Source organism: Pavona decussata, unplaced genomic scaffold, assembly GCF_977016875.1.
Source record: "Pavona decussata unplaced genomic scaffold, jaPavDecu1.1 SCAFFOLD_134, whole genome shotgun sequence".
In the NCBI taxonomy this organism is placed as follows: domain Eukaryota; kingdom Metazoa; phylum Cnidaria; class Anthozoa; order Scleractinia; family Agariciidae; genus Pavona; species Pavona decussata.
The window spans coordinates 2,962,727-3,034,444 of NW_028145547.1; the positions used below are offsets into that span (position 1 = coordinate 2,962,727).

At 38.4% G+C, this 71,718-nt stretch overlaps 4 protein-coding genes across 8 annotated transcripts in view; 2 read left to right on the forward strand and 2 right to left on the reverse strand.

The window, feature by feature from the left end:
* LOC146467741 (cryptochrome-1-like) overlaps positions 1–7,627 on the reverse strand; it is a 12,799-nt gene extending 5,172 nt beyond the window's left edge. For both annotated transcript variants that reach the window (XM_085125708.1, XM_085125707.1), the window contains exons 1-5: positions 6,944–7,627; positions 5,415–5,688; positions 4,581–4,721; positions 2,928–3,095; positions 433–573 (exon numbers count right to left, since the gene is read on the reverse strand). In XM_085125708.1, the coding sequence (XP_084981834.1) occupies positions 433–573; positions 2,928–3,095; positions 4,581–4,721; positions 5,415–5,688; positions 6,944–7,434 (1,215 nt within the window). In that variant the 5' untranslated portion in view covers positions 7,435–7,627. The remainder of the gene's footprint in view (positions 1–432; positions 574–2,927; positions 3,096–4,580; positions 4,722–5,414; positions 5,689–6,943) is intronic.
* Positions 7,628–10,904: 3,277 nt separating this feature from the next.
* Positions 10,905–53,874, forward strand: LOC146467742 (bifunctional 3'-5' exonuclease/ATP-dependent helicase WRN-like). 4 transcript variants are annotated; one of them, XM_085125319.1, is made up of 33 exons: positions 10,905–11,452; positions 23,056–23,198; positions 25,986–26,093; positions 26,192–26,288; positions 29,413–29,488; positions 30,425–30,492; positions 31,669–31,777; positions 32,436–32,510; positions 33,614–33,696; positions 34,522–34,628; positions 38,314–38,420; positions 39,119–39,202; positions 40,017–40,105; positions 41,117–41,208; positions 41,412–41,484; positions 41,944–41,998; positions 42,108–42,161; positions 43,153–43,254; positions 44,316–44,396; positions 45,061–45,136; positions 45,588–45,644; positions 45,940–45,995; positions 46,103–46,134; positions 46,522–46,599; positions 47,207–47,277; positions 47,991–48,031; positions 48,201–48,318; positions 48,795–48,907; positions 49,012–49,180; positions 49,477–49,572; positions 50,345–50,441; positions 51,210–51,275; positions 52,095–53,874. In XM_085125319.1, the coding sequence occupies exons 2-33, from the start codon at positions 23,175–23,177 to the stop codon at positions 52,361–52,363; spliced, it is 2,823 nt and encodes a 940-aa protein (XP_084981445.1). In that variant the 5' UTR covers positions 10,905–11,452; positions 23,056–23,174; the 3' UTR covers positions 52,364–53,874. The 4 variants fall into 4 exon arrangements, with proteins under 4 accessions (XP_084981445.1, XP_084981444.1, XP_084981443.1 ...); XM_085125318.1 differs by lacking the exon at positions 10,905–11,452 and having other exon boundaries at positions 22,436–23,198; XM_085125317.1 differs by lacking the exons at positions 10,905–11,452; positions 23,056–23,198 and adding an exon at positions 23,205–23,333.
* Positions 53,875–56,242: 2,368 nt separating this feature from the next.
* Positions 56,243–57,999, forward strand: LOC146467743 (protein meiotic P26-like). Its single transcript, XM_085125332.1, has one exon. The coding sequence runs from the start codon at positions 56,274–56,276 to the stop codon at positions 57,105–57,107; it is 834 nt and encodes a 277-aa protein (XP_084981458.1). The 5' UTR covers positions 56,243–56,273; the 3' UTR covers positions 57,108–57,999.
* Positions 58,000–60,458: 2,459 nt separating this feature from the next.
* LOC146467744 (mitochondrial carrier homolog 2-like) overlaps positions 60,459–71,718 on the reverse strand; it is a 12,552-nt gene continuing 1,292 nt past the window's right edge. The window contains exons 2-14 of the mRNA XM_085125330.1: positions 71,287–71,371; positions 69,876–69,933; positions 69,187–69,235; positions 68,893–68,946; positions 67,896–67,931; positions 67,424–67,481; positions 66,348–66,399; positions 65,075–65,134; positions 64,756–64,849; positions 64,447–64,494; positions 63,528–63,595; positions 62,730–62,805; positions 60,459–62,621 (exon numbers count right to left, since the gene is read on the reverse strand). Coding sequence (XP_084981456.1) covers positions 62,559–62,621; positions 62,730–62,805; positions 63,528–63,595; positions 64,447–64,494; positions 64,756–64,849; positions 65,075–65,134; positions 66,348–66,399; positions 67,424–67,481; positions 67,896–67,931; positions 68,893–68,946; positions 69,187–69,235; positions 69,876–69,933; positions 71,287–71,371 — 801 coding nt within the window. The 3' untranslated portion in view covers positions 60,459–62,558. The remainder of the gene's footprint in view (positions 62,622–62,729; positions 62,806–63,527; positions 63,596–64,446; positions 64,495–64,755; positions 64,850–65,074; positions 65,135–66,347; positions 66,400–67,423; positions 67,482–67,895; positions 67,932–68,892; positions 68,947–69,186; positions 69,236–69,875; positions 69,934–71,286; positions 71,372–71,718) is intronic.

Genomic DNA, 71,718 nt, shown 5'->3' on the forward strand with positions numbered 1-71,718 from the left:
AACCAGCCGTAAATTTGAACATTTATTTCGACACGAGGCACCGTGAGACAAACTCGCAATTCCAGTTACACCGATGGGCCCTCATAAAAGTCAACTTAACTGCCGTACAAACCATGAAAACCGATTAACCTTAGTGAACTAAGAATTCAGGTAAAAACTCGGTGACCCTCGTGGTCAACATTAAAGGCCACCTATGCGCATGCCCGAAACTAAAATGCCTGCGCAGGGAACCCAGCTGGGAAACGCGAAGCCCAGCAGTAACACTGAAACTGAAGTAAACTACCTGTCTAGGCCTAAATCATGCCACATCACTGAATACCATATTTATTTGCCTATAAGCCAAGCGATTTTTGGACCAAATTAAACTGAGAACTGGTCAACTCTTAACAAGAAATTTGCTGGTCTTCAAATTGTCAGCAGAGTTAAATTTACCTTCATGCCTTCTTCCCAGCTAATCCACAGATCCCCTCTGGTAAGGAAACATCCAACTGCATGTCGAGCTAAATGATGGATCCACCCTTCTTGCTGTAGTTGTACCATAATAGCATCAATCCAAGGAAAGCCTGTCTGACCCTGTATACAAAAGTCAACCCAAGACAATTAGTACATATCTCAATATTATTCTTGATGATTTAAATAATTATTTTTTCCTGTTTTGAGGACTCCTAATGAGATGCACAGCTGATCAGTATTTCCTATGTAGGAAGGATCCAATCAGGTGATTTTCTAGACACAACAAAAATGCTAGCACAAGTAATGAAAAATCTGGTAAACAGAAGAAAAACATTGCTTCCCCTTTTGATGGATCATTCTCTAAATACTAATTAACTATTTGATTAATGTGGCAGGTCCTGCCAAGGGAATAAAAACAGGACGCCATCCTTAAACAATCCTATCAATAAACTCAGGGAAACACAGTCAAAACATGGATGTTTTCCGGCAGGTCTATTCCGGGGGTGAGGGGTGGGGGGTGAGGGGTGAGGGGTGGGGGGTGAGGGGTGAGGGGTGAGGGGTGAGGGGTGAGGGGTGAGTTTAACTGGGGTGAGTTTAAATTTCCCTTAACAGAAGTTCAGTCGGTTTCCCCATTAAACCTGTGATAAGGCCCAATTTTAGCAGTGCTCTTATTTATTTTTACGCGGTCGCTCGCTAAATTTTTGCAGGAATGGTTTTTAAAATACCAAGACTGAGAGCCTGATCACAGGTTTATAGTTCTGAGATACTACGTCTGCCAACAACCGCGTCTCAATTCATACAAAAGCGCGATAAGAGGCGCCTCATTTCTCAGGCTACCGATAAACCAACTAATGGAATAATGAACTTTGACAGGCTGTTGACAACATTATCACAAGATGTTGATTTCATGCAAATGATCACAAAACACGTTCTTAAGTTGACTTGAAAGTTGACCTGGCTGAACAAAAGCAGAACACTATTATTAAGGATATTGTGTTTTATTTGTGAAATTTTGGCGTAAATAATGGATTAAGCTTTATAATACTTCAGAAGCATGTTTACTGGGGCATTTTGTTTATTAAACTCGCCGCGATACGTAACCGGATCCTAGTAAATTATTTTCATTATTTTTCACTCTGACGCCATTGAAAAGTTTCACGGCGAGGTTTACATCTCACGGCGTGAAATATTTCACTCCTTTATAATTTTACTTTCACGGCGTGACCGGCCGCTGTGAATTTATTTCCCAGTCTTCAGATTCACTCCCAGAGTGAAAACGTTTCGGAATAGCGTGAACACGGCGTGAAATTTCCACCTCACAGTGTGAAGTTTCAAATACACGCGCCGTGACCGTGAAAAAAATTCACTATTTAGAGTGAAATCCATAAGCCCTCTTTTCGCGTGGAGGGTCACATATGGAGACAGTATGACAAAGGGAATGGGGTTTCTGGGCTGCTATGGAACCCATTTTGTTTTAGCACCTAAGATAGTGTGTGAATTAAATCACTGATTAAATTCAAATAAATTAGCAACAATGTAAACATTATAGTTCTCAGGAAACTTATCAGTGTCACATGTACCACGTTACAATACACTCCATTAGTGAATGTCGGGTATTAGATGCGTCTCAGATCTCAGTTAAATAGGGGAAAGAAACTACAGTCTTGAATCTTGAATCGTTATAGTCTGAAATGTCAGCTGTCTCCTCCCCATAACCCCCTGTGGGTTAGGGAGAAGAGACGGCTGACATTTCAGACTAGAATTCGTTTCGAACAATTGGCTCACCCCTCACCCCTCACCCCTCACCCCCCACCCCTCACCCCTCACCCCTCACCCCCTACCCCTCACCCCTCACCCCTCACCCCCCACCCCTCACCCCCCACCCCTCACCCCTGGAATAGACCTGCCGGATGTTTTCAGCTGGAAAAAAAGTAGACTTAAAACGGTTCTTGCCTTTTTCCTGTTATAAATTCATGATAAGCAATCAATTATTAGAGCTAGGGTTAAGTTGTGGTGTGGTTATAGTGCTATTAGTATTCCTTGCCTTGGGCATATTATGACGAGTAGGTGCAAAGACTTTAAAGACTGGGAACTTTTATGGGTTTGTGATCTACTTCAGACCAAAATTAATGTAATTTTTTGTTACCCCCTTTTTGAACCTCACAAGGCCTGGTCTTTAAAATTGATACCCATTTTTAGACCTGACCTCTAGAATCCATATCCCTTTCTGTAAAATCCAATACCCATTTTTCAGACTTTCAGACACAAATTGTTAAAATACCCATTCTCAGACCAAAATGGCCCAAAGGCTGTATCCTTTGGCACCACACATACCAATATATAGGGAAGTACCCCTGCCTTGGGGATAACACTTTTTCCCCTGGAGCTTTCAACTACAAATTAATCTGATCTCATTTCATCCTTAATGTATCATAAATTTGTTATTAAATTTATCAAAGGGAAATTATACAAACCTCTTCCCATCTCTTCAGCAAGACTGGATTCATGGTCCATGGAATTTGTAGACACACTGGGTTCTCATCCATTTTATCAAACTTTGGGTTATTAGCAGCTACAGTGAAGAAAAATTCTCGCCACAAAAGCTGGCCATACAAGGAAACTGGAGGGTCTTTGACTTTGACCTGAAAATTGGTTTATAGCAAATTAAAATTTTACTCTCTGTTTGCTATTGCACCATCAAAGTCAGGTGCAAAAAGAAAGAAATCCCACTCAAAAGTGATCACTGTAGCTGGGGATCATCAATCATATTTATGCCTCTTGGTGGTTAAATTTGTGGTTCAGTGGACTAACTTAAGGTGTTAATAATAATAACTGTAAAATAAGCACCATCGGTCAGAGTTTCACTGGTACCTTAATTAAGGTTACTGAACTGGAAAAGCTATTTCAGGAACTCATGAATAGTAATTCATTCACTGATCCATCATTTGCGTCCTTAGCGTTGGCGTCACAACATTCATTTATACATTTCACATAACATGGCCACAATTACCACCATAATCACCCACGACTTGCTCCCAGGGGGGCACTTGACCCATGTTTGGGTGTAGGGATGCCGCTGGGGGTTTGAAACCCTGACCCTGTTTAGGACGAAAATAACCTTAAGTCCCTACCCTGTGTAGGACAATGTCCTCAATTTTAAGACCCTATTTAGGACAGAGAACAACATCTAGCTCTTGTGTTACACAAGTGTTTATTGGCAATAGTAATAACATTTAAAGGCCCACTGTCACTTACTGGACGTGATTTTCCACGCATTGAAACGCGAATACCAATTACAACCGATAAAATAATGCACTTCCTAGAAGTGATGGCGAAAAATCCCAAAATTTCTCATTAACAGCGGTGAACCTTAAGTGGAAACTCAATTGACGTGAAGCATTGTTCACTAAAATAAATGCAGACTAACGTCTCTGATTTCGGATTGCCAAATACCCGACAACAGTCTTGCAACCATACCCTGTCTAGCACGGGTCCGGGACAGACTCGCTTGAAATTATATATCCTGTTCAGGACAGAGGGGCCAAAAACCATACCCTATCCAGTGGCACGTCCCCGTATAGCCCATATAGGGGAGTACCCCCCCCCCCCCCCCCCCCGGGGACTTGCTCCCATCTGGCCTCCTAGCTCAGTTGGCAGAGTAATGGACAATCAAATCTGGAGGTCAGGGGCTTGATTCCTGGTGAGGTCAGAGAATGATTTTTTCTTTGACTCATGTGATTTCCCATTTCCTTACTAGGGCTAACGCTCAGTGGGGAATTCACGGGTTTACACTACAGAGTTAATTCTCTGATCCATCATTTATTTCATGAACTACTTGTCAGCACAAATTGCTACGTACTTAAGGGGTGGGAATGAATATATTCAGGCCACACTCACAAACTAAGATTCTGGTACCTTTCTAAGAAATAACAAACAGACCTGCAGTCAATTCTGACTGTTAGCCAGTCAAGCCCCAATCCCCCCCTCCCTCCTCCCTTCCCTCCAATGCCTGAACTAGGTTTGGAATATGGCAAAACTCAGCCAGATTTTTGAAATCATAACTATTTATGTTTGTATTCAACTCAGGTTGTTATGCTGCCTTAGCTTGATTTACTAGTCTAGCTTACCTTTCTGTAGAGCTCTGTTAATCTGTGGTAGAAAAGTCTTGGTGATAAGCAGCCAAATCTTAAGTGAGGACTCAGTCCTGTAGGGCTGGGAAACAAACTGTTTGGAGTGACTTTTGGTTTTTCAAAGCTTGCTATCCAGGCCTGTGAAAGGGGGGAATTGTTTAATATCTGTCAATAGCTTGGGAATGCAAGCTAATTTGTAAAAAGGGAAAACAAAAATTCCAAATTAATTTATTTGTATCCCATTACAGCAATGAATAATATTGTTAGTAAAATGTATAAATAAGTTTCCCATGTGTAAAGTCAACTCTCGCCTTGCAGGCACCTCGCTATAAATTTATGGACACCCCGATAATGTGGACAGCAGCTAAATCCCAGACGTTTGACTGAAATAAATTCCCCTGGCCTATTACGGACTCTCGCTATTAGGGTGTCCGCAATAAAGGGAGTTGGCTGTAATCTTGTTTCAAACTCCCTGATGAAGTATGTAAGATGTAGTTATCAGACGAAACTGGTTGGAGAGTAAACATTGAGTATAAAACAAGATAATTATTGTTGCTGTGTGCTGCTCACTAGTTCCTTGTTACAGTGCAATGAACTCAATCGGGCCCACCGAAAAAACCGACACTTTGAAATTTAAAGAAATGTTCTTGTTTTTGATTGGTTTACAAACTACCAAAGCCAGACTCCTTTGTTGAGAACGTGACTTGTGATTGGCTGATCAATGTTGGGTGGCCTCTGTTGAGTTCGTTGCACTGTAAAAAATTAAAAAAATGTTATGTGTCCCCCAGTTAATGGCAGACTAGATTACTAATTTTCTTGTCTAGAACTTACCTTTCTCTCTAAATGTCTGTCAAGTCTTATCAAAGCTTCTGTCTCGCCACCATGCCATACTTCAGCTGAAAGCTTTGATACATCCAGTCCTAATTCCTTCAGTGACGGCACTCCAAACTTTTCCTCGTGGTCTTCAGAGACAGGAGTACAACAACCTGCAAATAACTGCACATCTAGGGTAGGGCAGGGATGTTCTGGGGAGCCCAGAGACTGTACAATAGCCAGAAATTTCTTGTATGTAAGGGGTGCTGTACCACCATTCTTTGAAATGATCCTAAAAAAAAGAATTTAATCTTTCAAATTTTTATTTGCCACTATTAATTTTTAAACAGCTTTATGAGTGAAAAAACTACACAGCCAAATAGGTACCTTTTTCAAATCAACCTGATACAAGTACTATATTTAACAATTATTCTAGTAAAGTAGCATTGGATACAAGATGGCAGATAGCCAACGAGATGTACGGTGCTGAGTTGGCTACAATCATCTCATATCCAACAAGCATGAGTTGAATAATAATTATTCAATACAGCAGCTGTTTTATTAAAAACAACCAAGAAATATTGCTAGGTCTTGCTGATTTTCCTTTGAAAGAACAACCAGGAGACAAGTTAATGGTCTGTATTTCTTGAGCATGGTATAATGGCTGGTATACAAACTTGGCCGCTAAGCCAATCAAAACCTGGAATTGCATTATACAACTCAAGTTTTTTAATTCCAGAGATATTAACTGTCGATTCTGTGATTTGTATTTTAAGAGAACCTCTTCAGGGCTGTCAACCTCACACGTCTTCAAATATGGAGAACATGACTTCCCCAGCAAAGCGTTGCATCAAGGCCAAATTCACAGGTTCAGTGGGGGGTTCAGTGGGGGGGGGGGGGAGGGGGGGTTCGTAAATTAAACGGTACCAGAAAAAACGCTAAACATTTCAGATTTTCTTGTCACACAGTCCAGTATACGACAAATAGCAAACTTCGTCAATTATCCCGGAAATCTGGAGATTACAAACATAAATCTGGAGACCACTGGCAGATAGGGTTAAAAATCTTGAGACTCCCAGATTATCCAGGAGAGTTGACAGCCCTGCCTCTTATGACATCGTCACTCTGCTAATTTGCGTAATACAGAAACATGAATACATATTTGTGGATTAAATTTTTTTTACTTAAAAAGTTTTCAAACCAGTTTAATTTTTGTTTTCCTTTATGCAGTATTTATGACCATAATCCGAGGGAAATAAAAATCAAACTGGCTTGAAAATTTTCAAAAGAAAAAACCAATTGAAAACAAGAAAACACCATCCTTGAAGTAACCCTTACAAAAATACAAGCAATCTGATCTTATTTTTCACTTCATAGGCAATTATTTTTTTAGCGCAATTAATTTAGAGTATGACGACGTACTGGATTTTCGTTAGTTACTGCATTCACCATAATTATAAGGTTAAATCTGTGATAAAGAGTGAAGCATACTGCAATAAATTCATCAGTTAACCAGCTGCTTAATCAACAAATTTAAGCTTACTCACAGTTGCGGATCATACAACGTGTGCGATCGACGAACGGCCACCTCTACTCCAGATTCTTTAGCAAGCATCCGAATAGCTGCATCTTTCTCTCTTCCAAAAGGTTCTGAATCCTCCTCAAAAGTCAGTAGGGAGGTTTTCCATTCTCGAAATAAGCGAGGAAATACATCGGCCGGTTGGCCCCTTACAACAAAGAGGCGGGAATTGAGTTTTCGAAGACTATCATCGACATCCTCAAGAGACTGAAGCAAAAACCTCCATAGGTTTAGGCCGATCCCTGTGTTCTGATCAACTTTAGTGTCCAGAACGTAAATAACCCTAAGGGTATCGCTTTCTTTCACTGCTTCTAATAGTGAAGGGTTGTCGTGCAAACGCAGATCTTTCCTGACCCAGTGAATCGCATGTTTTTCCTTCTCCTTCGCTGCGCTATTTTTCGAACTAGTAGCTACAGGAAGGGTGTCCTTTGTAGACTTTGGAATCGAAGCATTAAACATTATATCGATCTAGTTCTCTTTCCTCTTGAAAATAGCTTGTGCCAAGATTTCCCAGAAATATGATGTCCGTCATTTTGCGTATAACAGCCATTAAATAGCCTGAATTAGCCCATGGTGGTACGCAGCTCTCGATACGGAATAAGCTGTCGTTGTGACCTCGGTAAACAGTGAAAGATTGGCAAAACTTATTCAGGTGAATCATGACACGTTCGTTATATAACTTTCCTCCGAGAGGAAAACGTGCCAATTTCACGTGCGGTGACAAAGTTTTCCTGTGCGTACCCCTGAGGAACTGGACTCACGTGAAGCTGACACACGACTACTAGAAAGGCAAGCAATGCGTGCATAGAGGCACTTTGCCATCGTAGGCTGGCCTGCAAAAAAGGTCTATAGAGTAATAAGAAAAAAATATACAAAACAAACAAATAAAAAAAAAAAAACCCGGTTTCCTAAAATAGGAGGGGGTAACTAATTAATTTATTAAAAACTCGATTATTGGATAATGCAACTAATTGTTATTCCTGAGTTTTGGTAAATTTACATAAATGTATGGTCCTGCTTCTCAAGTCTTCCATTATAAATTTCATCTAATTTGCACGACTTCACGAAATCATAAACATTCAAAGCACGTGAATAGCAGTGAAATAGACCGGGACAAACAAAATGAAACTCTTGTTCGGAGAAAGCGAAACTGAAACTTGTCCAAAATTCAGCCTTCTTATCTAACACCGGTTTCGGTTCTTGAGTGCGTGAATATCGAAAAGAATTCTTACTCTAACAGCTTGTAATATAACAGAAAAATATGTGGGAGCATTTTAAAGATATATCGACTTATGCAAAATAGGAACTTTTTCATTCATCTGCGCTTTATCTTAACTGTTTTCAAACATAAATATCTTAAAAATCGGAGACACCCCCATGAAGCTCAATAAACATTAAGAATGTTTTGCTATGAGGAGATACCTTTTAACAGAAAAGACAAAGTTTTAAGTTTTATTTTGCCAGAGATATTGGTGAAAAATGTGGGAATAAACAAAATTACCCCGTAAAAATTGATTCATTATTTACTTAAAAAAACGCTCTTACAGATTTTTTTTTTAATTTCGTCTACAAGTTGTCTAGATTCAGTAGTTAAAATCCCTTAAAGTTTCGTCTTAAAGTGTCTGACTAGATTTCGAGATAATCGACAATGTTTAAAATAAGAGGCTATGCGCTACCGTTGCTATGGTAATAGTCGTTGCTTGGAGAACGTCGATGAGAAAATTAACTTTGATCATATCTTGAAATGATGATGTAGCATGAAGGAGATCGAAGTTTATCTTCTATGCGAGATTGTAATTTCAAAACTTTCACTTAAGTCCGCCAGAAAAACTGCTGCGAGCCTCCTTAAGCTGGATACATGTCAGGAAGGAAAGAAAAGATCAATAAATTAGGAAGATTTAGCAATACTTAGTGGTTGCTTTTAAAAACAGTTGTTCCACTCGCTTATAGCCAACTCGGCACACGACAATTATCTCGTATCCAACGCGCGCGTGAATTTACGTAGTCCGAAATTGTTTTTGAATTCAGCGGTGCGAAACAACAACTGCGTAGACCAAGCATTTACTGCAATGATGGTCGTATTTGAGTGACCTGAATGCATCATAAGGAAAAATTTGTGAAGCCTGTAGAGCCGAACAGGCGCAAACTGTATGCCAGATGTTGTACTTTGGAGCTTTGTCAGGAGCCCATACTGGCTTTGTTTAGCTTTATGGCTGGGTGGGGTGGGGAGGGGGGGTATACGCCTCTAAGTAACACTATTTGCAAATATGATATAAGTGTAACACTAAAGGATATGGCTTTTGCATACTCACGTTATGGGTGAAATCTTTAGTTTTTCCCAAATAACGCGTGTAAATATTTGAAATTTTAACTATTTAGAAAAAAAAAAGCCGTTGTGTATACATGAGAGGCGCTATTAGAAGTCATTACACATGAGCTAACTCCATCAATTCCACAGCAGTTTTCGACTGAAGTATTTATCATTTAGATTCTCCTTTTCCACTTCCTCTTCGGTGACAGGATTCACAAAAGCGGCTCACTTTCATGGTGAGTTCGATCTGATTCAGGAAAGGTTCAGTAAATGATGTTGATGATTCTGGTATGTTTTGTAAGGCCAAACATTAGAGAGAAGAGCACTGTTTGTAATCTAAAATTATAAGTTGCTAAAGGATATATATTTTATCAGCAAACACATAATTTTTTGGTCATTTTCCACACAGCGCAAACAGTGCTTTTTTTTTGCCTACACTACATCCAATCAGTCATATCTTTACTGAGGAGAATCTGAAGACTCCCAGTGTGTTAAAATTGACCGTGAAGTTTCTTATAAGGCGTGCAGCGTTCTGTTATTGATGAGTCGCGAATAAGACAAAAAACAAAATCAGCTGAGTGACATTTACTTCGTCTCTTATTTTCGGATCAATACCCCAAAAGCCACGAATTTTAACCACGAATTTTAACCCTTAAAAGGTAAGACGATCATGTCCGTCATTTTTAAATGGGAATCCCCCTCCCTCCCACCCCTGGGTTAAAGGGTTTACTGCAGGCATGTCGCAGCCAACTGATACAACATAATAGCAAGTATAAATACTGCTCTTTGCCGCATAGGTTTCTGGAAGAAGATAAATATCAAAGTGTATTGGACCACAAACATTTCGGGCGTAGCCCTTCATCGTGCTGTGACCGTTATGTTTAACTCGTGGTTAAAAACAGCGAAAACTCGACGAGAACGCAAGTGCTAAACTGATTTGGGCGCGCGTGCACGCACAGAGTTCATAGCAATTGGAATAAAAGACAGTCTATGACTGCATGTGGCTGCTACTTTATTTTTGTAGAATGTTGCAGTAAAAATGTTGTATAAAATTCAGAGGGGTAAATGAACAGTTCTAGTGTTCTAGATAGACAGACACTAAGCTTTCCTAATTTCACAAACCTTTGTTCACGCCTGAAAAGCAAATTCGTTCAATTTTCGCCTCGAGTGAAGCTACGTGAAGGCGACCGATCCAAGCGAACTGCGAGTCACTAAAGCACAATTTAAACTGAGTACGTTTTTCGAAAATTTCGCCAAAGCTATTTGAAATATGACAAATCGATCAATTTAACATAAAGCACGGTAAAATTCACTTTTACTCATTCACATTCAATTGATTCACATTTGAAGTTGTTCTTTTGATTTACAGTATTGAAAACCTGTGTTTTCCTTCCAAGAACCACAAACTGCCACCTTCAAAATTCACGCATGAGAGACGCGGCAGCCATTTTGAATTGAAAAACAAGAATCTTCCGTTCGAATAAAGCCGACTGAGATCTCGTCAACCTGTCGTGGTGAACTCGACCCAGCTTCGTGTAAATTCTACAATTCCGAAAGCTTCCGATTTACGGACGTAGACAAGTGGCTACGCCTTCCCAGAAGGCAGTAGCCACAAAAAAACTGTCGGTCGGCTGTATTGAAATGCTCGGCCATCGGGAGAGCAGGAGTGTTCTAGACTCTGTCTGCCGGTTTTGCCGATGAGAAGAAGCGGGCGAGACACATTAAATACGTTTTCTGTTCAGCGTCATGTAAAGCATTCATGGATGGTGATTGAATACTTGGGGCCGCGTACATACGTGGACATATATAGAGTGATGTACTTGCAGTTGTTAGTCGGGAGTGAACCTGGCTGTTCTAGATCTGTACGTCACTTCAGTGTTTGAAATGTACATCAGGATATCTCTGAGGTAACAACGGTTGGGTTTGGAACTACACCAAACTGATTGCAGGGCTGACACTACTGCAAACGGCTTATTTATTTGGGCCAATATTTCAACTAGTACAACTAGTCTTCTTCAGGGCCAGAGCAGTTTATCAGTTTTACGTCGTGTGGTCCCCTGCATCCAAAAGTTTTGGAACTACGTCACCTGTCGCAGGGTCGTTTGACAGAATAGGAAACTGTCCCGAGTAGAAAGTTCCGTTCTGAAGGAGTTCAGTAGGAGGACGGTAAGTTAGAAAAAAAATTAAACTCCGTTATCATTCTCCTCAAGTCTCTTTTGGAGTGCTTGATGACGGTCAACTGCAGACGTGATCCTTTCAAGTTCCTTGTAGGCTAAATTAGTGGAGCACATTTACGCTCATTTTATTGCATCGTTGGATGAAGTCTTCGTCGTTAGAGAAGGTATAGCAGGGGCGGCGTAGCAAGGAGATTTTTGGAGGTTCGCGCTATATTTCAGTGAATGAATGTGCAGTCTTTCTTCTAATACGCCTTCTATTTCATCATAATATGTCTTCTATTTTTTTGCCCTTTCTCCGTTATATTTAAACTATTTCTTTCTAATGTATTAAAGGAGATGTGGAGATGAATAAAGATTCCAACTAATCTAATGATGATTCTTTGTAAACGGGTCTTCTCAGAAAGTACGAAAAAATGCACTCAAACGTGCGATGTCGCTCACTAGTGAACGTGAATGTAGAGGCCACATCCGTTCCGCTTGGATGCTTTCCACGTGCTATTTTCCCTCCTTTTTCATTCGCTAGCGTTCCAGCGCTGACCACTCCGGTCACGTTGCGTCTTTGTAGAAATCTGGCGTTGTTCACACGTGGGAAAAACACTGTTTTTCAGATTTCGAAAAATTATTCCGCAGAAAACAAGCGGATTGCAATTATGTATTTAACTATCATTTATTTGACTTTTTGTCTGTTTCTTTTTTGTTTTTCTTTTTTCAATCTTCGACATTTTCAGGAACGCACGTGCGACTAGTGCGATGCAGAAAACGTGCCTGGATTCCGGAATGGCGGAATCTTTGAAGCCGTACACCCCGACCTCAAGGTGTTGATGGAAGGTTTTATCTACCCCTTGTCTACCGATTAACCGATAAAACCGTAAGAACTGTATCACATCAGTATAGTAAGTGGTTTGAAACTATGTCACCTGTTGTAGGGTCGTTTGACAGAATAGAAAACTGTCCAGTAAAAAGTTCCGTTCTGAACGAGTTCAGTAGGAGGACGGTAAGTTAGAAAAATAGTTAAACTCCGTTATCATTCTCCTCAAGTCTCTTTTTTTGGAGTGCTTGATGACGGTCAACTGCAGACATTGGGACCTTAAGCAGCGACGACGACGACGTCAACGAGAACGTAAGAAAACAATAGTTTTATTAGCAAAACACTGGCTCTGCACGTGCATTATACACTTTGGTACACTTCCTTGCAGTCCTCTGCAAAACAACAAAGCGAAACATTTGACCAAATTTTGTGGAGAACGTGAACGCATGAGGATTAATTTACCTCTCTCTTTCTGAACTTTAAAAGCGCCCTTATGACGTTAGCTCCTCGATAACTAAGCCATATTAAGGGGCTGTTTACATGAAGGGAGGAAGATCCTAGCCCTAGGAAGATCCTAGAGGGCGGATCATCCTAGCGCCATAAGTTTTCTCTATTCAGTTTACATGCAAAAAGTTGTATTTGGCCCTACTTCCTAGAGATAGGAACTGCCTAGCTGAGAGATACGAAGATGCTAGCCGGCACTAGGAAGATCCTAGCACCACAGGGCGCCCACACAAACTATGTGACCGTTTGTATTTTGAATTTATAGAGGCAATGTATGGGAATATCGAAAATCCTCGTATTATCGTACTAGATTGCGATAGATATTCTCATTAAACATCAAAATAAACGTAGTTTTACCTTAAATGTTGTGTGTTGTCGTTCCTGAGGTTGAAGACGGCGATTTTAGCCATTTGAAGGGTTCGGCGTTAAACGTATTACGCTCGAGTGAACGTTCAACGCCGAACCCTTCAAATGGCTAAAATCGCCGTCTTCAACCTCAGGAACGACAACACACAACATTTAAGGTAAAACTACGTTTATTTTGATGTTTAATGAGAATATCTATCGCAATCTACAATCGTGGACAAAACGGTTAAGAAAACGTACCCTTCCAAGCGTTTTGACAAGTAAACAATCGAACGACCATATTTTCCCCGCCCCCCTCCCCCCAACTCAATGTTGTTTGGTGGGTCACGAACAGTTTCACTGCAATCAGCATTACCCAAATCAACATTGTATAGGGGGAGGGGGGGAGGGAGAAGGAACTTGTAGAAATTCGAGGGGAGGAATAGGAAATAATTGTTTTTGGTAGGCCGCGTTCAGATTTCTTAACGAGAATTGTCCACGATTGTAAAACAGACAAATTGTTTAAAAACAGAGATCTAACCCTGCACAGAAACCCAGTCGGGTGATATGTAATTGGACATTGGGTACTAATTAACGTCCAGGAATATTGCCGTTAATTGGTTCTAATTCGCGGAGATAATGGTTGTAATTAATTTGTAACGCAAAGAGATGCATTATCTCATCACCTCGCCAGTTATACAATGGCTTTTACGGGCGCCATTGACTCGCAAAGAAAGGCGTATATTGCATATTTGGCGCGGCAGAAGATATTACCAGCCGTAGAGATACTGAAACAATGCCACATTTCACTTGCATCGGTATACAGAATTCGAGACGAGTTCATATCCGTGAAACAGACCGGTCCCGTTTATACGCGCAGGAGGACCTCCGAGCAAGTTGTGCGCGCGTGACCAGAGAAAAATTATTCGCTGTTTGCGAGCGCTACGAAAAGAGGACGGACATTTTTCTTCCAGTAGGATTAAGGAGCGGGCTGGTCTAAAGCCTAATGAAGTAAGCAGCAGGACCGTTTGGCGTTTTCTGCACAAGGAAGGCTACCACTACCTGCAGGCGCGTAAAAAAGGCTTGATGTCCGAGGATGACATGCGTCAACGTGTTCACTTTGCAAAGAACATAAAAAATAACCACTCTCGGGATATTTGGTGCAATACGGTTGCTTTCTATTTGGATGGTGTCAGTTTCTATTATAAAAGAAATCTGGCGGATCAAGCTAGAACGCCACAAGGGAGAGTATGGAGGAGAGCGTGCGAAGGGCTTATTCAGGGATGCACAGCTAAAGGATGCAAAGAGGGGAGTGGAGGTCGCGTTTTAAGATTAATGGTGGCCATTAGTTACGGTAAAGGAGTAATTGAGTGTCATGCATATGATAATCTGGACAGCCGTTCATTTGCCTCTTTTGTCAATGGAAAATTTGGTTCTATGTTTGCAAGAGCAGACAAGAATGGTTCTCGCATGTTTGTACAACTCAACGCACCGAACCAGAATTCTGCTCTTGTTAGAAGAGTACTTAAAATAAAAAGGGCAAAACAATTATGTATTCCGCCTCGCAGCCGTGACATAGATGCTATCGAGAATTTCTTTAATCTTGTTTAAAAAAAGCTGAGAAAACAGGCTGTAGAATTAAACATTACGCGTGAGACATTCGATGAATTTTCATCACGTGTAATTAGAACAATGTACAACTTTCCATCAGAGGTAATCGACAAGATTATAGACACTATGGGTGGCCGTATGGATGCCATTATTACTGGAAAAGGACAACGCACTAAGTATTAATACTTGTATTCAATATACATTTATTATTCTTGCAACTCAGGACACGAAAGCAGTCTTTTCTGACCAAGTAACAATCAGAAGATTACGTCACGCTAGTATTTTATTGTGTTACATAGTACAGCGTGCGTGACAGGCATGTCACAAACGTCAACAAATACATTCTACAAGAGAAAATGTGTCCATTTCTTGCCGTAACATCTACCTTTCTTCCGTTTGTTTACATATAACTCTTAATAACGCAAAATACTTTAATTGCATACGATTAACAAGAAGACATTTAGCACTTTCAACGATTAACAACGATTAACAGCAGTTTTGTATTAAAAGAAATGACTATCTATTCTTTTAAAGAGCATTCGGTGTTAACCGTTGAAAACCTGTGTTAATCGTTGTTTTATTTCACCATTGCCTTGAAACTGTCAAGTTAATCGTTACATGCCGAATTCTAGGTCTGGCTCGCCACAAATAAGCCGGCTTACAAAACATCGTGCACATGGCGGGATTTCTCTTTGCTGCTCCCGCGGGATTTGAAAATTGAAATAAAAAATTCTCCAACGCACATTCATCATTTCCGTTTCACGTTCATCTACTAAGCCATTTTTAATATACATGAGCGGACGCTTTCCTGTGCAGAAGATTGGAGTATCAGCAGTCAGGGAAATATCCTTTGCAAAATGAGTTTTTGGTGCGCGCTGAAATAGTTGTGATGCTTGTTGGAAAAGTGAACTGAAATCCCAAATTCCTTCAATAAAAATTCCTTCGCCGATAACCAGCGTTCATTACGATCCAGTTTCAGCGCGAGATGATAATGTTCACCACCGTTCTTATGTTTCTCCCGACAGCAACACCACTGAACAACTCTCCCTTTGCCTTGCAATTGAGAAAATGCGTACACAACTGCTGAGGCGAAATTTTCCCGGGTTGGAAATTTAGTAATATCTGCCTGGCTATATGTCACCAAATAAACACTGCGTAGGTCACTTCTAAGGAGAGAATCTTCGGATAACGATTTACCCGGCTCCTCTGAACTAGATTCATCACTTTCATAGCTTTTCAAAAGATCCATAGTGTTGGTGGTTACTAATTTCACTGAACAATGGCAAAACAAGTGGCCACAACGACACGCGAGTTGTTTATATCACGACCGGCATGATCAATTTTTGGCTTGTTACATCTCTGCTAAATAAAACACTGACGTTAACGTACGCGTAACTTAGAGAACACCGACCGGTGTGTCTATCCACGGCTCCCGGGAAGTTCAAACTTTTTGAGTTCTGAGGAAATGGAAAAAAATTGGCTGACACAATCGTGGACAAAACGGTTAAGAAAACGTACCCTTCCAAGCGTTTTGACAAGTAAACAATCGAACGACCATATTTTCCCCGCCCCCCTCCCCCCAACTCAATGTTGTTTGGTGGGTCACGAACAGTTTCACTGCAATCAGCATTACCCAAATCAACATTGTATAGGGGGAGGGGGGGAGGGAGAAGGAACTTGTAGAAATTCGAGGGGAGGAATAGGAAATAATTGTTTTTGGTAGGCCGCGTTCAGATTTCTTAACGAGAATTGTCCACGATTGTAAAACAGACAAATTGTTTAAAAACAGAGATCTAACCCTGCACAGAAACCCAGTCGGGTGATATGTAATTGGACATTGGGTACTAATTAACGTCCAGGAATATTGCCGTTAATTGGTTCTAATTCGCGGAGATAATGGTTGTAATTAATTTGTAACGCAAAGAGATGCATTATCTCATCACCTCGCCAGTTATACAATGGCTTTTACGGGCGCCATTGACTCGCAAAGAAAGGCGTATATTGCATATTTGGCGCGGCAGAAGATATTACCAGCCGTAGAGATACTGAAACAATGCCACATTTCACTTGCATCGGTATACAGAATTCGAGACGAGTTCATATCCGTGAAACAGACCGGTCCCGTTTATACGCGCAGGAGGACCTCCGAGCAAGTTGTGCGCGCGTGACCAGAGAAAAATTATTCGCTGTTTGCGAGCGCTACGAAAAGAGGACGGACATTTTTCTTCCAGTAGGATTAAGGAGCGGGCTGGTCTAAAGCCTAATGAAGTAAGCAGCAGGACCGTTTGGCGTTTTCTGCACAAGGAAGGCTACCACTACCTGCAGGCGCGTAAAAAAGGCTTGATGTCCGAGGATGACATGCGTCAACGTGTTCACTTTGCAAAGAACATAAAAAATAACCACTCTCGGGATATTTGGTGCAATACGGTTGCTTTCTATTTGGATGGTGTCAGTTTCTATTATAAAAGAAATCTGGCGGATCAAGCTAGAACGCCACAAGGGAGAGTATGGAGGAGAGCGTGCGAAGGGCTTATTCAGGGATGCACAGCTAAAGGATGCAAAGAGGGGAGTGGAGGTCGCGTTTTAAGATTAATGGTGGCCATTAGTTACGGTAAAGGAGTAATTGAGTGTCATGCATATGATAATCTGGACAGCCGTTCATTTGCCTCTTTTGTCAATGGAAAATTTGGTTCTATGTTTGCAAGAGCAGACAAGAATGGTTCTCGCATGTTTGTACAACTCAACGCACCGAACCAGAATTCTGCTCTTGTTAGAAGAGTACTTAAAATAAAAAGGGCAAAACAATTATGTATTCCGCCTCGCAGCCGTGACATAGATGCTATCGAGAATTTCTTTAATCTTGTTTAAAAAAAGCTGAGAAAACAGGCTGTAGAATTAAACATTACGCGTGAGACATTCGATGAATTTTCATCACGTGTAATTAGAACAATGTACAACTTTCCATCAGAGGTAATCGACAAGATTATAGACACTATGGGTGGCCGTATGGATGCCATTATTACTGGAAAAGGACAACGCACTAAGTATTAATACTTGTATTCAATATACATTTATTATTCTTGCAACTCAGGACACGAAAGCAGTCTTTTCTGACCAAGTAACAATCAGAAGATTACGTCACGCTAGTATTTTATTGTGTTACATAGTACAGCGTGCGTGACAGGCATGTCACAAACGTCAACAAATACATTCTACAAGAGAAAATGTGTCCATTTCTTGCCGTAACATCTACCTTTCTTCCGTTTGTTTACATATAACTCTTAATAACGCAAAATACTTTAATTGCATACGATTAACAAGAAGACATTTAGCACTTTCAACGATTAACAACGATTAACAGCAGTTTTGTATTAAAAGAAATGACTATCTATTCTTTTAAAGAGCATTCGGTGTTAACCGTTGAAAACCTGTGTTAATCGTTGTTTTATTTCACCATTGCCTTGAAACTGTCAAGTTAATCGTTACATGCCGAATTCTAGGTCTGGCTCGCCACAAATAAGCCGGCTTACAAAACATCGTGCACATGGCGGGATTTCTCTTTGCTGCTCCCGCGGGATTTGAAAATTGAAATAAAAAATTCTCCAACGCACATTCATCATTTCCGTTTCACGTTCATCTACTAAGCCATTTTTAATATACATGAGCGGACGCTTTCCTGTGCAGAAGATTGGAGTATCAGCAGTCAGGGAAATATCCTTTGCAAAATGAGTTTTTGGTGCGCGCTGAAATAGTTGTGATGCTTGTTGGAAAAGTGAACTGAAATCCCAAATTCCTTCAATAAAAATTCCTTCGCCGATAACCAGCGTTCATTACGATCCAGTTTCAGCGCGAGATGATAATGTTCACCACCGTTCTTATGTTTCTCCCGACAGCAACACCACTGAACAACTCTCCCTTTGCCTTGCAATTGAGAAAATGCGTACACAACTGCTGAGGCGAAATTTTCCCGGGTTGGAAATTTAGTAATATCTGCCTGGCTATATGTCACCAAATAAACACTGCGTAGGTCACTTCTAAGGAGAGAATCTTCGGATAACGATTTACCCGGCTCCTCTGAACTAGATTCATCACTTTCATAGCTTTTCAAAAGATCCATAGTGTTGGTGGTTACTAATTTCACTGAACAATGGCAAAACAAGTGGCCACAACGACACGCGAGTTGTTTATATCACGACCGGCATGATCAATTTTTGGCTTGTTACATCTCTGCTAAATAAAACACTGACGTTAACGTACGCGTAACTTAGAGAACACCGACCGGTGTGTCTATCCACGGCTCCCGGGAAGTTCAAACTTTTTGAGTTCTGAGGAAATGGAAAAAAATTGGCTGACACAATCGTGGACAAAACGGTTAAGAAAACGTACCCTTCCAAGCGTTTTGACAAGTAAACAATCGAACGACCATATTTTCCCCGCCCCCCTCCCCCCAACTCAATGTTGTTTGGTGGGTCACGAACAGTTTCACTGCAATCAGCATTACCCAAATCAACATTGTATAGGGGGAGGGGGGGAGGGAGAAGGAACTTGTAGAAATTCGAGGGGAGGAATAGGAAATAATTGTTTTTGGTAGGCCGCGTTCAGATTTCTTAACGAGAATTGTCCACGATTGTAAAACAGACAAATTGTTTAAAAACAGAGATCTAACCCTGCACAGAAACCCAGTCGGGTGATATGTAATTGGACATTGGGTACTAATTAACGTCCAGGAATATTGCCGTTAATTGGTTCTAATTCGCGGAGATAATGGTTGTAATTAATTTGTAACGCAAAGAGATGCATTATCTCATCACCTCGCCAGTTATACAATGGCTTTTACGGGCGCCATTGACTCGCAAAGAAAGGCGTATATTGCATATTTGGCGCGGCAGAAGATATTACCAGCCGTAGAGATACTGAAACAATGCCACATTTCACTTGCATCGGTATACAGAATTCGAGACGAGTTCATATCCGTGAAACAGACCGGTCCCGTTTATACGCGCAGGAGGACCTCCGAGCAAGTTGTGCGCGCGTGACCAGAGAAAAATTATTCGCTGTTTGCGAGCGCTACGAAAAGAGGACGGACATTTTTCTTCCAGTAGGATTAAGGAGCGGGCTGGTCTAAAGCCTAATGAAGTAAGCAGCAGGACCGTTTGGCGTTTTCTGCACAAGGAAGGCTACCACTACCTGCAGGCGCGTAAAAAAGGCTTGATGTCCGAGGATGACATGCGTCAACGTGTTCACTTTGCAAAGAACATAAAAAATAACCACTCTCGGGATATTTGGTGCAATACGGTTGCTTTCTATTTGGATGGTGTCAGTTTCTATTATAAAAGAAATCTGGCGGATCAAGCTAGAACGCCACAAGGGAGAGTATGGAGGAGAGCGTGCGAAGGGCTTATTCAGGGATGCACAGCTAAAGGATGCAAAGAGGGGAGTGGAGGTCGCGTTTTAAGATTAATGGTGGCCATTAGTTACGGTAAAGGAGTAATTGAGTGTCATGCATATGATAATCTGGACAGCCGTTCATTTGCCTCTTTTGTCAATGGAAAATTTGGTTCTATGTTTGCAAGAGCAGACAAGAATGGTTCTCGCATGTTTGTACAACTCAACGCACCGAACCAGAATTCTGCTCTTGTTAGAAGAGTACTTAAAATAAAAAGGGCAAAACAATTATGTATTCCGCCTCGCAGCCGTGACATAGATGCTATCGAGAATTTCTTTAATCTTGTTTAAAAAAAGCTGAGAAAACAGGCTGTAGAATTAAACATTACGCGTGAGACATTCGATGAATTTTCATCACGTGTAATTAGAACAATGTACAACTTTCCATCAGAGGTAATCGACAAGATTATAGACACTATGGGTGGCCGTATGGATGCCATTATTACTGGAAAAGGACAACGCACTAAGTATTAATACTTGTATTCAATATACATTTATTATTCTTGCAACTCAGGACACGAAAGCAGTCTTTTCTGACCAAGTAACAATCAGAAGATTACGTCACGCTAGTATTTTATTGTGTTACATAGTACAGCGTGCGTGACAGGCATGTCACAAACGTCAACAAATACATTCTACAAGAGAAAATGTGTCCATTTCTTGCCGTAACATCTACCTTTCTTCCGTTTGTTTACATATAACTCTTAATAACGCAAAATACTTTAATTGCATACGATTAACAAGAAGACATTTAGCACTTTCAACGATTAACAACGATTAACAGCAGTTTTGTATTAAAAGAAATGACTATCTATTCTTTTAAAGAGCATTCGGTGTTAACCGTTGAAAACCTGTGTTAATCGTTGTTTTATTTCACCATTGCCTTGAAACTGTCAAGTTAATCGTTACATGCCGAATTCTAGGTCTGGCTCGCCACAAATAAGCCGGCTTACAAAACATCGTGCACATGGCGGGATTTCTCTTTGCTGCTCCCGCGGGATTTGAAAATTGAAATAAAAAATTCTCCAACGCACATTCATCATTTCCGTTTCACGTTCATCTACTAAGCCATTTTTAATATACATGAGCGGACGCTTTCCTGTGCAGAAGATTGGAGTATCAGCAGTCAGGGAAATATCCTTTGCAAAATGAGTTTTTGGTGCGCGCTGAAATAGTTGTGATGCTTGTTGGAAAAGTGAACTGAAATCCCAAATTCCTTCAATAAAAATTCCTTCGCCGATAACCAGCGTTCATTACGATCCAGTTTCAGCGCGAGATGATAATGTTCACCACCGTTCTTATGTTTCTCCCGACAGCAACACCACTGAACAACTCTCCCTTTGCCTTGCAATTGAGAAAATGCGTACACAACTGCTGAGGCGAAATTTTCCCGGGTTGGAAATTTAGTAATATCTGCCTGGCTATATGTCACCAAATAAACACTGCGTAGGTCACTTCTAAGGAGAGAATCTTCGGATAACGATTTACCCGGCTCCTCTGAACTAGATTCATCACTTTCATAGCTTTTCAAAAGATCCATAGTGTTGGTGGTTACTAATTTCACTGAACAATGGCAAAACAAGTGGCCACAACGACACGCGAGTTGTTTATATCACGACCGGCATGATCAATTTTTGGCTTGTTACATCTCTGCTAAATAAAACACTGACGTTAACGTACGCGTAACTTAGAGAACACCGACCGGTGTGTCTATCCACGGCTCCCGGGAAGTTCAAACTTTTTGAGTTCTGAGGAAATGGAAAAAAATTGGCTGACACAATCGTGGACAAAACGGTTAAGAAAACGTACCCTTCCAAGCGTTTTGACAAGTAAACAATCGAACGACCATATTTTCCCCGCCCCCCTCCCCCCAACTCAATGTTGTTTGGTGGGTCACGAACAGTTTCACTGCAATCAGCATTACCCAAATCAACATTGTATAGGGGGAGGGGGGGAGGGAGAAGGAACTTGTAGAAATTCGAGGGGAGGAATAGGAAATAATTGTTTTTGGTAGGCCGCGTTCAGATTTCTTAACGAGAATTGTCCACGATTGTAGTACGATAATACGAGGATTTTCGATATTCCCATACATTGCCTCTATAAATTCAAAATACAAACGGTCACATAGTTTGTGTGGGCGCCCTGTGCTAGCACCATGTAAACTACTTTCGCTCGGAAGATCCTAGTACTAGTGACAAAAAGAATAAACATGGCGGCAGTCGGGCGTTCAGCTACCCAGGGCCGACAGTCATTCTTCTTTTCCTTCTCCACTTGGTAACCACTTCGGCCGAAATTTCTGCATGTAAAGTAAACGAAAAGTTTTTCCGCCTTCTCGGATCTTCCTCCCTCCATGTAAACAGCCCCCTAAGTTCTGTTTCCGTCGGCGTCGTTGTCGTCTCTGCAGGTCCCTGGTTTCAACTATCCTTGGTACGCTAAATTAGTGGAGTACATTTACACTCATTTTATTGCATCATTGGATGAAGTCTTCGTGTAGAAGGGGCGTAGCGCGGAGATCTTCTGAGGTTCACGCTATTTTTCAGTGAAGGAATGTGCAGTCTATCTTCTAATCTAATGATGATTCGTGAAAATGCACTCAAACGTGCGATGTCGCTCACTGGTGAGTTAGGTGCTTTGTCAGCACGTGGTATTTTCTCGCCTTTTTCATTTGCTAGCGTTCCAGGGTCAACATGTTTTTGTCCAGTCACGTTGCATCTCTGTGGAAATCAATATTTGCGCGTGGGAAAAATACTGTCTTTTCAGGTTTAGAAAAATTGTTGGTTTCTTGAAGTAACTGTGTATTCAACTATCGTTTATTTGACTTTTGTCTTTTTGTTGTTGTTGTTGTTGTTTTCGCTTTTTCAATCTTCGACATTTTTCAGGAACTCACGTGCGGCTAGCACGGCTCTTTGACCTCTTCAGATGCAGAAAACGTGGCTGGATTCCGGGGGGTGATGATGGAAGGTTTTGTCTATCCAACTCTATTACTTGATAAAACAGTATGAAACTGTATCACATTAGTACAGTAAGTCAAAAAGTAAGTAAATAAAACTAGTAAATAAATAAATACTGGCGCCGAAGGTTTTGGATGGCAGCGAGAAACTGGAATCGAATTTCTCAAGCGCGCGTAAAGGAAACATCCAACATGGCGGAAACGAAGGTAGCTCTGTTTTTTCTGTTTTTTGGCGTTGTAGTAACCGTGTTACCGTTTAAATATGAATCAGCGAATTGAAAAATGGAAATTAATGAGAATAACGACGTACATGGTAGGATTTCGAGGATTTTAGATGCTTTGCTCGAGATTTCAGAAGCTAAGGTGGTTTTGCAAAACAACATTGTCGAGGACAGCAATCGGATAGATTCTTTGCTGTCTGTCATTGAGAAAAATACTTCTGAACTACATGGGTTAATTGTGGGAAGAAGAGACAAAGATACTTCAAAAGATTCAGGGAACACAAGCTTAACGGAGGTTTGTTTTGAATTAAATAAGCTAGGAAGTGAGCCGGAAGAGTATATGGCTTTCTCAGTTTCTGTTCTAGCTAGAAAGAGATCCAAAGGGGTTTAGGGCTCCAGGACGTCGGGCTGAAAAATGCAGAGCTCCAAAACAGAACAACTAGAGCTCTAGGGCTCCATTTAGCCAGAGACAGGCAGTTTTGTCCGGGCTCCGAGGAAAAGCTTTAGGAGCTCTAGCCTCCAGGGCTCCCCCCCCCCCCCTACCAGCCTTAGGATCCTGACTAGTCCAGCTTGTATGCTAACTTGTATGCGTTGGAGCATGAAGGCCTCACTACAGAGTAAAATACAAACTGTGACCCACTGCAGGATCAAGTGCAAAGTACAACTTACCACTTTACAAATTATCTATTACCAAGACGCTTTTTAGAGCATTACGCGGGACGCTTGGGTTGAATTGAATGGCTTATTACCTGTAAGAGTTTGAGATCATTGATTGTACGAAATGATGACTTTTTAATAGTTGTTTTTATCAATCAATTTTATTAGCTGTTAATGATACTGTGAGATAACAGCAATTTGACAGATACTGGAAATTCTCGTGATTGTTACCAAGTATGGATTACATTAACCTTATCGTTATGCTAATGAAGTTGTTTTCATCAAGTAAACAGAAAGACGAGCAGACACAAAGCTTTCCTAAAATTATGAAAACTTTTAGTAAAAATTGACAATCAAACCTTTAACTTTATTTGTTAGGTTGATTACCAGTAGTGCTTAGGCATCAGTTAGACAAAGTCTGCAGCGCCATGCACCAGTAATGATCTTAAGCTATGACCTCCAGTTTCCTCTTCCCATTGAATTATTCAAGATGTCAGTTAAAGCGTAATGTAATTACGCGCGATGCCCTGATGCGATGCCCTTGGGCTCGCTATCTTTTTTTTCTTGGTAGTTTCAAATCTGCATATTAATTACGCCCGATGCCCTGAGGGCAGACCATGTCTAAAATTGGGCTCGCTATCTTTTTTTTTTCATGGTAGCTTCAAATCTGCACATTAATATATGCATTAAACTCTGCTCTCTCCTAGAAGGGATCTGTTGTTCTGATTGTCTTCAACAAAAATGGCCCAATCAGAATCTATTATTGGCACGTAATTATCACGAGGGATGAGACCCCCTCATCCCTACATGTGTGACGTCAAATCATCATTTGTAAACCTGGATTAAATTCTGCTCTCTCCTATTGGCGGCCATGTCGTTTACATGTTTTGGACTCAACTATGCCATTTTCAAAAAGAAAATTAACGGTTTTGAAGCGATAAATTGAAAGAATAACTTCTAAGAAGCACTCGACAGTTAAAACGGTGGAAATTGGAGAGTTCCTGGCGAAGAAAACATGCTTTGTTTGACAGTTGTAGAACCACAATGCGACAAGGAAAGGTCATTGATAAGCTAAAACACACATCATATCACTTTGTCGAATTGGTGCTTAAACGCTACTGGAAATCCACTTTACAAAAAGTTAAAAGGTTTGATTGTCAATTTTTATTAAAAGTTTTCATTGAAGAAAGCTTTTTGCCTGTTTTTCTTTCTTTTTTTTTTTTTTTGGTGAAATGAGAATGATTTATAATCTTACACCGAAAGCAATTTCCGGTATGATCTCAAATAATGTAATGCAATAGATAAATAGGAAATATAAATAGCCCTGAATAGCACGTGAGTCAGATATGTACATGTATGTGCCCCTGTCATGACATTTTCAGAAAGAAATTTCTGGTATGATCACAAGTACCGTAACGCAATTTTTCAATTGCAAAGGCAGGATAGCTTTAAAAATCTGCGAAGCATACAATGGAAATAAATCAGGCACAGCATCACACGTAAATACCAGTATAGGCATCTTGTTTCTTCACTGTGAACTCTCCAATTTCCACCTTTTAAACTGTTGATTACTACTTAGAAGTTATTCTTTGGATTTACTGCTTCGAAAAGGTTTGTTTTCTTTCTGAAAATTGTATATTAGAGTTTTAAATTCATGCATGTGGCCGCCATTTTGATAGAAAAACTTTCGCGGCTACACTGCATGTGACGTCACACAGGTAGGGATGAGTCGGTCCCCTCCCTCATGATATATGCATTGATAATGGTTTTCTGAGGTTTAGAAAGCAAATTGAGTGTGAGGTCATTTTGTGCAGTTTCAGAGAGAGTATGATTAAGGGGAGGTTGGATATTCCATAGCATCTGTTTGTTTCTTAAATTTGATGCCTTTCAAGATGTTATACTTTTGTTTTATTCTGGAATCTGTTTTGATAATGTGATTAACTTTTTGGAGTGATAATTTGGTTAACTTTTTGGACTGTAGGATTCAAGGAATACCAGTGAAGAGCAAGACAAGAACAGTTATATTTGTGATGAGTCGAATGACCTGATTGATTTAAGTGATGAAGAACTCGATGGCGCGATGGCTGAGGTGACTAGTGCCTTAATTTGTAAATTATAGGAATTGGGAAGTTCTTCAATGCTAAACCTTAATACCTGTATGTCTCTGTGTTTAACTGTTCTGTCTAGGTTGATATGGAGGAACTCTGTAATCAAAGCCAGATTGAATCAGAAATTTTGGATGATAGCCACAAAGACATTGTCAGTGGATTGTCAGAAACTTATGGTAACTGACAGTGTTATTTAAACAATGATATGATACACTTGCTATCTGGAATGATGAACTTCTTACTAAATCGAAATATTAAGAATTAATTTCCCAACATATTTTTATGGTCATTTGCTGAACAAATTTCCCCTGCCAAAATATCGTAAATAAGATGGGAAACATCATTTTGTATGGCATAAGGGGAGATTTATTTTGAAGCAATGTTAGAAAAATGGTGAGAAGACAAAGGAAATGAAGCGCTCTGCCCACCATATACTGGGGTGGGAGGGATGGGTAAAAGAAATTGCTCTAAGCAAGTCACGTCTGTACAGTAAATTAAATATTGGAAATAATGTAAGGTGTGTGTACCAATATGCTACCTTGTGACTGTGAATTCGTTTTTGGCACAGAGAAAAGTTAATTAAAAATATTAACTACAACTAAACAACCAATGAAATGCCAAATAAACGTCTCTGCCATACTCCTAACAAAAACCACCCGGGCTGGGTGGGTGGATGGGAAGGCACAAGGTAGTACAATACTAAACAAAACATGTGCGCTTGAAGTCCAATTGATTTGAAATGAAACTCAAAACTGGAATAACATAGGTGATACTAGAGGGCATAGAGCTTGCACAATCTACTGTGCAACCTTTATGCCCTCTGAGTATGTGTTTCAGCAAAGTACAAACAACTGTATTGTGGTTACAATAATTACTGAAGGGGTGTCTGGAAAAAAGCCCTAAGTGACTTCTGATAAATTGCTAAATTCTCCTTCCAAATTGCCTTATATTTGCTTGTCAAACAAAAGGAGAATTTGACCTTACATCAAAAGTCACTTGAGGCCTTATTCCATGCATCCCTTCAATTATGCAATACAATACAATACAATACAGTACTTTGTTGACACTCCCCATAGGGGTTTTTCGTGACAATTTGCAACCATAATCAAGAAATAAAAGTCAAAAAACTGTACATTAAATAAATATTAAAAATTATGATTTATTTCAGTAATTAAAAATGAGCTAAAAACTGGTGACGGGGTAGCCCATTGTAAAAAGTCTTTTAGAAGATACTTTCTTAAATTACCGGTACGCTTAAAACTATTCAAGCACTGGCTAAGCTTAATTTCAGGTGGTAAATTATTCCCGACCTATAATAAAAGGATCCTGCCCTGTTTTAGTTTTAAATAATGGGACATTCAATTGCTGCGAACTTCTAGTCACCCGCCCACTTACATCACTTTTAAAAATAAATTTGTTACCTAATGTAAATACCCTTTATACACTCAAAAGCCATAACAGCATCCCTGAAGGTTACTGCTTGTACCAGTATTGTATTGGTCCAATGGTGACTAGAGGGGACGAAGAAGATGGGTGATAAAGAGAAAACAATCATCAAAATTTCCACTTTTAACCTCTTTTCATAACCTCTCAAAAAAGCCAAGTCCCAATTTTTTAACCATAGCCCAGAAATGAAATCCTTTTTCAGACAGTTGAAAATAACTTAATATTTTGAAAAAAATTAACTTAGTTGAGAACAGACTGACCCAAGTTGAACGTATTTAGGTCTCAAAGATCAAACTGACCTGCAGCAGTTACATTGTGTAGTTCCAGAAAATATCCATACCCCCACCACGGAGGGAATTTCACATAGGACCCCCCCACCCCTCAGGATTTTCCATTTTCGAGGTATTTTTTTCACCCCCCCACCCCCTTGGAAATTCCTCAAATACAGAATACACCCCCACCCCCCTCTGGAAAAGTTTTATTTCAAAAGAACGCGTCAAAAATCAGTTTGATGTGAACATTTTAGAAAAATCAAGAACTGCCTACACGAGGAGAAAATATGCGTTATCGAAGAGCGCGCGCGCTGTTTAATTTCACCGGTAGAGTTTGCCAAAAAGCTCTTGATACTGAAATAATTGTTGTGTTTTATATTTACCTGTGGTTATTGACATCAAACTTTACCATTAGCTTCGCTGAAGATTTTAAATCTAAATTGTTGGAATAAGTCCGGCAATGCGCGATGCAAAAATGTGTTTTCATTTAATTTGCATATGTCAATATTGTTTACGTTCCTATGCAAATTTGTAGGAGATCAAAAGGATTTTCCATTGAACGCTTTGGTTCTACTCAATCAATATTTCTCATGGTAATTATTCAGTCTAGTTATTTTAGTCGATAGTTTTCCTACTGAATCGGAATAGCTTGGACAAAATAAGCATTAGCAGAGCAGGGAGACAAATAGACCTTTCAGATCGTAACTTGAAACCGCAGACGAAAACGAAATTAGCATGTTCACGTTCTTATGCAAATTTTGTATGAGATCAATAACGCATTAAAAGAATGTTGAATTGGCTCTATTTTGCTGAATATTGGCATAGAAATTAAGTTAATAGTTTTGGACTTTGAGTTGAAATACTTTGGACAAAATACGTTTTAACATGGGTCAGTTTTGACCAACTGATCAATTGACCCGGGGAATTGACCTTTGCCCGTAACTTTATACAAAAATAACAAACAAAATATTTCAATGTTTTATGTAAAATGGGGCTTTCACTTTATAACCATACCAAAGTTTCCCTTTTAAACATTGGTACAAATTCAATTGTAGTCAGTGAACAATATTTTACTTCGCAAGAAAGTTTCACAAACGACAGTTTTATATTAAATGAGTCACGCAACGCAGACAAAGATTTCTTGTCTCACTTGGACTACTTCGCTTACAAAGGCTTATCGGAGAAAGGAAACATGTTTTTCATGTAACAAGGGTTTCTTTAAAACAGTTAAACAAAGTTACGTCTTCAAGAAAGATCTACGAAGTTGCTAAGTTGGTAAATTACAATTTTGAACAATTATGTCTGACATGAACGTGAAGTTGACCCTCTGGAAACTTTATCCACCATTCACGCCTCCTCCCCTCTGGAATTTCCTGGGCCATTGACCCCCCCACCCCTCTGGAATTTCCAATTCCCTCCGTGGTGGAGGTATGGATATTTTCTGGAACCACACATTGTTGATCAGGATGTTAACATAGTGTTGGAAAGCCTCCCCTTTAAACACTGAATACAAATTAAAGAAGCCAGTGTTGTGATGTTATAGACTGGTTGGTGAGTACTGTACATGTTTTCCCTCATCCAGAAACAACAGAAATAAAACCAGATCCTGAATATATTGAGGTCCTGAAAAGATACTTTGGACATGCCAAGTTCAGGCCGTAAGTATATAGGTTGCACAAAAAAATTTTATTCTTGCACAGGCAGCACTTATCATGGTAATTATATTTATTTATAAAATACCCTTTTACCCAAGAATACTGGTATGCCTCTTTCAAGACATCAAATAGGTTTAAAGAAAATGACAAAACCTGTCTCTTCATTGCCATAATTGTGTGTGTCCTCAACAAAAGTTTTATTTGCATGACAATATAAATTATTGATACAGTATTGCAAAAGCGTTAAAAGAGTCCTAAGGTTCTGCTAGTTAATGTCCTTACTAATCTGTCTTGGGCTGTGTTGAAAGGGGCTGCTAGTATGCTGCTTGAGTCATGATCTCGAATAAAATTGTAAAAAATTAACAGAAAATTTTTCTATGAATTTCTGTTAAACCTGGGTACTCTTAAAGACCCTTCGCATCTTGATTAATTACAAAGTAGAAAATTTCCATACCAACAACAAAGCACTCCTCAGTTGTTGGTAGTATTTTGTTTTTATATTGTCATATTGATTGTCCTAGCCACCGGCTAAAAGAGTGATGATAAACTACTCACTTGAATGTATGAAATAATGTATTATTCAGTAAGTACCTGGAGAAAGGAAATCCAAGGATACAATATTATTGACAATGTACATGTACTCCAGAAAACATCAGCGTGTTTTGTCCTTTCACTTTGGCTTGGCTAGACAAATGGTTTTACAAATAAATTATTTCTTCAAAATTAATTTATTCATCAATACTGACAATACATCAATGAATATTGTTTTAGTTGGCAATTACATATAGAATCCTTTGTGGAGGAATGAGGTGACGTGTAAGATTTTCAAAAACTTCTGTGTGGAAAATGGCTTCGCTGAGTAAATACTTTGTAACTCTACATGACCCTGATCATGCACCAAATCTGTCACTTTGTTTTTAAATGTGTTCTTATTCTTAGTATGCAGTGGAAGATAATCAATGAAGTACTCAATTTTAAACAAGATATTTGTGTTGTTATGGCAACAGGTAAAAAGTATAAATTAAATTGTAAGTAATATTAACATTGAAGAAGCTCAATGAACATGATTATGTGACTGAAATATTATTATAACCCAACTATTAATTTCTGCTTATTCTCATTGGATGAAACATGTCACATGGTACCTAATCAGTAGACGGTAACAATCATCCGGTTTGATAACGGTCGCCAAAGTTTTTGAAGATGAAAAAACAAATTAAAGATAAAACATCACAGTTTTAGGTCTAAGTTGTTGTAACACATGTGCAGTTCCAGAAAAAAATCATACCCACCCCAAGGAAGGTCATAGGAAATTCCTAGGGGGAAGGGGGGGGGGGCGGCGGGTGTCTCCTGGGTGGCCCTTGTGTCTCCTGGGTTGGGGAAGGGGGATGGGAGTGAAAAACAAACAACCTTCTGTGGGGGTAGTCTGAAATGTCAGCCGTCTCCTCCCCCTAACCCGCAGGGTTAGGGGGAGGAGACGGCTGACATTTCAGACTACTGTGGGGGGAGTATAGATATTTTCTGGAACTGAACAATCCAATTGCACATACAATTCCCACTTGGGTGAAGTGGGCAGCTACCTCTCTCCCCCCCCCCCCCCCCCCCCACTCACCTCCACAAAATTAATGTAGTAAATAAATGTATACAGGGTAAATTTTGGAAAACAAAATTAGCTTTCAGGATCTAAAAAATTCTAAAGCGTTACAAGCTTTTGATTCCTTTGCAGAATCTTTTTCAAGTAAGTGAGAGATTAAGCACCACGTTTACTGCAAAGTGACAAATGTAAAATTCACGTTTTTCTTGAAAAAAATGAGCTGTAATATAGTTGAAAAAAGTACAAGATAATTCTGGCCTTTGATGCTAACGCAAAACTACTCAATTTTTCTGAGAAACTGAAAACAGCGAGTGGTAAATGTTGTGTAAACATGGTCACATGGCCATTTCTGCCCTTTGTTGTTTGCTGCAAACGTGGTGCTTTATCTATCTAATATTTATGTCTCAATCAAGACAGTGGTTACAAACTAGTTAACCTCTCACTTACTTGAAAAAGATTCTTTGAAGGAATCAAAATCTTGTGATGCAAAACTTTTTAGGTCCTGAAAGCAAATTTTGTCAAATTCCAATCTTTAATGTGATGGGATAGGGAAACTATTTTCTCAAAGTGTGTTTTGGCATTTATTTAGGATATGGCAAGAGTCTGTGCTATCAGTTTCCATCTTTGTATACTGGAGGTACAACTGCTGTCGTTTCACCCTTAATATCACTCATGGAGGATCAAGTTGCCAAACTTAAGTACGTCAATCCATTCTCAAGTTTAAAGTTGTATGTTTAAAGTTGTCCGAACCGGCCCGAGCGGAGCTAAGCCGCGTGAATTCGAGCGAAAAATATATTTATATATATGTTTATATATTTCGTTGAAGGTGTCCGCACTGTTGCCTAGCAACAGTGAAAAACAAAGTATGAATGACGTCAGACTGTCTGGCGTCGTCTGGAGCAAAATTTGCATACATCGGGAAAGTTTCTGTCGGATCCAATTTCAACTGCAATGTTCATCAATACTCACTGGATACAGAACTATCTCTCCAGAATCTTTTCCCTTTCTTCCGGAAATCTTTTTTGTGAAAGATTGCATTGAAGAAATTACACATTTTGTGACCGCCGTAAAATAATTTTCCGTGGGAAATAAATTCATCGAACACGACAGCGCTTCACGCACGTTGTACATTTCGTCTCGTCAGAAATAGATTTTCAACCGCAAATTAAACTAGCCCGTGGAACCTCGAAAAGACCATGCTCATCAAAATAGTTGCTATGCTCCTCATTTGATTCTACAATACGAGTAAAGAGAGCTTTGCACCCAGCCCCAGCTTCGCGAGGTTTTGCGAGTCACGTATTTCTAGTAGTAAACAATATATAAACTTAATTAAGACATTCTGTTATATCTTTGCAGGCTTTATAACATTCCAGCTTGCTATCTTGGTTCTGCTCAAAGTAATAATGCTGAAGCAAAAGCTGGAGTCTTAAGGTAATGGCTCTTCTGCTCGGTCACAGTCTAGTCTTGCAGACAAAAATTTACCACTTTTCAGATTTCCTTATTGTCACACAAGGTACTTTACACATTAGTAAGTTAACCCTTTAACCCCTTATATCCAAGAACAAATTCTCTTATCTTGTCCCCACATTTTTTTTTTTGGAAGTACTGGGGAGAAGTTATTAAAATATCAAGAAATTTCACCTTGGGTGATGATATCTTTAATTTTCATGACCTCAAAGGTTGAATAACCATTGTTAGTATATACCACACAAGTGAATAGTACTTTTAGCGTGCACTGGTTGGCTAGCTCGGAGGTGATTAGCCAAGTACTATTCACCTCCAAGCAGCCGAAGAGAAACAAGATGGCTTCCTGTTTCGCCACGGTTACTTAAGAGGAAATTATTGTGATAAACGAGGTGGCTGTTAAGAAAAATACATAAATGGCAACAAAGTTTAGCTTGACAGCATTAAATGGTAAGTTATTATCTTTTCAACCCCATATTCTAAGGCGAAAAATGAAAGTACAATCCTTGTTTATGAAAACTGCCGAGCACTAAAATTACAATGAAAACAATGAAACATCTAATATTTTTCAGCCTGGTTTCAACAACAAGATGACTTTCACAGAAAATTTGAGTAAATGACACTATAGGAAATAAACAAGTGTCTCCCAAAGTTTTATTTCTCTGCAAGAAAGCGAGACGGAACTTTCTACAATTATAAGAAATTGCTTAACGCGTCGCATGCGAGATTTTAAAATTTCATACCATTTGTCGGTATATTGTCAGAAATAAAATACCTTTTTCGTCCGCTAGTTATTCAGCTTATGTGGTATATACTAAAACAATTATTCACCTCAGTGTCGGTGAAAGTGATGGATATTTACCTCCACTTCGGTGAATAATTTGTTAAATATTACAAGGAGAAATTTGATGCTGATCACTGTTAGGCTTAAAGGGTTAAGGTAACAGGACAGCTGACGTAGGATGACAAACTGTCCTTGTGTGACACTTTAAATTCGGGATCGGAGGGTGTCTGCAGCTTATGGAAGGTTTGACTGTAATGTACATGTTACTGTTCCTGTTAATCTTCAGAGGTGAATACAGAGTTGTGTACCTGACTCCAGAATATGCCTCCTTGGACACTGGATTCTTGGCACAGGTGCAGAAGTCTGTAGGTAAGGACAATTTCATCTCTGAGTAAAAGATAAAGTAACCTGAATGAATGGATGGACAGCCTGACAAGCAGGCATAGAAGGACCAAACAAACAGACCTTTAAATATATTAACTTGCAATAATCAAAGATTAGGGAGTGTATTCGATTGTCTTGATCCCAGGCTCTCTCTCCTTTGCAAAGTTGGTGATGATGTCATACGCCCCTGCAAAATCTGCAGGGATGCCAGATATGCACCCATTGATCCAAGTTCTATCAATATTTGATTTGTTGATTGTCCCAAACAATAATTATATGTTTCAACTCCAAACGCATTTAGGAGTGCGTTCTTTCTACATTGAACTTAATAAAAGAATATTTATTATTGCATGCTGACCAAGTCATCTGTTTGTAAATAACATCAACACTTTGATCTTGTGTGAGTAAACATGTCCTCCAATTTTTCTCTGTGTTTTTAAGCTTTTAACAGGCTTTTTAATAAGCCAGAGACTGACAGGGATGTTGTTAAGAGCCGGCTAGCTTCATTGCCTGAAAGAGATTTCCTCACTGGCTGAATTTCAATTGAACGCAGCCAAATACTGGAGATGAGGCCTATTTTAAAGGTGCACAGTTTAAATGGGCTGGCTGGGATTTTTAATGAGCCTGCTAACTAAAGGTTTTTTCTTAGCTTCATCCCTGGACTGAAAGTTGAAAGATTAGACGAATAGGTGAATTTGCAAATCGATTGTGATGTTCATAGTGTGGGTACCTGAAATCACTGTACCCTGCATGTGGCTAAAAAGTCCTTGTTTGTTGTTGATGCCATGTTGATTGACTCTTTCCTTACAGGCCTGACCTTAGTTGCGATAGATGAAGCTCACTGTGTGTCACAGTGGGGACATGACTTCAGATCTTCATATCGTTCACTTGGATGTATTAGGGATAAACTACCAGAGGTAAAGAAATGTCAAATTGATATTTAAAGCCAAGTTATATGGGCAACATTGTTTTGTAACTTTCCGTGCATTCAATGTTGCATTACAAGTTGCGCCTGTTTGTTGCCCCTGTTATCACCTCAGCGCGCAACAAATTTTCATGTTGCAGAAAGTAGGCACTCTTTCTTCTTTTTGCAACAGGAAAATTTGTTGTGCATGGAGATGGCAATGCGGGTGGTAATACGGACAACAAACAATTGCAACTTGCAATGCAACATTGAATGCACAGAAAGTTACAAAAAAACTGTTGCCTTTATTACTTGGCCTTTAAGTAAAATCTTATTGTTGCCAGACTACTGTATAATAATGCCCCAGACGGACAGGATTTTATTGTTTCAGTTAGTAGTTCTATTAGCCAAGACAACCCATCAGTGTTCTAGATCAGTGTTCTAAAACATAGGTATTAGTGGATGTTTTGGAATCCCGATTCAGTGATTCATGTCTTTAAATTTTGATTCTGACAGATCCTTGTTAGGCAAGCCCTGGATTTTAAGGCTCTTGTTGTCACTGAAGACCAAGACGTTTGAACAGCTGACTAAAATTTTGCATCCGTAAATTTCAGATTGGAATGCGATCAATACCAAAATCTTTTGATAGTATTGATCTTCAAATGTTACTTTGGATTAGGCGACTTTTATGTTTAATTTGGGAAGCTGAAAATTATTTGTGTTGTCAGACTGAGTCAATCTACCAGAGTACTGGAAACTGTGCAAATGTGAAAACATTTGTGTAGACAAAATTAAGATACCAGTGTTTGTTGTGGTTTAAATTTGAAAATTCTCAAACCAGTTTTAATTAATTTATTCTAGCTACTTTGTCTCAAATTTATTGTTCAAACCATAATCTGGAACAAACCACAAATTAAGGTATCAGCTACCCTTCAGGACAGTCCGCGCGCGGATCGCTGCCATATTTGAGGTTTCAACGTTTTTAAATAGATATGCTTGAGAGCTTTCTTTTAAAAAAAAAAATCAGAAGAAAATATTATTTCTGTCGAAAGATATCGAGGGTAAAAGATTTTTTCTCGTTAATTATATTAATTGATCGTTGACAAAATTTGTCATACCCGTGTCACATATCAATTAACTTGTCTGTGAACTAGTAACGTGATACCGAGTGCGTGCTTCGACACAACACGTGCGAATTGTCTTTGCGTTGTTTATAGCCTTTAGTATTCTCCGTGGATATTTAGCGTTTGCTTCGGTGCAAATGCCGCCAAAAAAAAGAAAAGGTCGTGTCCGTTTTCGTCATCGAAACCGAGAGCGAAAAAGAAATCGAAGGGCGAGTTTGACGAACAATGGGCCGCAAAATTGGCAGAGAGCGACAAAGGCTCAGTTTATCGGCAAGAGAAGTGGCTCGAGGAATTGAATATTCAGAAAAGCGAAAATGCTACAGTTGCTGCGAGTACAAGCCGCTCCAAAATCCAGCTAGAAGAGCCATCTGCTGATGGAACGTGGAAAACAATAAGCGGTCGCGCTATCGCATCGAGCGAAAAGCTGCTTGAGAAACTGGACGAGTCTGTATCTTGTCGATTTTGCCAGGGAAGAGTCCGAGTCATGGAAGACGCAGCGACTAAGCATGGACTTGGTTCTACCTAGAGAATCCAGTGCGAGAATAAAAGCTGTCCGTCGCACAAGACAAATTCTGTTTTTAATTCTTCCGAGAAGAGCAGAGCGTTTGAAATAGACCGGGCCTCTGTTCTTGGCGGCTTCCAGCAATCGGCAGCTTCGCTTTCGTTCGTGTTGATTTCGCAGTGGTTTTCGGCATCTGTACCAACCTAGCCAATATTTCAAGAAATAAACACAATATATTTTTATTGCTACATGAAAACCGTAATGTTGTTTGTAAATTAAACGATTACTATACATGTACATTCAACAAATTTTGTCTTTTGTCCACACGCGGTGTAATTGAACTAACTGGAAGCAAAATACAGTCGAACCTTATTAAGCGGTCACCCTCTATTAAGCGGTCAGTTGTCAAAGTCCCGAAAATTAATTCCCTTATTTACTGTAATTCCGACCTGTATTAAATGGTCACCTCTATTAAGCGGTCGCGGTCACCCTATGCGAAGTCCCAGCGAGCTGTTTCAATTGTCTTGACCTGTTTTAAACGGTCACCTTGTAAAAGCAAACCACATAAATATGGTAACAAGTAGCGTGCCAGGCAACTGAGCTTCTAATGAGCTGCACAATCGTGGCATTAATGTTTTACTAGTCTGTTTCAATACCATGCTCTCCTTTGTCATACCATTTTACCGCCGAACTTTCTTAACCAAGTAAGTGATGTATTCTGTGCAACCTGTATTAAGCGGTCAACCTGTATTAAGCGGTCACTGAGCCATTCCCCGAGGGTGACCGCTTAATACAGGTTCGACTGTAATTTATATTTCCCGCTACCTTCCGCGAAAGTTTGTTCCTGTTACATGTTACCAGTCAAAGTCCTATTGTTAGAGAAAATTGATCCCTCTCTGATATCAATCAGTACAAACATTTAGGTGTTATAATCTCATTCCATGTAGGATGCCGCCAAAAATGTATTTTCCATTTTATCTCCGAACGCAAATTTTGCCGATCGGCTCGTACATTTTGAACTCCAAGTCGGCAGCCTTTCAATCAATTTCGCTAAAATTTGGCCAGAGTGATGCCATGTATCTCTTCTACAAAACCGTGTCTGCGAATTTTAATACTCCTTTTGATTTTAAAGCTAGAGCTTTTTTTCCACAAGGAGTGTTGACTAATTGCCTTCCCCAACTTCATTTGCTAATAAAAGAGAAACAAACGCACTTGTCAAAAATCTGAGACACGGTTTTTTAGTAGAACGTGTTGAGAAGCGAATGCGGTGTTAATTGTTTTCTTCCGTTTATTTCCGGCGGGAGTGGAACATGATTTATAGAGACGTGTACTTTTACACAAAGCGTTCCAATTTCGAAACACATTTAAGTAAATAGTTTTTGTTAGTTAAAATCCATAATCTGGAATTATTAAGCTTTTAAAAAATATATGGTTTATAGGGGTTTTTATAAAAACAACTAACGCTACAGCGATCCGCGCGCGGTCAGTCCTGAAGGGTGGCTGATACCTTAAAGGGAACCTCCACTCTCACAACAAATTGACGGGTAAGCGTTGGAAATAGTGTCTAAATTCTAAATTTTTGTCTAAAACATAGAAATGACATTCAAGTGTGTTAAAAATTAGGATTATCGACAACTTTTGCTTTTAAATTTCCTGGGGGCAGCCATTTTGAATTTTATGACGCGTAATGGTTGCCGCTATTGTTATTCAGTAGAAGTTCTTTTGTGTAAAACAATTGAACAACCTTATTACGTCATGAAATCCAAGATGGCGGCGCGTGGGAAATTTAAAAGCGAAAATAGCCGATAATCGAATTATGTTTTTTCCGACACTGAAATATTATTTTCATGTTTTCCAATGAAATTTCAAAGAAAATTGTATTTTCAATAATGTAACGTTAACATGTTTCGAGAGTGGAGGTTTCCTTTAATAAAATCATGAGATAACAACAGCCTGTAAAACTCTTGTACTAACGGAAATTCAAACGAAGTTGCTGCTTCCTGGTGATTTTTACTTTCAGAACTTGGCATTAATAAAGTAATAATTTAAAGTATTTTTCATTCTTGTTCAAGGTACCTATTGTGGCCCTGACAGCAACTGCTACCCCCATTGTTAGAAAAGATATCTGCCAATCCCTAAAGCTAAGAAATCCTACTTACGTTTGTACAGGGTTTGATAGGTAAGGTTGTGTGTGATGAAAGATTTTAATTGAAGGGTTGAGAGCATAACTGTCTTCTGACAACTTTTAGGTCAAATTTTCATTTTGCTTTAAATGCCAGTGAAGTTTTGCAATTTAATCAAAGAACACCGCTTTGTGTTTTTCCCTCCAAAGCATCTGTTTTTCTCCTTTTTTTTTGCTTTTGCATGACTCAATATTTTGGCGTAAAATCTTGTTTGTTGTTTTAAAGTGTAAACCAGTTTGGGGGGGGGGGGGGGGGCACAGAGCCGTGTTCTCTGATTAAATTGAGGGCCACGCACATGCAAAAAATTTAAGCACTTTGAGCAAGACAAAAAATCAGGCGAAAATTTGACATAAGACTGTTATGTTCTCAGCCCTTCAATTATTGTTAATATTACGTAAACACTAAAAGATGTTTTTGTGTTAACATTATTTAATATAATTATTTAGTCAATATATAATGTGTTATTAGTATTAATTAGATGAGGAGTGGATCTAAGGTTGCAGTATTCTCTATTCTGATTCTATAATGGCGCACGTTGGGAGAATTTCTTTAAACACTTAATATTCTAAAGCTGATCATTTCATTCATTCTCATGACCTCTATGTTTGATGAAGTAGTGATATTGTAAGGAGAATTTAGTTTCTGATCATTATTGGGGAATAAGGGGTTTTAATGTGGTTCTTTTTTATTCCAGGCCTAATTTATACTTTGAGGTATCGAGAAAGTCTGGCAGTATCAGGGAGGATTTTAAACCTCTCTTGATCAGAACTGGAGATAGGTGAGACATCAATGCTAGCATTCAGCACTACCCTACAACCAACCAATCATAATATCCAGGGATGTCCCTGGCTATTATTAATGGGAACCCTGACTTCTTTGATGTAAAAAATAAAGCACTGATGCCACCAAGGGAAAGCAATCCCAGGCTACTTTCTTCACTTCTCTACTCACTTGAAAAATTAGCGACAGCCCTGGAACCCTCCAAAATAAGCATCCTTATTATTTTGCTCTTTATAATGTGATCTTCTCAGTGGTTAAGTTCATAGCTCAATATATATAGGCATAGGTACATGTACACTTCGAAATGAAACAGAATAAACAAAATAGAAGAAAACAAAATGAATGCAAAGTACATGTTACTATTGATTACTTCATAAAATGCCCTGTTTTAGCCATGTAGGGTAAGCAAAATGATGTGCAGTGTATTGTTCAGATGAGCACTAAATTTTGTATTCTGATTCACTCTCATTAAAGAAAGTCTCATCATCTTCATCATCATCATCATATCAACAACATCACCATTGCCATTTACTGATTTCTGTTTTCAGTTGAGTTGAAATGTGCTAAAGAGATTGTAGAGCTTAAGTGCTGTAGTTACTTGTCTTGCTCCATTTCATTTGCCAAAATACAGTGAGTCCCCAGCTTCTTCATTCTGTATCTGACTGGTGACAATGATGCTGTATTAAACAATACCATTGATAGTATAGTTCATTGGTGGTACAGTTCTTGCTCAGAAATGGCTTATTTTTCATGAGGGGACTTTATTTATATCTACTACAACTAAAGGTGATGTCATTTTACTGAATTTGCAGATCAAAGATTGAGTACTCATTTGATGGTCCCACAATAGCTTACTGTCCAACAAAGAAAACGACTGAAACTGTGGCCAAAGAACTTCATGGTACGAAGCACCTTTAATAACATGCACAAAATAGCAGAGGGAGGGTTCAAGGGAAAAATAAGAACAAAAATAAAAAGAGAACAATGATAAACTACATAACCCTGTGTGGCAATTAATGCAAAATGCGACCTGTAGTGATATATCCTAGTGTGTACAGTCATTCATTAGCCTGAATTAACCATTAAAATATTAGTCATACCCCCTTACCCCAGCCAGCTTGCAGATAATACTTGCATCAATAATTTAATTTTCTTGCTTTATTATTTTGTCAGCTTGAGAAAATTGACAACTTTTTGTGACCAGTCAAGTGTGTTCTTTCAAAAGGCCATATGAAGAAGAACCTAACAACAACAACAACAACAACAAATGCCTTGTGGTTGAGACATTGCATTCATAGTAGTGCATTGTGTTTATGTTTGGTTGCCTTTTTATAATATTGGAAGTTATTAAAATCTGGACCATTGGATAATGCAATTCCAGGGATTTGATTGGCTTGGGGCCATGGTATATGAGCCATTATACCATGCCCGAGAAATTGCAGCCATTAAATTGTTTTATGGTTGTTCTTGCAAAGCGAAATCATCAAGATCTAGCAATATTACTTGATTGTTTTTAATAAAACAAACCGGTAGTTATTCTGCTTGTGCTTGTTGAATATGAGATGATTATAACCAACTTGGCCTTGTTGGTTTTTTATCTTATAGCTATGTGTTTCGTTTACAACTGCTTGTCACAGTCTTACATGGTAGTGCTGATATTGTAGCAATATTGTAGTCTTAATTTTTGTCTATTACTAATACCTGCCAAGATTAGCTAATGCTATACGCAGGTTGTGTAAATTGTCTTTGTATATTTGTTGGAAATAATAATAAATAAATTGAAATTGAATTGAATCATCTCATATTATCCAATGCGTGCTCGTGGAATAATTGTTACACTATATTAAGTTTAATTCAGGGATAATACTGTCTTGATGAAAACACTGTTAATTTTATTTTGTTGATTGTGTAGGTCTAGGAGTCAGTTGTGAATATTACCATGCTGGGTTAAGCAATGACAAACGTAAAAGGGTGCATCACTTATTTATCAGAGATGAAATTCAAGTACGTATTTCACTTTCACCTTGCTTACAATATTGTTGTTTCAAATCACAACGTTCTCATTCCTTGAAAAGTTTATAAACTTCATTTATTGAACCAGAGATTTTGTCTTTGGTATTCACTTACTACTGGCAGTTCTGTTAATAGAGGTTCACTTGGAGTTTTTTCAATTAATTTCCTTTTATTGTTTTGCTTTGTCTTGTTAGTGCATTGTTGCTACAGTAGCATTTGGAATGGGAATTGACAAACCAGATGTGAGAAAAATTATTCATTACGGAGGTACTATAATGCTATAATATATTATGCCTTATGTTATAGAAAGTCGGACATTGTTGAGTAAGCACTGTCCTCTCCCTTTTGTGTCATGTGATTGGGGTCTTGACAATCTGCGAGCCAGCGAGCCATGCGAGGCAGACGTGCGAGGCACTCAGGTTAGCCTAAAAAACACTCCGGTTAGCCTAAAAAGCACTCAGGTTAGCTTAAATAGCTCCCCGGTTAACTTAACGGTTAGCATTTATGTTGGGGGTTGTTCGTGTCTCACATGCCTCGCATGTTTTGTTCATGCCTCGCATGTCTGCCTTGCATGCCTTGCACGTCTGCCTCGCATGCCTTGCTGGCTCGCATTAATTGTCCACACTCATGTGATTGCTGTGTTTCTTGTTAGCTCTTCCACCTTAATCTAACAGCTTATCTCCTTCCTGATTGAACTGTTCATTTTGATATTTGTTTTTGTTTTAGCTCCAAAGGATATTGAATCATACTACCAAGAGATAGGCCGAGCTGGGCGTGATGGGTTAGTACCTATATTAAAAAAACCAGCAACAACAACAAACTTTAAGCAATTTATTGTATTGAGCAGTTTTTGTAAACCTTATATTTTTATGTGTTGCTTTGTTTCACAGTCTTGCCAGCACTTGTCATGTTTTCTACAGTACAGCTGATTTTGCTCTTAACCGGTGAGGTCTTGTGTCGGCAGTTAATGCACTGGTGGTTATTGTAACAATTTGCATATGTCTACAGCATGACTTAAATATCAGATGATAACATCTGTGACACTACCATATTGTGCAATTCCAGAAAAAATCCATACCCACCCTATGGAAGGTCATTGGAAATTCCTAGGGTGAGGGGGGTCTTAAATGTCAAAATTTTAGAAGCAAAGTATGAAGCTAAACTGGAATTTCCTGGGGTGATGGGGTGTGCAAAACAAAAAACCTTCCATGGGGGGAGTATGGATATTTTCTGGAATTGCACATTGTAACCAGTTGACAACCACAGACAAAGAAACAGACTTAAATGAGATGCAGTAACTTAATGAGATGCAGTAACCACCTCTTAGGGTTTCAGCGATTTACACTTTAATTTGGTTTGTTGGTCTAACTTCTCAAACTCATTAATAATTCCTGAAGATAAAACAAATAAAAACACTAATTGTGGAGGAGATTTGGAAAGTGATCTTAATTATCATAAAATAAGGGGAACTTTTGCATTGAATTTCTCCAATAATTTCTAGTGGTTTGAGACACTAGTCACTGAAGAGTGTTTCCAAACACCTCAAAGTTTGGCTGCACCTCACTTTTAAAAATATTACATCCAGTCATTTTTATAGTTTATTTCCTTGCAATACTTGGAGATAGCTAGAATACTTATTACTATAATTAATTAAATGCAAGTTATGGTTAGTAGTTTATAAGGTGCTTTGTCAATCTTTGGTACTGTAATATCCATAATTCACAACTTCGTTTGCATCATATCACAACTCAGAGATCACGGGACTCTGTTCTATTTAAAATTTTGCAAAATTAATGCACATCCTGTGCCTCTCCACAAAGTGACGTTGCCCGCAACTGGGGTGGAACTCAGTTTGCATGAGTGGAAATGCTACATGTGGGCCTTTAGTATACTAATATCAGATTTATCAGTGACAGTGAACTCTATCTGTTACAGGCACTTGCTTAATGACGTTTCAGCGCAGTCCTTTAAAGAACATAAGCTGAGAATGCTGAACAAGCTTGAGCATTATCTAACGACTACAGAGTGTAGGAGAAGGTTAATTCGAGAATATTTTTGACTTTAATGCCACCTATTGTTGATACCATACAAACAGGCAGAGCTAGGAGCCACGTCTGTTTCTGAAAATTTCCCTCTAAATCAGGCATGCAGCTTATCTCAGTCTGCGAAAATGTTTCATCCCTTGAATTCTCATACAAAAGGGTCCGGCCCAATTCCTTTCCTGGTTACTAAGATTTTCTTTATGATCCAGAATGAACACCTGTTGCCTTGATTAATTACCTGAAAAACTGACTTTATTGAAGAAATATCACTAGAAAAGCATACCTCACTGAGAAATGATTGGATTGGGTAGCCATGACATTTTATACTACTTCAAAGTCATAATAATATTATTGTACTTGGCTTTTGTGCATAATTTTTTTCATTTTGTTCAGTTTGAACACTCAGGAACGCTCAAGTCTAAGCCTACCTTAAGTGAAGCAAGAATTGCTGTTAAATTATTGGGACTTGTTAAAACCCTGTTTCAAAAATGTGAGATTCTAAACTTGGTGTGTGGCCATGCTGCTTCTATGGTATTATTTTTTATAAATCAGTATCCAGGAGTTTCATTAAGGGCTGGTTACTGGGCAAATTGTCCAACTGTGCACACGATTTTACCAGGCTTCTTTTACGTCAACTGATTTTTTTAAGGTTCAAAATATTCTGGTGGAATTTTTGGGTAGAAAGATTTTGGCAATAAACCATTACTTTTGTGGTTTCCCTGAACAAGAATGTATCCCTTCCCACTTTGAAAAAATCCCTCCTAATGAAAGCATGGTGAATAAATAAATTAAAGCGATCCCTACTAATTTTTATATTTTTGCAAAGAAAAAAATTGTAGGGGTGCATTCTGGGCTATTGACCAGTTTTCTTTGGGACTCAAAATTTGGTTCCATTTGCAACAGTCCCCTTAATAATGTAAATGAGTATACCCACCAACCTTTTTCTTGTAACATCCAGTCTTAAGATTCAGTTGTTGCCTCCAATCATTTTATATTTGAAAAGTAAAAAAAAGCCAGGAAGTTCTCAATGTGATAATTTACTGTTTGTGTTTACAGAACAATTTTAGCTTACTTTGAAGATAAGGTGGATAAGAGCATTGGTGGAAAAGATGACTGTTGTGATATTTGTCGAAACAGGTTTGTACAGGAGTCCATGACACCTGGCTGTTACGGGCACCCCGATAACACGGAGCTAAATCCCCAGCAAAATTAATTACAGATGTTTGACTGAAATAAATTCCTGCTATTATGGACTCTCGCTATTAAAGACACTTCCAGAAGGTGTCCACATTAAAGGGAGTTGACTGTAGGAGCCTCTATCTGTATCACTTCCTTGAGTCAACCCTTTCCCACATAGATTTCTTTTTGAACTGTTTTTCCTGCAAAGAGGTATGATGTATAACAATTTAATTGTCATTGCTCTTCTTTGATGGAGTATTTGAACTGTGGGCATTCCAAAGGTCCCCTGAGACCTGTTCTAAAAATAAATCTACTTTGGAAAGGGTTGCAATTGACTCCAAGGCTTTTTTTGAGAGTTAGATGTTTCGAGTCATTGGTACCTGGTTTGTTTAAATAAATGAATCATATTGATTGTAAGAAATGGGCTGGAGAGCTGTCACACATATAAACCTGAAATCAATAATTGTATCACTGCAGCATTTGTATGGTAAAAACATTTCTTGACATTGTCCTGTTACAACATGAGAACAATTATTTTTATTAATTTTTTTGAAACAAGTGATGTAAAGCATGTGTGAATGATACAAGTTTAGGTTAGTTGACCTTAGTCCATTGTTTACAGGGCTCTTAACCCAAATGTGAAGGATGATAAGAGAGATTTTACAAAGGAAGCTAAATTGCTTCTCAATGCTATAATGGTATGTATGTGTAATATCTATCTTATTCCACGAGCACGCATTGGATATGAGATGATAGATAGCCAACAAGGTGCATATTGTTGAGTTGGCTATAATCATCTCATATCCAACAAGCACGAGTGGAATAGTAATTATTGTTTTATTAAAAACAATAAAGAAATATAATTTGCTAGATCTTGCAACCAGAAGACAATTTAATGGTCTCTATTTCTTGGGCATGGTATAATGGCTTGTATACCATGGCCGCTGAGCCAATCAAATCCCTGGAATTGCACAATACAATGATCCAGTTTTTAGTAATGTTTGTTATAAGCCTTAAACACCCCAACTTACTTTGCACAAATTTGATATGGCTGATCCTAGCAGTATGCATATTATCTCGAAATGTCAGCACTCGATTGATCAGTAATGATAAAGTGTACTTCACATTTCTTTTGTGTGTGTGTTTCAGTTGACAGGGAATGGCAGGTTTGGTGTATCAGTCCCTATTTTGATGCTGAAAGGTTCAGTAAGTACAACATTGTTCTGCAAACTCAAAGTTAAAGAGAACAGTGAGTTAACATACGACTGAGGAGGTTATATGTTCTGAGCACTACAGAGGTTTGCTGAATATAGGCTTATTTTACAGTTAATTTGGCAAGAAATTGTAGGGAACCCAGCCAGCTTCCGCTTACTGACTAGAGGGTGTCCGTTTAAATGGGACTTAGGACTGTAGGACTAAGGCCCCTTTTCATCAAGAAGTCACTTGACCCAAGTTGAAGTGCTTCCATCTATGTAAACAGCCATATTATTTTACTCTTTAGAACAGTCAGAAAGTGCCAAATTGGCTTACAAAGAAGAAAGAGTTTGGAGCTGGCAAGTGAGTAGACATTTATTCTGCCAAAATTTTTTAGAATTTTTTTTATAGTGTTGTATGTTATTGAAGGTGTTAAATTTTAATTTTAATTTTTTTTTTTGTTCTTACAGTTTTCGTTCAGACAAATGGTGGAAGAGTTTTGGTACGTATTTTGTGTTATCTGTCCTGTAAAACAAAACAAAAAAGCGACACAAAACTAAAGAAAACAAAAAGCAAAACAAAACAAAAACAACAACAAGTACACAGATCAAGCAGATTTCTGGATCTATTGGGAGAACCTGCATTTAAGATAAAGCAGTATTTACACTATATAACTTATTCTAGGGAAAACAAATTACATATTAATAACTTACTTATTTTATAATAACAAAAAACTATAAAAAAAACATGATCATACAATGCTTTCTTACAATGTGAGGTGGACATAAAGAATCAAGGTGTTCTTTTTTTTACTCATTGTAAATGTTTGGTATGAAACTGTATAAAAATATTGTCTTTGATACTGTTTTTACCATGAAACACTTTGCAGGCCGTCAACTTATGAACCTGGAGTTTCTTCAGGAGAAAACAAATCCAGGTGGCTTTGGCTCCCTCACGGCTCTTTCAGGTAAAACAGCTGAGACCTTCCACCATTTACAACGGTAACTAACTTTTCTGTTGTATGATTTTCTAAAGCTTCTGGCTATCTGTCGTTTTTCTTTGGAAATGGAGGGGGTAGGCGGGTTCTTATGTAAAGTGGGTTTATGACACCACATCCTTTTCAAGGCTCTTCTAATGTTTCCTTTAACCCTTAATATCAAAGAACAAATTCTCGTATCTTGTCCCCATACTTTTCTTATAAAAGTACTGAGGAGAAGTTAAGAAACTTCACCTTGGGTGATCATATACTTAATTCTCATGACCTCAAGGGTTGAAAAAACATTGATATTACGAGGGGGAATTTCATGCTGATCACTGTTAGGGTTTAAAGGATTAAGGTGTATCCCATCCGAAATTATCCATAAATAGAATAGAGAATTTGGGAGACTATCATATTTGGAGATTCTTTGCGGTCAGTTCTTGTCAAACGACCTTTAAAAAGCACTGAAGAAACAAAAAAACATGGTAATACATGGATCAGTTGGTTAGAAGTGTACATTGGGCTGAATTTTATTCCTTTGTCTTGTAAAAGATATGAAAGCAAGAAAACGATTTCTGTTTGTCTGTCTTCGCAGCAAAAGGTGAGAAGTGGCTAACAGAAGCTACATGGGATGAGGCTGTTAAAATGACGCTGACTCCAAACCAGGTTTGTCCGTTGCAAAGCTAAGATGCAGTAACCATGACTTAAAAAAATGAAACTGGTAGACATTGTGTTCCAAAAATCCCTAAACAAATATACGAATTTGCCCCCATTGTTCTTCTAACGAGGTAGAAAATGAAACCCATTTTGTTTTTCACTGTAATTTACATGAGCAAATAAGGAAAACGTTTTTCAATGATATAATTTTGAGATATCTTGAGTTTGATGCTCTAAGTGAACAACATAAAATATTATTTCTCTTTAATAACATTGACCCTTATATTTGTAAAAAAAACCCCTAGGTTATTGCATTTTTTAGGCTTTTCAGAAGAGGACACAAAGAACGTGATTATGTCAATGCTATAAATTACTTTATTTTATCACTGCTATATACTTTTTCTTTTTCTTTTTTTTTTTTCTATTGTACTTTTATTTATTTTTATTTCTATTTTTTTTTTTTTACTTATTTACTTTTTTTGTGTGCAATAGCATCTATGTATATGGGAATGCAAATAAGTTGTTGTTGTTGTTGTTGTTGTCGTCCGTTTATTCCTTTGTTATTGCTGCCCTAAATGGTTTGGCTCTTGAGTAGGGTATGTTCGAACTTCTTTATTTCTCATAGAGTAACCAGAATGACACATTGGACTTGATAAATTCACGGCTTTAGATGCTTAGTGTAAACAGGAACCGATAAACAAACATTTCTGTTTTGTTAACAGGATCTTTTATTGGCGGAAAAACAGTCACAACCAGCAGCTAAGTAAGTATATAATCCCCCCCCCCCCCCGACCTAAAACAAACTTCAGTTTGAATTACGTTCTGAAAATTGGTATGCTTTCGGAGCTCTTTGATATGTTAAATCCTTAGGCGGTCCAATGAGTCGTAAAATGATTGTATTTTCTATGACGTTACTGTGAATTCTTTGTCAGAATGATATTGCCAGTGTCTGTCGCCTCTGCTTCCCCAACTTGGCATCAGACTAGCGGAGCTCAGGTTGCCATGCCTACAGTGACGCCAGTTGTCGATGAAAAGGAACTGGAACTTCAGGTAAGAGAATTCGCTATTGCTTCTGCTCCGTAAATGTGTTGAAACTGTAAAGAACTACTAAGCGTGAAGAGTATTTTTGAAAGCGTGAGTGTAAAGGCTTCATTTGCAGAGATGTTAAACAAAAACCGCAGTGGATGGAAGGAAGAGGAAGGCTAATTTCTCGAGTTCACATCTTACTCTCTCCCTCTCCGACCCCATTTCCTTTTCAACGATCCACTCTTGCGACCACATCACGCTTCTCCTTCAAAGATGATATGCTCACTCTCAGGAGTCAAGCGCGGGAAAACATGTAACGGTTACTTTAACGAAATTTGGCAGTGTCAAGCGCGGGAAAACATGTCAGTAAACGTTGCTGGCCAAGGGCGGGAAAAGTTGCTGGCACGTGACACTCCCTGCAAATCTCTTTTCCTGATTGGTCAGTTAAATTTTGAGGATATCTTGTTCCGTTCAATTTAATGCGAGTGGAATTTTTTTAGGGATCTCTGTACTCTACACTAATGAGGCTAAGAACGGAATTGTCCCACTCACTGGACTGTCCGCCTTACATGATTGCTACAAACAAGATCCTTCTTGATATTGCCAAGCACAGGTATAGACAATGAAGTTTCTATCAAGTAACGTAATTGCGCCAGTAACTGTGCTCAGTGTATCCTGATACCTGACAAGCTGTGATTTTTTTTTTTTTTTTTTCAGACCAACCAGCATCGAAGCTCTTTTGAAGGTAGACGGAGTGTCTGAGAGACAGTGTGAACGCTTTGGACAACAGCTTGTTAACTGTGTGGAAACTTTCTGCAAGGAAAACAAAATCGAGGCCGACAAATTTAACGACCAAACAGACACAGGGAGTCCAACAGCTTCGCAGGTAGTCTTTATTTCGCATGCACATGATTATCCCTATCATTGGCTTTGAAAATGTAGTTCACAGTGTAACTCTTCTAACTGGCCTGGAACTGTCTTGTAAGTTTTGTGTCGTAATTGTGATCAATATCCTGATCTTGGGTGGCATGTGTATTCAGTTATACTGCGAAGGGACGGCTTTTGCTTACTCCATGCATATATAGTCTTATTTCTGTTGATAATTGACTGCAGTTTTAACTGTTAAAATTTCCTTTATCTGCTCGCATTAGTGTAACCGCCGACTTTTTTCTCTCGTCACAGAGTTACGTAGCAGAACCTATAGGGCCCCTCCGACGTGAACTGAGTCAGACCGTGACAGCCACGTACAACCTGTTTCACGACAAGCACATGACCATTGTGAGTACTTCATAGAAACATTTGCTGTGTTGGGTCGGGTTCCGCGTGGTTAACCCTCTCTTTACTCTCAAAACAGTCTCACCCTACTTTGGTGTTTTTGTTTTATGGCGGTAATGATGAGAAGTTTAGAAGAAAACGTAGACGAAGGTCTTCACTTGTACACCCGTGAAATAACATTGACGACAGTCTTCTTTGCGGGAGACTATCAACAACGAGCTTGGTGATCGAATGAGTGCTTTATAGTGCGCCTATCTGGGTGGCTCAGACGCTCTTTTGATTCCTTAGACGAGTAACTTTACAACACTGACATAGTGTATGAATAAGCACAAGCGGATCCATTAAGCCTTTAACATTTGTTGGGTTTCCTGCAGTGGATTAGCATCTTATCCAGATGGGGAGTGATAATACTCCTAGATGTTTCATGCCACAGAAATTACGTTTAGCTTCGGAGGTGTATAGGGCGTAGTATCTTTACCTCACCCATCCTCTAATAAGCGCCTTTCTTTGAATAAATTCCCCCTTCTCTCCTCTTCGTGGCCCCCTCGATTAAGCCCCTACCCCTGGCACCCTTAACCCCAAATATGAAATAAGCACCCAGGCGATTATTCGAAGAAATACGGTATTCAAGACACAAGCAATGCAAGCACGTTCAGCGTAGATAATTTACTTCCTTTTTCAAGGGAAAGAGTTTTTGTACGTCTAGGTCTCTATCACACATACACTCATGGAGCAAGCTAGCCATTTACAGATGCTGTTCATTTATTACTTACAGAAAGAATTGGCGAAATCGAGGAACCTGGTTGAAGGAACCATTTTAGGCCACCTTAGTGACGCTCTGAAGGCTGGTTATCCTGTGGACTACAAGAGAGGTGTGTGATGTAGAGAATCCGTGGTGTGTGGGGGGGAGGGGGTGGGCGTCTTTTCTTTTGTGACGATAACTTGATGTAGTCTCTCTACAGACTGTTGCTCTATCAAATCCGTCATCTGATTGGTGCAAACATTGTATCTGTTTTGGTTTAATTGTTTTTGGTTTAAACATTTTCAAACCAGTTAAATTTTTATTTTCCTTTATGCAGTATTCATTACCATAATCTGAGACAAAGAGAAACAAAAATCAAACTGATCAAACTGGTTTAAAAGGTTTTTTTACTATAACTGTCCAAATTCCCGTGGGCTGATTGGCTCATGGCTATTTTCTATAAGAGTAAAACAGACAATAAAAATGACGTCAGATGTAACGCGCGCGCTTTCTCAACGAAAAAAATTGCCAATTTCGCTCGTACTTTTTACATGTTATTGTAAAAAACAAATCGACGGCAGTTTTCTATGATCTATACTCTTATAGACCATAAAATGACGCCATTAAATGTCCAAAACTTGGCAGTTGAGTTTTGAACATTTTTTGACGTCATTTTATGGTCTATAAGAGTATAGACCATAAAAAAACTGCCGTCGATTTGTTAATTAAACCCCCCAAAATGTTTGAACCACAACACATCTCTTTCACTGTCTTATTCAGTCCTCTTCGGAAACAAACTATTTTAAGGTAGAAAGGGCCGCAAGCCGTCCTGCTCGAGACTGCTATCTGGTTACTTAATGTTGAGTATCTGATGTGTTTATGTTATTTGTTTGTATAGCTGGACTCACCGATGAAATACAAGAGTTAGTGACGAAGACAATCAGGTCACCTCCGATCAATTCAGGTACTGACTACAGTGTGTTTTTTATGACAGTAATGCAACAACATTCACAAAAGAATGTCGGAAATATTCAAGTGTCTTCAGAAGGCAGATGATCTAATATAAACTTTTGTTTTGCATTAGATCATTCAGCGCACGAACGAAAATGTTTTCGGACCGACAGCGAGCTATATTATTCAGTAAATTTTGTTCTAGCCTGTAAAGAAATCGCATGCTGTATTTGTTCGAAAAAGCGGCTCCTGAATTAAACGCCGCCGCCTTAGCAGCCTTAACTAGCGACGGATGCGGAATCGAAATCGGAGTCGGAATCAGAAGAATCTGCTGACCTGGTGTGAATCAATACGACGGAAGCAGAAACGGAAGCCTCGCTTTCATTCAAAAAGGAGGAAGGCCGCCATGTTTTCCGTTATAAATCTGGGATTGTGAATGTGCTGTGTGATTGGTTGATTCTTCTGCTTTTGCTTCCGATTCTGGTCAGCCAGTTCTCACTTGTTCATAAGCGATGGAATCAGAAGCAGAATCGGAAGGAGAAAGGAAACGTTCTGATCCTTTGCGTTTCCGATTCGGTCGAGCTTACGACTGCGATTCCGTCTCCATTTTTTATTCATAATGGAGTTAAAGGTTCCTTACCCTTCCGATTTTGTTGCCATTGTGAACCAACTCTGAGGAACCTTCCGTCACTTTTGTCGTTAATAGCGTGAACCGGTCTAACAGATTAAACGTTCTATTCTTGTGTTTTACGCCAAGACTGGTTGTGTCCAAATGTAATACAGTAATAACTCATAGCCGTAACATTACTTTTCCATTTTCTCTTTCTTTCAGACATCAGCAAGTTGTCAGCGATAAAAGAACGCTTGCCAGCTCACGTGTCGTACGGCCACATTAAGCTGGTGCTCGCTATTTTGGAGCTGTCATGTGGGACCGCCACTTGTAGCACCCCTGCTGCACCCCCAAAGCAGAGGTCCTTTACTTCCCGTTCCCCACTAACGAACGTCCCCAGAAATCCCAGACCTTCTTCGCAAGAAACCGCAAGAAATCTTCCAGGATGGCTTTCAGGAAAAGCGGGCGGGAAGAGGAAGAACCCCTTTTGAAGACGAAAACGGATCTGTTTGTTTAATTTAGACCCTTCTCGTTTCAGTTCAATTTGAAATGAAAAATGGATTCTCGAAGTGGACTTGTTTTTTTTTCTTTTTCATTGAGCATCATTTTAAGTTGGTTGCTTGGGGTTTTGCGCGTAAATCGATCTTACTCGCGCATGTTGGGTTAACTGTGAGCTTCCCGAGAACGGATTATTGACGATTTTCAGATTTTGAAAAGCCGCAGAAATGCAAAAATATTAGTGACGCGAAAAAGAAAGTCGCTTAGCTGTAGAAGAATAGCGAAGCATCTTGCAACACATTCTCTAAGGTCCTCCAAAGTGGCAAAATTAAAGTTTCGTGGAAATGAAAATTCCCTACGTTGCGATAAAACCTTTCCTGTTCTGCTCCATTCTTGTTGTTATTTTCATTTTTGTAGAGATACGAAGCAAAATCACTCCCAAGTTTTAGACTTGATAAAAAGTGGATTGGTTTCCCCCCCTTCTTCCGATATCAGTAAACAACAACTGAATATTGTTAACTTTGTAAAAGGGAATTCGGAAAGCATTTTGTATCTAAAGTAAACATCAATAGTTTTTTACGTAAAGCGTTGTCTCTCGTTACTGTAAATGTCCTTCATGTGTAATATTTGGAGAAGGCTATGTTTGAAGGATGGTGAGACTTGGTCGAGATTAGTACTGGTTGAAATGTTGCTATGACCTCGTCCCTTAAGGAATGTAGACGTATTTCAGCGACAGCCGGAACATTTCAAGGAGTCGCCGGGGTATTCAGAAGCGGATCAAAGCCCTGGGCAACTTCAATCTGCCCGGTAGAACTCCAAAAGAAATTAAAACTCGATTTTAAACGAATAAAAACAACTGATTAATCGGCGACGACAAAAATCTCCAAATAAAATTTTTGCCAACAATTGATTGGATACTGATTGGATACAAAGTTTCGCGCGAAAACCACGCGCTAGGAGGCGATCAAAGTTCAATGTTTGCACGGTAAATAAAGGTTCACGCGGGATGACAAATCATAAAAAAAAGTAAGCTTCAAAGTTCTATTAAAAGTCCACGAGCTAAGGGATGGACCATTTTATTTTTGACGGGGGGGGGGGGGGGTTGGGCAATTACCAAAAAAAAAAATTCATGCACAGCAAAAGTAGAGAAAAAAATCGTGCACAGTGGGCCAAGGGAAAAAAATCGAGCAAGCCTTTCTACTCGTAGGATCCGGTTAGACCAAATGATAAAACTAATTTTTACTTTTTGTCAATTTAATTTCAACAGACAAAAATGCTTTGTAATTATTTGTATAATAATTCACCTCTTTGTGTTTCATGTCATATATACATCATTTCCATCTATCTCTTGTATTAAAACATAAATTTGAACCTTTTCACTGAATCTGGTATAATATAAAATTCATGTCATAAAATCACTTTCCATCTCTTGTATTAAAATACAACTTTCAGTTATCTTCAACATATCTGATATCTATTAATTAAATAAACAATATAACTATTACTGTTAGTGTTCACAGTCTTGAATATATAGCTGTTTCGACAAAGGTTGTCCAAAAAAGCGTAAAAGCGTACGCGACACTGCCGAAAGGTAGTCTGGGAAATACCCAATAAATTTCAATGAAAGCTCAGAATCCATAATGCCTCGACCCTACAGGAAAGACTTGAGATGGTGGACAATATGGATTCTGAGCTTTTATTGAAAATTACTGGGTATTTGGGGGTGTATTTGGTTGCTTGGTGAAGGGCATTAATGAAGTGTTTAACTCTCTGGGATGTATCCCTAACCATTGGTTTGTCAAGTGGCTGATAGTTATTTCTACCATCCAATTGTTTCTGTCCCTCATTGATTTTGTTTTCCCTGTTCATAACGACGGTTGTTGTGCCTTTATCTGCTTTTTTGAGAATAATTTCTTTGTTATATGAAAGAAATGTGATGGTATATTTCCAGCCTGGTGAATGAATGAGAATGATGATTATTCTAGAAAGTGACGCAGGCATACTCGGAAAAAAAGAAATCCGAGTGCTCCTATCAGGAGTCGAACCTAAGACCTTCCGATTACTAGTTCGGATGCTCTACCACTGAGCTACAGGAGACTCGTGGGAGCTAAGGCCATTAAACTAGGTTCATGCGACAAACATCCTGCATACATACTGCTCCGAGTATGCCTGCGTCACTTTCTAGAATAATCATCATTCTCATTCATTCACCAGGCTGGAAATATACCATCACATTTCTTCCATGAACCTAGTTTAATGGCCTTAGCTCCCACGAGTCTCCTGTAACTCAGTGGTAGAGCATCCGAACTAGTAATCGGAAGGTCTTAGGTTCGACTCCTGATAGGAGCACTCGGATTTCTTTTTTTTCCGAGTATGCCTGCGTCACTTTCTAAAATAATCATCATTCTCAATTTCTTTGTTGTTAATAAGCTCCTTGAGAGCTCGGCGCTCGCCGGTGGCAGATTATTTTTAGGTTTAATCAGTGGAGTTTCTACAAGCTTAATTTAGACTTCTTCTAAGTAAGTCTAAAGAGCAACTGACCGTTGAATCGGTGGAATCCAAGTAGAATTCGCATGAAATGGATGTTGCTCAGTACTTTTGTCATGATAAATATATTGAAGGCGCATCCTTCTGGCAAATTGGTTGAAGTCTGAAATTAGCTGGCGCCTTATCTGGTGCTGAAATGAATTTCAAACCTCGAGAGAGTAAATTGATCTGCTCTGTAGTCAATTGCTTGCGTTTTAAATAAGATATTCAATACTAATTTCCTGGCATTGGATAAAAAGATCCAGGCATTTTTAAAAGGTTTGAAATTCAGCTGAATAGAATTTCTCATTTATTTTTGTAACCCAACCGTGTAACACTGAATAGACTAAATGAGGCTTGTATCAGCCTGGAGAGAAAGCAGTGCTTGAGCTACATGTATCATTTTCTGTTCCATACTCGTATAGGCTTACCTCATAAAATGCTCATTTTTGGTGATGCTTTAATAAATTAAGGCGGAGGTTCACCTGAAAGCCGTTTTCACGTCGCTTAAAATCGGTCAAATGGAAATATCTTGTTTGCATTTCAAGCAATACAAAAACCCTCCATTCATTACACAAATCAATGTTTTGGGGTGTTTTATGAATTTTTGGGTGATTTTTAGGTGTATTTGGAAGGAAATAATTTTTCTTGAAGGATTGGTAAAATTAAAAGAAATAAGAAATGTTGATGATTTAGGGATGTTTTAAAATTAGAATTTGTAGTTAATAATTAATAGACGGACACCAAGTTAGTCCACTAGAAACCCGGGGTGCTCTTGCGTGGGTATCAACTGTCTGTTAGTGTTCCAAAAATCATTTTCTTTCTTCTATCCATTCTTAAAACCTCTTCAAATTTCACTGAAATTCAGGTAGAGCCCCACCTTAAGAGACTGAAAGGAGAAAAAAAATGCCTAACCCCCACCCTCCTCAAAAATAAAATGGTTTATCCCTAATAGCGATTCCTTCTTGTGGTTCTTTAACCCGCTGCATATGGGAGGTTTTTCGGGGAGGCTCTGCCATAAAAGGACGGCGAAATTTAAACAAACTTTTCGCCCGATTTAGGGCAAACAGCAAACGGCTCAGCCTTAATTTAAACAAACTTTTCGCCCGATTTAGGGCAAACAGCAAACGGTTCAGCCTTAATTTGCCGCTCGTTGTTTTCAGTTTCACGGAAAATTTGAGTGGTTTTGCGTGAGCATGAAAAGCCAGACTTGTTTTGCACTATTCTCATCTATGTACATAAACGCGAATTCCAGCCATGCTGCACGAGATCAGGACAAATTCGCGGGAAATGTCTGACCAATCAGGGAACGCACTCAATCTGTGAGCGTTGGCTTTAGAATTACCCAGCATCCTTTACTGTAAAGAAAGGGGAAAAATGGCGTCTTTGAGAGCGTTTGGTTCGATTGGAACGAATGTCGGCCAATTTCAATATCCTCATGGTATAGCAGTTAGCAGCACCGGCCAAGTAGCCGTCGTAGATACGTGTAACCACCGTGTCCAGTTATTTAGCGGCGATGGCGAGTTTCAAGGGGCGTTTGGATCCCAAGGAGTCGACGGCGGTTTGTTGAATTTTCCCGATGGAGCAACTTATGACCGAAAGGATAATATCGTGGTGGCCGATTCCGATAATCACAGGATTTCAGTTTACTCGCCAGCCGGCGAGTTAGAAAGAAATTTCGGCAACGAAAACCTGAAAAATCCATGGGGTGTTTGTACGACAAGTGATGGCAACATCGCGGTTTGTAGTGGCGGCGAGAAGAGAGAGATCCAAGTTTACTCTCCTGAAGGTTCATTAGTGATGGCTTTTAGCGATCCTTCTTCATCCAATCGTCCTTCGTACGTCGCTCACAGTCACGAAAAGTACTTTGTGTCTTACACTGACGATCAGTGCGTGAAAGCGTTCGACAATCAAGGACGTTTTCTGTTTAGCATCGGTGAAGCGGGCTTTGGTGACGGTCAATTCAACAGACCTCGTGGAGTGGTTGTAGATGGACACGGCCAGTTGCTGGTTTGTGATGGCTGGAATAACCGTATACAAGTGTTCAACTTAGAAGGCAAGTTTCTATCGAAGTTTGGAAGTCGTGGCCAAGGTCTGGGACAGTTAACTTTCCCGGTGGACCTTTCGATCGGCCAAGATGGACAGCTCTTTGTTAGCGAACTGAAGGGCCATCGTGTTCAAGTTTTTCAAGGAGTAGAAAAACAAGCTTAGAATGTGATCGCCAGTATTTTGGCCAAAGTTTGATTCCATTTACTCGAAATCCGTTTTTCTTGTACATTCATACATGAGAAGTATAAACTTAGACCCAGTTTGCTTTTTTTATTGATAATAATTATATTTCCTGTTTATTTCGTTTGATTTTCTAAGCTAAGCCTTATTTACAGTAGTAATCGCTATGTAGTTGTTAAGACACCAAGTTGCAAGGACTTGAACTCTACAAATAGTTTGTGTACAATTTTCAGTGTATGTAGCAAGCCAATACTATAAAGCGGTTGTTAAATGCCATAGTTTATGTTATTGTGTATTTTAACATGGCCAGTGCAAAACTAGGCTGTTTTTTTGGGCCCCCTAAGGCATCAGTTTTCTCTGACCCTTTCAAATGTAGAAATTGCAATTCCCTTGACAAGAAATTGGGAAACTATCCTTATGTTAAAATTGATATAATTGTAACATTTTGACTAGTCACAAGATTTGTCGGTCATCAACTAGGAAATTAACTGCTCAGAAAAAACAAGAGTGAGAAACAAAATTAATAATGTTTGCAACTAAACATTTTTTAGTGTGATCACCACCAAAGAGTTCAGTTTCAATTAAGTTTCAAATTAATTTGCATTCTATGTAGCCCTTTCTTGTACAGCTTAGTTTTAGCATTATTGAACAAAACATCATTATATTTAACAATCATTTTCATTACTTCAATATTATTGTCACTTAATAACGCTGGTATGTACTCTTATATAGTTGTATGTGTTAAGAAGCATTACTGACACTACTTAGATGTATGGAAAATGAGCCATGTGAAAAAATGTGCTTTCTTACTTACAGCAAAATGTTAAGTATTCGCAAACAGTCTTGAAACAAAATTTTTTTCAAATTCTTCTCATTCAAAGTTTGATTCTTTAATATAATTATTTTCATCTCATTCTGACCTTTCGGTCATGGAAGTGTTTAACGTTTGCCATCATTTTCATTTCATTCAGTGTCCAGTAGCCTGAAGACAAAGGCAAGGTTATTCAGATTCTTACCAATGAAAGAACCTTTGAATTTTAACTTGAAGTGTCATGGCCCACATGAAGGAATTGACAGTGTCAACTCCTATTTTCCGCCTTTTGCGCAAACAGGCTTTCCCACAGTTGTGTTTGATATCTTGTTCTGTTCCAAGTCACACCTTGGCTACTAAAACAAATTTTGGTCATTCTTCTCAATTTCAGCCAGACTTTTCCAAAAAGTAAGCCAGGTGTTCTTGTTTCAATCTTGTCTTGTTTTAAGCTGCTCTTAAGCTAAGTGAGGGTTGAATTCAAGAAGTCTCTCCCATTGTTTCAAACTTCTCACCAAGCTTCATCATCTTGTAGGTTAGCACGAAAACTAACTGTCGTTCATTGCTCCCTGAAGCATAGAGAAGTGGCTATAATCATAGGATGATTCTCACAGCAAAAGAAATTAAAAAACTGACCTCCCTTCGGCCAAAATAGCAAATTAGAGCCCATTCAATTCCCCCTCTCTTTCTTAGATAGTAAGAATATCACAAGAAAGTCAGTTTCTATTGTCACTTTTATAATCTTTTAAAACTTCGACTATACCAGTATCAATATATGAGAACAGTTCCTTGTCCATGAAGTCACTTCCAGTCATTTCTATCTCCATGTGCTTGCATTTACATGGATATGCAGATTTTTTCCTTGTGAATATTTAGCCAAAATTAAGTTCCAGTTCAATGAAAAAAAAACTTAAAACTTCGAATAAGCTCCCCTACCCCATTTTTGGCCAAAATTTTAAATGAGTGCCTCGGTGCTTATTCAAGGTTATATTTGAAAAAACCTAGTGCAAATTTCTATATTCACGGCTGTGGTTCCTTACAAACAATTCCATCTTACCAAGATGTGATGAAAAACATTATATTTCTACTAATGCACAATCTAAAGGTCTAAATCTAAAATCACAATTTAAAATACCAGTAGAACTTGTGGTAAAGTCTCCCTGTTTTGGGAAATGGGACTAACAAGGCACAAAATTCAGTGTTCATATGGACAGAAAACCATATACTATGTCAAATAATGCTGAATGAATAATTTATACACTTTAAACTGGAAGTATTGGGTAAAACCTCTGTGGTACAAAATTTAATCCTCGATATGTAGCAGCAAACCAAGCTTTTAGTTTTCCATACTATTCTCTATGAATTTCAGGGTTTTCCCAGCATGTGTGCATTGACAAAAATCAAAAACCACAATTCCATGCTTTCTATCCTTAAGTTACATTCTTAGACTCTGAACTGACAAATCTTTATCCTATTAACTTAAAATAATTTTTATTAATAGTCATAACATCTTCAGATTTTAAATATTACAGCAATCAAAGCAACCTCGTAGACTAAAGGAATGAAGAATAAAACCAGACAAAAATTGGCAAAATCCTCTGTCTTGCCAATCTGTGCAGTTTACTACATCCCACCTAGTCTAACTAACACAGCCCCTGGACTTAAAACATTCATTGTGCTGATTTTTGCCAGGTTTACTTCATCCCATCCAGTCAGGTGATGATCCCTAGATCTCTGAAGTTCAGCAAGTATAACATGCACATTTTTGGTCAAGAATTCATAAATTTAAAACACTACATTTACTTTTCCCCAGGTTCTGTATATATGGCAGAGTTCAAGCAAAACTTCTCAGTATTTTTTTTTGTCTCAAGGCTAAATTTTTGTGACTAACTTTTGCTATAGTCCATCTTTTTGCTCTAACCATTTTGCTGCCAGGGGCAAAATCCTAAGAAATTTGACCTTCAGGCAGAAGACAAGTATGGATAAACATTTAATCTGAAAGATTTGTCATGCATACAAAAACTTGCCAAGGCTGGAGCCTCTTAAAATTTTTTGTCCACAACTTTTGTTTAAGCAGTCTTCAAATGAAAGCTATGGAACAATGCCCATAATTTCACTACTTATTCCAAGTGGGAAGACCAACAAAGACTGCACAAAACCCCTGGGATTAAGGACTTCTTTTATCATTGGCAAGGGTTTATTATAATATTATTGGAGGGAGATTTGCATTTCAAAATTCCTTGTTTGACTATGAAAACAGCTTTAAACACTAAGCTTATACAGCTTATACATGAGCTTATATTTGGAAAGGCCTATATCGGAAGGATTTTAGCATATGAGAGTTCTAAATTTTAGAACTTTACATGTTCAAAGAATTGCCCAGAGGCCAAAAGTAAACTTATAAATTCCAAAAGATTGGCTGGCATGGAATGGTAGTCTTGTCAAGACAGTGAGCATCCAAGCCCTGAGGCTGATATAGCACTGATGCAAAATTATAAACTATCAAACTATTATAAAGCAATGTCTTCCCAATAAAGTTGTCTTTATTAGCAATTGATTTCAATCATTACAGTACACAAAAGTACAGTTAAAGTAACAAGAACTCCCATTTCAGTTTTTTAATATTTCTGAACAGGGAATGGTCTTGCAAACGAAATTATGACAGAAACTAAATGCTCAAGGTTGAATTAAAACAGCATTTTATTATTACAGTGACATCTTTAATTTTCAACAGTTACAACAGTTAGTACTCAAAGTTTCCACTTTGGATTGTGCAAAATACACTTGAATGAAATCTCAACATGTTAGTTTCAATGCCAGCTACAGCCACATTGTCAGAATTCTTATTACAGCCAAAAATGTGCAGTCTGTACTATTTTTCTACTGGATCTGGCCCCAGCTTTCCTGTTACAGTGGAACCTTGATTTAACAAACCCTTAAAACATAACGAACCAATTTTCCTAGTCCCTTGGTACTTCCTTAAATTGAGGTTCCACTGTACGTGAATACTCCTTACTCATGGCAAGTAGTTAATCTGGGGTCTCTTGAATGACATATTAGGCTTGGCAAATGGTCTTTCAAAAAATACATGCAAAATTATAGTCAAATCTCGCAGGTCTTGGAGTCTTGAATTTTTTCAGAAAACTGTGTCAGTCTCAATTTCTTTTGCAAGGCTAGTCTTCCCGCCATCTCGCAAAGTCTCAGGTAAAAGAAATATTTTTTTTCGAATTAACCATACAAGAACCAGCCGGAATAGTTAAATTTGAAGGCAGGGATGGTGTAGGCCTAATGGTCTTAAAACTTAGGCCAAATTTGTCAAAAATATGTCACTTTTGAGAACAGACTCAAGTGCACAGAAACTGAACTCCAAGACAAGGGATATGAACTGGCAAGGAGGTGCAAATAATGCAATGTTAAACCTTAAAAAACAAGTATCTTTTGTCACTAATTATTTCACACTCTGTATCAAACATCCAATAAAATAAATCCCTCACTCCAAAAAATACCCCAAAATACCAAAACTTTCAAAGGAATATACACCAAAGTATTCCTTGTGGGAATTAAGTTTCCATTTACATTCAATGAGTAGAAAAAAATGTAGTCTCATGTCATGGGCCCAGGCCAATTGTTTGGAAAACAATTAAAGCAAAACTCCCAATAAAAAATTATATTAACCGAGATTTTCATCTTGCTTTCAAAAGTGTTTTTAAAACATAATTATTTTAAATTAATGGTAAATGTCTACATCAAAACTAATGGACAGAAACTTGTCCTTTGAAAGAATCTTAATATTTGATAGCTAATAAAATTTGAATCAAAGTTCATGTTTACCCAGCATTAGCTTAAGTGGATTTGAACAACTGGGCCCTGGACGTTTGATCAAGAAGTGATAATGTGCAGTTCCAGAAAAAATCCATACCCACCCCATGGAAGATCATTGGAAATTCCTAGGGTGAGGGGGTCTTAAAAGCCAAAATTTTAGAAGCAAAGTAAGAAGCTTAACTGGAATTTCCTGGGGGGAAGGGGGTGCAAAACAAAAAACCTTCCATGGGAGGAGTATGGATATTTTCTGGAACTGCACAATGTAATGACAAATTTCATACTTGTCCAAATCACAATATTTGAGAACAGACTCCAGGAAACCACCATAAACAGTAGCCTTGAGGTACTTTCCTGAAAGCTATTCTCTAAGTCTGTTGGATAATGTGCAGTTCCAGAAAAAATCCATACCCACTCCATGATAGGTCATCAGAAATTCCTAGGGGGAGGGGCATCTTAACAGTCAAAATTTAGGGGCAAAAAAAGAAGCTAAACTGGAGTTTCCTAGGGGAAGGGGGGTGCAAAACAAAAAAAACTTTCCGTGGGGGAGTATGCTGGGATATTTTCTGTAACTGCACATGAAAGAAAATTATTATTAGCAGTAAGCACCCACAGATTAAGACGTGAATCTGAATAGTTGGAAGGGGCAGATACAGAAGATCAAAGAAGCCTGTTAAAACTGGTTGCACTTTAATCTGTGCTTTGCAATGGTGTTCAGTACTCAATCTACAATCTACATAACAACCAAAATGTCTTCCAATTTAATGAAGTTCAACTTCATGATTTTGTTGCATTGTCATTGCACATTACTGCCCTGTCACTTGACGGACTGTCCGTCGAAACATGCTTGAACCACGCCACAGGTTTCCCTACAAGAGAAGAGCAACACAACGGATTTATTTAAGTAGACTGTTACTGGCAGAGCAAAGAACTAGTTAAAACAACCAAAAACCTATCACTGCATGTGGTCAACTCACTGTTTTCCTGAGGTATTTAAAACAGTCTGTCCATCCAGAAAACACAGGCATAGCAGGGACCTCACCAGCAGCAAGTCTGTGAATAAAGTTGTTGATGAGAAGTAATGGCATGTCAAATTAGGATGGGCGTCTGCTAACTTGTGCAGAATGCCAGTGCCTTTGCCTTCCCTCCTGCATGCACTTCACCCTTACCAAGCTTACAAAGAAAACTGATCGGTAGTTGGTAAAGAGTTTTGGAGCTTGAAATAAATTTTTGCGGGGAGGCAGGTTATTAATTTTGCCCAGTATTTTCAGGTAGTGGCAATCTGGCCAGCATTGTTTTAGGTTAAGTTCAAGGGTGATACTGCTTATTAGTTTTGGCCCGTGGGTAATCCCCCTCATTTTGGTGATTTACTTTTGGCCAATGGAAACTTTTAGTATGAAAACATGGCTTCAGAGGCATTGTGAACAAGACATCCCCTTGAAAAATCCTTGGAACAAGGCAAAGGCAACAGAAATAAAACTGAGCCTGAAATGTAAATATGTAGGACACACCCAAGGGAAGCAATCTAGCTATAACCACTGTGTACATTATGGTTTCCTGAATGTCTTAAGTCTATTTTTTACCAGTCTAGTCACCAGATATGATTTTCCTTGGCTACTTTGAACACCTTAATCAAATTTTTTCGAAATGTGTAGGACCTAAAGTAACATTTTTTGCCCACTTTATCACTGTATTGAACAAACATTCCAGCTGATGCCTAAGGTAATTGCCGCGTTAATATTGTCTCTTGATTCACTGACTAGTGGTAGACTTACCCAACATGGTTGACAATCATCATATGCGACACAAGCACAAACGGGTATGTCACAACTCCAGCAGCGTACTTGATAAAAGAAAAAAATACCAAGATGATTAACATGAATAAATATATAAACAAACCAATCAGTTATTTGTAAAAATTATTTTGGGGGTGAGGCAGGGATGGCTCCAGTTTCTCTGGTTTTCCTCCCTCCACAGAAACCAACACTTGCAAATTCCAGTTTGACCCGGAACACACAGAAAATGTTTTTCTGGAGCTCTGGAGCTCTTTGGTAGATAAGCAAATTACATTTTTTAGATGAACATTTAAAATACCCTGTGGTTTAGTAACAAAAAGTCACTAGGCACATTAACGTTAATACCCCTGATAGTATGCTTACCAATGTCATAGGTTACACCCAACATGTTTTACAACACAACGACAGAAGTGCAGTAGAAAAAATTTCCTGTCTTGAAGTAGTCAGGAATAGTTCTTTTAGACAATAGCTAACAATAACTGATTGCGGATTTGTAGTTCAAAGTGTACTCTCACTCCAAGCGATTTACTTTAAGAATTTTTGTTTGTTTTTTAATAATATTTTCACAGCATCTTCAGAAATCAGTAGTTTAGCTGAAGGATTTCTGACTTGTATTGAGTGTGACATTAAAAATGTATTAACATAAATTAAACCTTAAGTGAAAAGCAGCCTGTGTTACTGTGTTACTACTAAATTATTAAAAGTCTGGATATTAAGAAATTATGTTGTATCAAAATTAAATTTTCATACACTTTATATCGCTGGAAATTCAAATGTCAAAGAATAAAATGTGTGAAGTTTAAGTCATTGGTTCCTGTAACTAAGATTGCGACAATCCTCAACATTGATCACAGCTCTTATGTTAATTTTTTCATACATAGTGAATGAAACAACTTACTTGGAAAAGGCCATTGGTATAGACCTGTACTTCCTTTCTTCTACTGACCTTAAATTTTCAAACAAACACGGCAAGTTAATTATTTGCAGTTTGCTACAGCAAGGGTAATGACAATGATCAGAATAAACAGCAACAAGCGAAACACAAAAGAACGACAATAACACATCATGGAAGAAGAGTGTATGTCTAAGTGATGGTGGGCTGTAAATATCCAATGTGAATCTTACAAGCAAATTAAAGTAAAAAATTATATATTAAATATATCTTATAATATTGACATTAATAGGAAAGTAGTTGATAAATTCATACCTCACTGTCAACAGCATACTTGCTAACCAAGAAGCAAGCTCCTCGATACAACCACAAGGAGAGGATTTCTCCAATGAGACGAGGAATTATACCACTGTAAACATGGAGAGAAAGTATTTGTTTTGTAAGACATTATTCTTAGCTGACTGACCATTCAAGTACAGTAAAAATCCCACTTTATAGAAATCTGCTCAACGCGGACACTTTCCTGACCCCAATGTATACACTCAGACACTTTTTCTCACCCCAGGTTTTAACTGTAACAATTCTGTTTCTTGTTGTTGAGTGAACAATAGCTGCACTAGTTTAATACACGTACCTCAAAAATCCAAGAATGCCTTCATTGTCATAAATCTCTTTGATTGATGAACGCAGCCCACTGAAAACAGAAATAAACACTGTCACAAGACAAGAAAATTGATTAAATTTTTATTTCTCTTTCCACTGATAGTATAGTGTGGTAGCCGTAGAAATATTGGTGATGGTTATGATGGTGATGTTGATGATGTTTTTACTTGCATCTTGACAAATCACAATGCACAAGTTGCAAAGCTAAGACTAACAAAATCAACTGTTTTTTTTTTTTATTAAAATTTCTTCAAGCCTCAGATTCATTGTCACTTGGTAGTCATAAGTTATAAACTACATTCCAAAGTTTTGGGGCATAAAATGTAAAGGCTTGTTGTCCATGAGTGGCCATTGAAACATCATTTACTTGTAAGAGCAAGCAATATGATGAATGAAGAGAAAAAGTGCTTTAAAGGTGTAAATGAGAGAAGATAAGTGACGAGGATTGTCAAACTATTATTATGTGGTATTGCTAAATAATTTATTAAAACAAGCTCAGTATTTCAATTAAGTTGGTCTCGTGCTCTGTGCTACCTCATGGTCAATTCTTCTTTTCACGTGACGTCACCAAATTCTAGAATTCAAAACAGGGAGGCCTACAAAATTTTTACCTTCATTCAAGGAAAGATTACCTAAAAATATATCTTTTCACAATTTCTTAGCTCGATGTTGTATTTCCTTTTGAAAATAGAACAGTTTCAATTTTCGAGTTTTCATTGTGCGTGACATCAGGAGGACGGCCGTGACAGAGCTGTTCCATATCATAAAAATGACTCTTTGGGTGATTTTCAGCATTCTAAACAATTTAAGTTTGAGGAGAAATATTTATCTAAACATTCAAAAATTCACAAGGGAAAACAAACCTCTTTTCTGGCAAAAGTGAACTCCAGATTTTTTCCTATTTCCGGTCACCATCTTGGTACACCTTAGAGGGACACCAACATGGCGTCTCCATACTAAGCTCTATAAATTTGTGTGGAACATTTTGTCAAATAACTCGAGTACGGAATACCGCACAGACCTGACACTTGGACAGATTCCTTATTTATTTATCATCTATATAACATGTCAATTTCTTGACTTCATTCATGGAATGGTTTCAATTTTTTTTTTCAATGGCGTGACAGTGAAAACTGGCAATAGAAATGTTTTGTAAAATAGGTTAAACCAGTATATAATTATGTAGAGAGATTCTCTTCTTAACTGAAAGTGAAATTGCTAATAATCCAGGAAACCAAATGCACCTGTAAATTGTCTCTTTTCCAACAAACTGAACCATCATCCTAACTGAGATTACTGTTGAGTAAAGAATAAATAAAAATTTTTTATTACCGGTAGATAGCAAATTAAAACATCTCTCAATGATTGGAACAAAGTATTCTGAACCCTGACTATTAAAATCAGTCTTAAGGAAGGTGATTCTATTCTTGGAACAGCCTTGTTACAAAACTTGTAATGCCTGGTTTTCACATGTCAGGAAAACCCTAGATGAATAGCAATGTTATTGTTTCCCAGCCATCCCAGATGTTGCTGTCGTTGGATAAGTATCAGCAACTATCTGCGACGACAAAAATAAAGATGCGGGGAAAGTCCAATTGTTTAACTTTTATTGACACCTGAACTACTTCTAAGAATTTCTTACCTATTAACATTTTCAGACAGTCAAAATAATAACTGTTTGATATACTTTCATATGGCAGGAGAAATCATATTTGACCATTGCAGAAATCTAGACGTGCCAGGAAAAGATATGCCCCCTTTTTTTGCAATCCACTGTACAGAAAAAGATGGTGGCTGTACATTAAACAACAGTACCTTGCAAACCTAACACAACCAGCAGCCACACAGAAAGTCATATTTTTTTGCAAAATTTGTCCCTGTCCTTAACAATGTTGTGTATGCTTTTTCTCAAATGTTTAGAACTTTTCTGTGCATTTTTATAAGGGTTTTTAGGGTTTTCATATGCTAAGAATTATACTAGGTAAATGTACCAGTGGCCATCTTTTTCAGTGAGGTAGTCTCCCTCGCAGCCGTTCTATGTCTTGTCACGCAATGCTCCTAGCGTTGCGTGACGAGACACAGAACGGCTGCGAGGGAGACTATCAGTACGGTAGATTGAGCCCTGATTATCCCAGATGATTGGGCATGTGTGTGATTTCACATTTTCATAGTCTGCAAATCTGAGACTGTAGGGAATTAGAAATGAAATCCCTGATTTTCCCAACACAGGAAAAGCAAGCTTGATAGACCTGCAGGTGGCAATGATACATGTATGGTATAAAGCACTGCAGCATAATTTCAACATTTTAAATTAACTTACCATAAAATGGATGACTGATGATAAGAGCACTGCATTTTGCTACTGTCTGCTTGCAAGTCTGAAAGATCCCATTTTATAAATATTAAGAAGGATCTCATTTTATAAATATGAGAAGGCTCAAGGAATGTCTGAAGTCAGGGAGATATCAGTGACAGACTGCATCTGCTCCCAGTGTGGAAGAGACTGCCACTCTCGAATCGGCCTCTCCAACCACACCAGACGCTGTTCCAGAGCCACCATTCAGAGCGCGACACCATAGTCTTCCGAGACTGAAGGGTGCCAATCAATCAGTCATAAAGTCAAAAGAATATATTCAGCTCATGCATGTCAGGATGAAACTCGGTATCAAGGCTGGCTTTAGTACGCACCATAACAATAACCACTCTCAAAAGTTGTTGCAACACCCCTTCCCCTTCACAGTCAAATGAAACAACAAGTAAAGAAATGATTAAGAAGGTTTTTATGTTCATACCTCTTCAGCAAACTCTTTAAACTCTTCTCGGCTTGTCTAAAAAAATGCAAAGAGTACAGAACAACAAAAATAACAACACTGGTCAGAATCACTACAAAATAAGACTGTTCAACATTTAATTAAAAATTTAATCCATGATTGGTTAACCTGTGTACTTTTAGACACTAAGTATACTTCAAGGTTTGGGCTAGAAAGGTGTTCAGGAGCGCTTTCCATTTAGTAGTGGAGGCGCGGTGGTGTAGTGGTCAGTGCGTCAGACTTTCAATCGGACAGTCAGAACATCTGAGGGTCGCTGATTCAAGAAAGACAAGAAAGAAAGACAAGAAACTTTGGTCCACATTGTCGAGCTCTTCACCCAGGTGTATAAATGGGTACTGGTGCCATAATGCTGGTGGTAAGCCCACAGAGAAGTGACCTTTTTTCCAGATCAATCATGAACAATTTCACTTATTAAAAGATGCTCAAAATCAATATTCAAGAAATAATGATTGCTCAATAGCATTCATTTGAATGGTCACACTGCAGGATTTCATCCACAGACTCAATCATTAGAATTACTCAATTGTACAGCATAATCAACAACACCACAGCAAAGTGCTACTTAGTAGCTTTTATTTGAGAAGTCACTCTTTAGGATTGGTCTACAGGCTCAAAAGAACAAATAACATGAGTGAAGGTGGAAATTTTAAAAATTTCAACCTCAAATGTGTAGATTGCCAGAACACAGTAAATTGAAATAAATTCAAAAGAGAGAAAAGTCAACATGCAAGCCAGAAACCAAACGAAGCACAACAAACAAGTTTTGTTCAGTTAACTATAAAGTGTTGTCATCAGTATCAGATGTAGGCTCGATTACAAGCTGCTGTTCGGGAAAATGAGCCCGCGCTCACCCCACCCGAGGGAGCGGCGGAAATCGAGCCTATGTCAGATGCAAACCAATCCATCCATGTCACTTTGCTATTTTTTTTTTAACTACTTAACAACAAAGGGAACCAACCTTGTTTTCCTGGTTAACAATTGGGACAAGTGCATTGCCACTTGAAGATATGGCCTGTTTAATTAAACACCAATGATGACATCAATAAATTGATGAAATTAATAACATGTAACTACATGTACGAGTATCATGTTGTAAATCTCTTGTGAACCATAGCATCTATAGCATAAACACCCTATCAGTTGAATGGCTGAGAGTATATTAACCATCCTATGTCAACTTTAATTTGTTGTTTCAATACTGTATGTTACTAACAGCAACTCAGACATACTGCTATTATAATATTGTTAATACCTGTAAGACTGTGTTGTTAACAAGAGTTCCAATCATAGATGAGTAAACCCTAAAGACAAGGCAAAAACATGATATTGATATTTTGTCAGTAAAATTATTTAATTATATCTGAGTAAACTATTTGTAATGAACAGACTGTTAGAAGCTCATTATTAATAGTGAAATATTTACAACTTTAGGAGCTCAATCCATATAAATCTAATATATTTTTAAATATCTTGGTTAACATTTTTCTGTACTTTCCTCTCCCTCCCCCACTTCCTGAAAAATACACCTCTAAAAAGTCCTTTCAATGCAAAACATAAGATAGGAGAAAGATCCTCGCAGTTAGTACGCAAGTTGCGTACTAACTGCGAGGATCTTACTTCTATCTAATCTTTCATCCGCAGTGCAATATATGATGTTTCATATATTCATATTCATTTATTCATCCTTCACAGGTATATAACAAACTCACAATATGACCAGCTCCCAGTTGGCTTGATAGCTCAGTTGGTAGAGCAACGGTCATGAGTTTAATTCCCGTTCAAGCCTGAATTTTTTTCAGGCTTTCATTTCGCAACTGCTTAGTTACATACTAACTGCGAGGATCTTTCTTCTATCTAATCTTTCATCCGCAGTTCAATATATGATGTTTTATATAATTATTCATATTCAACTGATTAAGATTAATGAAAATCCAAGCTTGCCTTGGTAGTAATCCTCTATAAAGTCCACTCCAACCATCAAGTTTCTTGATGTGATTTGCTATACAGAAAAACATGATGTATACAATCAGTAAAAAGATATAGTGTTAAACAAGCCTGGACAAAATTAGTTGGGACAACTGACAAAATAACATCCAAAGTTAGTATTTGTAAACTGGATCTATATCAACGGTCACCATAAGATTGTTAGAAGTACAGTCGAACCTCCCTTTGCGACCACCTCTTCTAAGCGACGACCTCTCTCAAGCGACCAGTTTCCCAAACTACCAAAAGCTTCCAAGTCAAATCACTATAGTTGGAACCTCTTGTATGTGACCGCAACCACTTTTTGAGCAGAAAGTTTGGGATTTTCTTTTGTTTACAACCTCTTGTAAGCGACAACTGGACAGATAATAATGTGTGGATGAAACATTATCACATTCTGAATGCAATGCAAGCTTAAGTCAGACAACACACAAGTAACAATAGATTGAAGTTGTAGCTATAATGAGACTTATCCTGTTCACTAGAGATTATCAGGGGCAAGCCATTAATGGTTTTGATCTTGAAATTCGAAGTTAAAATATTTTTGTGGCTACTAAAAATAATTTTTTATTATTATTATAAGGGTTTGAATAAGAATTGGTGCATGGGGTAAATCTCTGCAGTTACCATATGCTAGTGAAGAAAACTTTAGGCCCCCTATCATCTGACCTCTCATAAGCGACCACCTCCCATAAGCGACCACTTAGTCTTGACCTTATAGGTGGTTGCTTACAGGAGGTTCAACCGTATTTCAAAAAAAGGGAATTCTTTTGATTTATAGGTTTATGTATAATGGGCTTTGGGGCTTTCCCATCTAGCAGCAACTGAGAATCATGTGACCGTGCATGCTGTGCACTTGAATTTAGAGCCTCTATATCCTGCATCTCTGTGTAGATCTCTTTTTGATATGTACATTTAAAGGGGAAGTATCATGGGGTTTTTGACCTCTTTTGTTAAAAATGGTGAAATAAGACCTTCACTTTGCTACAAAATAATTCTAGAACAACGAAAGGAGATAAATCAACTCAATTCTTCACAGGTACAACTGGTAATATGATTTAGCGCATTTCGGAAACAAAAATGCGAAAAACTTGAAAAACATTAGCCTAACATTTTTCAAGTTTCAATCCATTCCGACCTACTCGGTCTCTGGCCAGGGGCACTAATCGACAGTTTTATTGCAGTGGGGTGATAATTTATAACAAAACTAGACAATTATTTTTCTTTTCTGTTGTCAGACAAACATTTTTGGGTTTTAAAATGACATCAAATTTTCATGATACTTCCCCTTTAATGCACATTTATTTTGTTAGATGAGTTCTTTCAGCACTTACATTGAATACCACTAGTCACATTTTGTGCAACTTACCATATTGAAAGAAGCTTGGCAGCCTTAACACCTTGGTTCCTAAAAATGTTTTTGATGGAGTTGGTGGAATTGGCTCATGACCAACCTATTTAAGTATCAATAAAAATAACATGTGAGACCTCAGCTTCAACAGTAGTTTATATAATAAGCTGAATTCTACGCACTTTTTGATTGGTTCTTACTTATGATCTAATGGAGGACAGATGCATAGATGACATCACCAATAACAACTTTTGCTTCTTTATTCGCTTTTGCCATGCGTCTGTTCAGTAATAGATCACAGAAGATGTCAAAATGTGGTAAGAACAAAACGTGGTGCCGAGTGTATCACTGATGTTCTTACCACATTTCGACATCTTCTGTGATCTATTACTGAACAGACACACAGCAACAGGGAATAATTTCGTTAAATAACATAATCTTTTTAAGACA

Coding starts and splice junctions, on each gene's coding strand:
- LOC146467742 (XM_085125316.1), top strand. CDS start 23,409: ATGGAAATTAATGAGAATAACGACGTACATGGTAGGATTTCGAGGATT. Junction 38,421..39,118: donor GTTTGTACAGGGTTTGATAG/GTAAGGTTGTGT, acceptor TTTTTATTCCAG/GCCTAATTTATACTTTGAGG. Junction 49,181..49,476: donor GGAGTCCAACAGCTTCGCAG/GTAGTCTTTATT, acceptor CTCTCGTCACAG/AGTTACGTAGCAGAACCTAT.
- LOC146467743 (XM_085125332.1), top strand. CDS start 56,274: ATGGCGTCTTTGAGAGCGTTTGGTTCGATTGGAACGAATGTCGGCCAA.